Source organism: Dreissena polymorpha, chromosome 13 (assembly GCF_020536995.1).
Source record: "Dreissena polymorpha isolate Duluth1 chromosome 13, UMN_Dpol_1.0, whole genome shotgun sequence".
In the NCBI taxonomy this organism is placed as follows: domain Eukaryota; kingdom Metazoa; phylum Mollusca; class Bivalvia; order Myida; family Dreissenidae; genus Dreissena; species Dreissena polymorpha.
The window spans coordinates 41406047-41478135 of NC_068367.1; the positions used below are offsets into that span (position 1 = coordinate 41406047).

The 72089-nt window shown below is 38.0% G+C and overlaps 1 protein-coding gene and 1 long non-coding RNA gene across 5 annotated transcripts; both read left to right on the forward strand.

Annotated features, from left to right (window-relative positions):
• Positions 1-5789: 5789 nt before the first annotated feature.
• LOC127856390 (E3 ubiquitin-protein ligase TRIM33-like) lies at positions 5790-14296 on the forward strand. Its single transcript, XM_052392532.1, has 2 exons — positions 5790-6137; positions 13191-14296. The coding sequence occupies exons 1-2, from the start codon at positions 5821-5823 to the stop codon at positions 13687-13689; spliced, it is 816 nt and encodes a 271-aa protein (XP_052248492.1). The 5' UTR covers positions 5790-5820; the 3' UTR covers positions 13690-14296.
• Positions 14297-15727: 1431 nt separating this feature from the next.
• LOC127856393 (uncharacterized) lies at positions 15728-29470 on the forward strand. 4 transcript variants are annotated; one of them, XR_008038013.1, is made up of 7 exons: positions 15728-15886; positions 16502-16559; positions 20177-20994; positions 26057-26591; positions 27337-27556; positions 28108-28174; positions 29262-29470. It is a non-coding gene; the product is annotated as an uncharacterized LOC127856393 (long non-coding RNA). The 4 variants fall into 4 exon arrangements; XR_008038011.1 differs by having other exon boundaries at positions 27352-27556; XR_008038010.1 differs by having other exon boundaries at positions 26057-27556.
• The last annotated feature ends 42619 nt before the right edge of the window (positions 29471-72089 follow it).

Consider the following 72089-nt stretch of genomic DNA (forward strand, 5'->3'; position numbering starts at 1 on the left):
AAATGTAACCTTTTCAACGTAATAATGTTTCTTGATGAGCGATTTGCAAATCATATTGTTGTGAAATGTAGTTTTGACAAAGAAATTCTTGAACTGCATCTTATTGAAATTAATAGTTATAAAAACTTTAAAATCAACTCAAGGCTGTTAATTGCTTAAGATATTGTCCTTTTAAAGACTGTTCTGTTGGAAGACCTTTAATAGTGCCTGAAGGATATTTAGAGAATGCTTTGACCTAAACCACATAAATCGGTATGACATTTTTTGTGAGAACAATAATGCTCCGATACATTTTGAGGTCAAAGGTCAAAGGTCAAGGTCGCTCGAGATTGTCATATTAAAATTTGTCTCAGCATATCTTGAGAATTTCTCGAGAATTCATAAAAATGGCACTTCTTCTTTAAATACGGATCGCTAATAACATGCATAAAAACGTAAGCGTGAGCCGAGATAAATTGTGTATGAAAAAGTGGTTTCTTTGATTCCAAATGCAGCACCTTGTTTTGAGTATTTAGGAATGTTGTTGCTGTTTTAACGTTTTTTTACAGAGTTGATCAGATGTGATGTGTGTTTAACAAAATTGAAGGTTAACAGTAAAATTAATGTTATAATCACTGAGACTTTCAATACAGGTAGGTTTGAGTACATTTTAAATGAGCAATGTTTACTTGGCATTAAATAGGTCTTCAAATATATAGTCTACCTAAATTGTTACTTCATTATGGTCCATAATTATCTTTCATATATTGAAATACAGTCCTTCCTAACATTATAATGTATTGCCGGCCAGGAAGTCCTATAATCATGCAGCCATTGCCGATTGGGACTGATCATTTCAAGCCCAAAAAGGGAAAGTGATGATTATATTTTTTATCAATATTATAATATTATTATAATTATAATTAATTTTATATCGATATTCACTAATGTCACTGATAAATAAATCAACTCAACTATTCCTAATCTAATAATGTACTTCTGAGAGCTTAACTTTATTTATTCCATTAAGAGCAAGTTCGTAATGTAATTAAATAGATGTTTTTGTGTTTATTTATTATGCTCCCCTTCGAAGAAGTCGGGGTATATTGTTTTGCACGTGTCGGTCGCTTGGTCCGTCCGTTAGTCCGTACACCAGATGACCCCTATTGATTTTCAGGTCACTAGGTCAAAGGTCAAGGTCACAGAAGCTAAGATTGTAACATGGTTTCCGGATGATAACTCAAGAATGCTTACACCTAGGATCATAAAACTTCATAGGTACATTGATCATGACTGGCAGATGACCCCTATTGATTTTCAGGTCACAAGGGCAAAGGTCAATGTCACAGTAACTCGAAATAGTAAAATGGTTTCCAGATGATAACTCAAGAATGCTTATGCCTAGGATCATGAAACTTCATAGGTACATTGATCATGACTGCAAAATGACCCCTAATGATTTTCAGGTCACTAGGTCAAAGGTCAAGGTCACAGTGACTTAAAATAGTAAAATGGTTTCCGGATGATAACTCAATAATGCTTATGCCTAGGATCATGAAACTTCGTAGGTACATTGATCATGATTGACAGATGACCTCTATTAATTTTCAGGTCACTAGATCAAAGGTCAAGGTCACAGTAACTGGAAACAGTAAAATGGTTTTTTGATGATAACTCAAGAATAATTAGGCCTAGGATCACTTAACTTCATAGGTACATTGATCATGACTGGCAAATGACCCCTATTGATATTTCAGGTCACTAGGTCAAAGGTCAAGGTCACAGTGACAAAAAACGTATTCACACAATTGCTGCCACTACAACTTACAGCCCATATGGGGAGCATGCATGTTTTACAAACAGGCCTTGTTGATGTTGGGTAACTGTAAAGCTTGTGTTGTTGTTGACAGTTTTCGGGAATTTCACAAATTCCTGTGTCAGTGCTCTGCCAAGAATCTTTACTGTTGGGGACAGGGATCCTTTAAGGTTAAAAACGTGGGGATAAAAGAGAAAATCTGGGGATACATAAATATATTTGTAGCTAAGCAGATTTAAATTTTCAGAAACTAGTAATAACCTATTACTTGAAATCTTAAACTTGATTTATTTCTTTTAACAGCCAGTCCACAAGATGTAACATTCTAATTCAAACTTGAACATTTTAAAAATGTTTTAAAACTTTCAAACAATTGTCAACATATTTACAGAACTTTAAACAGATTAATGGTCATTGGACTCAGCATGGCGTGTCAAAGTACTTGTTTGATAATTATATGTATACTTACGGATAGTAAAGGCGTTTTCTTTTTTGTTCTTTGTGCACAAACTGCATGTCATATTGTTGTTGTCAAACAGTGACCAAGAAAATTCTTGAAGCAAATTTGCTTGGAATGTACGTTTAGGAGCAGACTATTTGTCGTCATTGCTAAACGATGTTGCAACTTGGTAAGACTCTGTTGTGGTGTTTTAATTTTACTTGCTGGAGGAAAAAACTCAAAACGGATTTTGTTTTCTTTGGCCGGTTACTTTCCGCCATTTTGATAGGTGTGGACATTTCCTTGATATCTGATTGGTTTTTATAATCTCAACTTACCAATGAAATAAAGTGCTATGAAAGTAAATAAACCATTGGCTGCGTAATGACGTCACGTCCAATGAAATAATTCGTTCTAGTTACGCATTCACTCGATTATTTTACCGACTTACAAAATGAATCGATTAGTTTTTATTCCTAATTCCTGTTCGCCCGCGGGCCCATATACGGAAAACGGTGTGGACAAATCTTTTTTTGCGCAAATTACGCAAGGGTGCATCCTCAACAGAACACTGCTGTGTTTTATAACGCTCTGCTTACTTACAAATCAATCTGATAAAACGGGCACCAAACGCATATGGTTGTAACTTTGAAAAGTGCTTATATAATAATGACGTAGAGTGTTATTTTTATTGATGACACGGCAGCTGAATAAGTATTTATGTCTTTTATTTGTTATATTCATGCCCTTCTCCAAAGAAGAGGAGGTATATACTTTTGCACGTGGCGGTTGGTCAGTCCGTCTGTGGGTCGGTCCGTCCACCAAATGGTTTCCGGATGATAATTCAAGAACGCATTGGCCTAGCATCATGAAACTTCATAGGTACATTGATAATGACTGGCAAATGACCCCTATTGATGTGCAGTTCACTGGGTCAAAGGTCAAGGTCACAGTGACATGAAGCAGTAAAATGGTTTCTACTGTTTTTACACAATGGCTGCCACTACAACTGAAAGCCCATTTAGGTGGCATAGGTGTTTTACAAACAGCCCTTGTAAGATTAGAGCCATTCCCTGGCAATATAATACAAACAATGCTTTAAGAGATCTATCTTACAGTCAAATTTAAATAGTTGAATTAACTGCATAAAAAAACAGATGAGATTTTAATAGCGTAAGGCTACTATATGTTTTTTTAATCTTGATTGTATAGAAAGCCTAAGGCTGATTATTAAAGCTCTCTAGTCTGTTTCCATAATACAATCAGTACTTGGTGCCTGTGTGGCTGATCGTAAGAACACTCCCACAATAAAAGTCACACTCAGGACCTCCAGCTTGCTAAGCAGACACAATATCCGTCACTTTTCAGTGCCCAATTATATACAATCAGTACTTGGTGCCTGTGTGGCTGATCGTAAGAACACTCCCACAATAAAAGTCACACTTAGGACCTCCAGCTTGCTAAGCAGACACAATATCCGTCAACTTTCAGTGCCCAATTATATACAATCAGTACTTGGTGCCTGTGTGGCTGATCGTAAGAACACCCCAACAATAGGGATCACACTCAGGACCTCCAGCTTGCTAAGCAGACACAATATTTTCTGTCAACTTTCAGTGTCCAATTATATACAATCAGTACTTGTTGCCTTTGTGGCTGATCGTAAGAACACTCCAACAATAGGGATCACACTCAGTACCTTCAGCTTGCTAAGCAGACACAATATCCTCTGTCAACTTTCAGTGTCCAATTATATACAATCAGTACTTGTTGCCTTTGTGGCTGATCGTAAGAACACTCCAACAATAGGGATCACACTCAGGACCTCCAGCTTGCTAAGCAGACACAATATCCTCCGTCAACTTTCAGTGTCCAATTAAATAGACATCTTGTATTTCAACCAAATGCTCTTTATTTAATTATGTTTATATGTTTGATTCTAAAATATTTAATAAACATAGCTGGTTTTATATGCAATTCAATTTTACAGTACTGCCCCTTTAATATTTTTATTTTTTTATTTTTCAGTACTGTCCCTTTAATTATATTTGATTTGTTGACGTCATTGTGTCATCTCTTCTAAATTACATCATCACACAAACTTTCACTGTTTTGGGCTACATACATAGGCCATCAGGTTTATTGTGGTAAACTTTATTAATATTTTCTCTCTGACGGGCGTTTCTAGTTTAATTTATTTTTTAGCAGTCACATAAACAACCATTATATATGCAATATGGATCTTTTTCACCCATTTTTGCTGCACATTTCTGTATTTGCACCATGATGATTTGAAATATTATCTGTATGAGGCTTAATTTTTTAATATTTTTCTAAAAAGAAGGGATATACTAGACATTTGTTCTTAGCTTCATTTCATTGTTCCTCAAAAGTTGTAACTCTGTCGCTCTGGTCTCCTTCCTACCATTGAGTAATTAAATGGTAATTAAATTGAATAAGTTTTAATTCCCTTTTATTATTGTTTAATTTGAGTTGCAATGCTAAGAGGTTAAATTTTAATTACACGTATATGAATCATGAATATTGCCGGGCCAAGTGTGAGGTTGAGGGCTCTAAAACCGGTTTCAACACCTAATGCTTTGCATTGACCGTTCCAAGGTGGTGACCCCAGCTTTATTCTTCTATGTTGTGTATGTTGTTTCGTATTGTGCTGTTTCGTACTGTTTGGGCAATTGGTCATGTGCACTTTCCTTAAATAAAGGACCAACTAATTGTTTATAATGAGAATGTACATGTAAGTGGAGTGAGCATTGTTATCATAATATTTCAGAAGACTTTCTTAAGAAGATACCTATATGTACTGTATGACTGGAACTTTGAAGGAAAGACCTTTGATACACAAGGTTTGTTGAATATCATGATTACGAATATGAGCATGAACTAGAATGGTGTAGTTTTTTTAATCATTACTAAAGTTCTGTTGCAATGAAAAATATAAAACGTTTTACTATTAGTTGTCGCATTGGTATCAAGCAATTTATTAATATATATATTATAATATTACTGCCTCAAAGTAGAAAACAGACAAATGCTGATAGTTTTTTTTTACATTTAAATTTCCTCAAATCTTTAATTGTATTGTTCACTACCTACAAGTAGGCTGGGTTTAATGTGTCCCTTTAAGAGCTGTTAATGATAATGGAATACAATTGACTGACTTCATCTCATTCAAGTCCCTTTATTATTCAACTTTCAAGATTCAATATCACATTATTAAAAACAAGTTTTAGACAAGGTTTTCTTTAAATCAAAAGTCTACCTGATACACAGACAAGTCTGAATACATCCCTTTAAACCTTAATGACTCTCCATATTGACCAATCATTGTGTCAGGTGATACAGCAGGTATAAAGTTTTCAGAGCCTATCTAGAGGTAGTTTAATGTTGGAAGTCAATTGTAGATTGTGTGTGTTACATTGAGGTTAAAATACTTCTGTTGTTGCACTGTGGACACTAGGCTATGACAGTGACAACACATCTATCTTATATCATTAAGGGAGTATAGATTTATTTTTAAGCAAAATACATGTGCTCTATATTACTTTATTGAAAGTTTGTTAACAAAATGGCGACACAGTCTGATAGAGTTTTCTTCTTCTGTTTTGTATCATGCAAGAAAAACAAGAATATCGAAGAATATGCAGTGTATTACTGTGAAAAATGTCAACAGTGTTTTTGTAGAGAGTGCTGTGAGCTACATCATGACTATTTGTTTAGTGAACATGTAAAGTACAACCGACTAAATATGAGGAACTGGCCAGTCTCAAAGGAGTTGGAGGCTGTTATACTAATGTGTGAAATACACACTCATAAACAACTAGAGACGTTCTGCAAAGATCACAGTCAGCTGTGCTGCTCAAAATGTGTTTCCTTAAGTCACAGGTATTTTAACATTAAAAATCCTTAAAACAACATAATTTGAGGTATTTCTTATTTGTCAGACTAGTTATCTTTTGCTCGGGTCCATTTATTCGTCAGGAATTAATCAAAGCGCTGAAGGCACTAAATGTTCGCTATTGCATAATTTAACACGCAATTCATTTTTCAAAATCAATCGCAAGTTTGAAATGAACACACGTCATTCAACTTTATAAAGTGTGTGTCATAGCGCAGTGGTCGAGTTTTGTGTGCACTTTTTATCATCCTTATTATTTCATAGAAATAACTTAGACAAAATAAAAACAACATGCTTTTTCGACGTTCTGAAAGCATAGAAAGTATGATGAAAATGGTAATGAGAACTTAATATAAAGAAAATTTGCAGTCACCATCATATTAAAGGAATATATTTTCTAATATCAAATAACTATCTCACCAAGAATATAAATTCATAATGAAAGTTCCGTGTACAAAACTTTTGATTTTTGACACCATATACAAATTCAAAATACACAAGTATATAAACATTGCTGTTTATGCTTTATTTGTTACCTGAGCAGTTCACACAGTGTCAACAACGCTGACATTAACATAGGTATAAAGCACTAATGCGCTTTAAGGCGTAGCTGTTTTACTCAGTTTTCATCTTAGTGACTTTTAGATAAGGCCAACAGACACGCATGAATATTTTCGAATATTTTATAAGCTGATTCGAGATACAACCTCTGAATTTTTGTTACATCACTGCGTATGTGCTCAATTCAGAGGATGTAGCACTGTACAGTGTAAGGATTTCCGGACTACTCTCTGTATGGTCAAAAAACACAAATTGTGGCCCTGTTACAATTACGCGTAACAATCCATCTCGCAGAATTTCACTTTCGCCTCCAAGATGAGAAAACAATCATTAGCGAAATAGTATAGTGTCATAATAAGAGAAAATTGTTTAATTATCATACCACAATGTCTGCCGTACTTGGTCAGCACAACTGGAAATCATTCCTTAATGTGTGGATAGGCTGCCATTATTAACAAGTTTGCTATTTTGAATTCAATTTTGTATCAGAAAGCATTGTTCTTAAAATTGGCATTTTCAATTTGCAATTAGATTTGTAATGACCCTCTTCATGCGAAAATGGGTCTGATTCCATAAGCGCCCATCATATAAATAGCCCACTCAGCTATCTCTCCTTCTGGTAAGGAGAAACAAAACATATTGAGTGATTTTATAGCGAACAGCATCGCCTATGGCCTGACTGTGCAAAAGCACATGTTGGGTTTAACAAACGCTTGCCGAAACGCATAAGACCCATTTTCACATGATGGCATTATTGACATGTGATTTAAATGTGTCGAAAGAAAACTGCGTTTAAATCAAATATCAACATACGATATATTTCAAAAGTAAAGAAAGATACTCATAACAAGGCATATGAGGACACATATGAAGTGCTCTCCCGTAGTATATTTATGCCCCCCTTCGAAGAAGAGGGGGTATATTGCTTTGCACATGTCGGTCTGTCTGTCGGTCGGTCCGTCCACCAGGTGGTTTCCGGATGATAACTCAAGAATGCTTGGGCCTAGGATCATGAAACTTCATAGGTACATTGATCATGACTCGCAGATAACCCCTATTGATTTTGAGGTCACTAGGTCATAGGTCACGGTGACCAGAAATAGTAAAATGGGTTTTGGATGATAACTTAACAACGCATACGCAGCCAACAAGATGCATACGCGGCCAACAGGGCTTACTCTGAACAATATAACTGAAGCAACTGGTCTGTAATCCTAAATCTATAAATATCAGTCCAAAGAAACATCATCATTTGAGTAAAATAAAGTGTGTCAGTAAAACTATTCTCAGAATATGAGATTTTTTTTGTATATTTTGTATATTAAATATTGTGTTAATGTTTAATTTTGTTGATTAATATAAATATAAGCAGGACAGGGGAGGTAATACACTTTTATATCTTTCTTATATACAGGGGAAACAAATGCAATAAGTTTAAATTTTATGTTTAATAAATAGATATTTGTAAATGTCAGTCTGAGATCATCTGTTAATTTGTCATTGTCACTTGACATATTGCTTTTATATTTAGCATACTTGTTTACCAACATCACCCCAACCTATATTCCCCACCCCAAACCTCACCCCTCCATTTTTTTTAAACATCATCTAATAAATTACCCCACCCCACATTATACCCCCCTTTCACCCCCATCCCCCTTACCCCCCATTTTTTTTTTAAACATGTAATAAATTACCACACCCCACATTATACCCCCCTCCCACCCCTCTACCACCCCCCCCCCCAATTTATTTTTTTTCATTTTTTTAATTTTGAAGGATTGTCTAATAAATTATTGAATATGAACAATTTCCCCATGATGGCTTACGTTATACTGTCAAGCACTCGAATAGTCGAGCGTGCTGTCCTCTGACACCTCTTGTTAGGTCACAAGGTAAAAGGTCAAGGTCACAGTGACTCAAAATAGTAAAATGGTTTCCGGATGATAACTCAAGAATGCTTATGCCTAGGATCATGAAACTTCATAGGTACATTGATCATGACTGGCAGATGTCCCCTATTGATTTTCAGGTCACTAGGTCAAAGGTCAAGGTCACAGTGACTCGAAAGAGTACAATGGTTTCCTGTTGATATCTTACATTAGGTCAAAGGTCAAGGTCACAGTGACAAAAAACGTATTCACACAATGGCTGCCACTACAACTGACAGTCCATATGGGGGGCATGCATGTTTTACAAACAGCCCTTGTTTTTATCTACTCACACTAATGCGTGGTTTGACAATGCTAACACACATTTCATGCAGTGAATATGCAACTTACAAGTGAAAAACACAACACAATAGTTTAATAGTTTTGTTTAATTGTATTTATTTATTAAGAAAAGTAAATTGCAAACTGTATTTCAAAGTCACCGTATACACCGACTACATTTTAAAAAGATATTTATGCCCCTCTTCGAAGAAGAGAGGGTATATTGCTTTGCACATGTCGGTCGGTCTGTCGGTCTGTCCACCAGGTGGTTTCCGGATGATAACTCAAGAACGCTTGGGCATAGGATCATGAATCTTCATAGGTGATCACGACTCACAGATGACCCCTATCGATTTTGAGGTCACTAGGTCAAAGGTCAAGTTCACGGTGACCAGAAATAGTAAAATTGTTCCCGGATGATAACTGAAGAACGCTTATTCCTAGGAACATGAAACTTGATAGGTAGATTGATCTTGACTCTCAGATGACCCCTTTATATTTTCAGGTCACTAGGTCAAAGGTCAAGGTCACGCTGACTCGAAATAGTAAAATGGTTTCCGGATGATAACTCATGAGCGCTTATTGCTAGGATCATGAAACTTCATAGGTACATTGATCATGACTGGCAGATGACCACTATTGATTTTCAGGTCACAAGGTCAAAGGTCAAGGTCACAGTGACAAAAAACATTCACACAATGGCTGTCACTACAACATTGAGCCCTTATGGGGGGCATGCATGTTTTTCAAACAGCCCTTGTTATTGTTATAAATATATTTAATATAATATATTTAGTTATTTTCGGTTTTAGCGATTATAAAGCATTTTCGAGGTTGCCTATAGTAGGCCTGTAGTAATTGATGAACTCATAGCCAACTGTCTGTGTATTGAGAACTATGAATATAAACAAGCTAAAACTTCTTCTAATCTTCTACTATTGCGTTGCTAGCAACCGTAAATACAAAAGATCGCCGCTATCTGTTGAGAACCAAAGAACGTTTTCCAGAAATACCCGCTGTAGTAGCATGAACGAGGTTACGAAACAGGTCATTCGTATTATTATTATAAATTGTTTGTTATATTTGGGTTTAGCAATTATGAAACATTTTTTTTGCTTTTGTCTATCGTATCGCTGAAGTTATTGTTGAACCTATGTTCAAAGTTTTATAAATTGAGAATATAAATTAGCGTTCACTTTTTCCCGAATCTATTAATAGCCTCAATTTACGACCTGTACTACGTCATTGAGGTGTATGTGAGAGTGTAACCTATTGCGTTGTTATCGCCCGTGGACTTTCCTTTGTTTATCAAAAGGCGCATCTATTAATAACCTCATAATATGAATGGACTGAGCAAAAATACTACGTCATGAAGACGCTGCAGAAAGTGGACTATTTTATTCATTCATAAACAATCTCCTCTGCAACATGTACAATACGATCATTGTTTATTGATTCTTTTCTATAAAAGCATTGTCTAAACTATTGCATTTAACACGATATTAATATCATGTTTCCATTTGTGAATGAATATAACTGGAGAACTCATACCTCTTGCATAAATTATACAACTCTTTCTCGCGCGGATACGCGTAGTAAGCGGGTATTGGGCTCCTAGTAGCTAAGGCGTATCGACCTGAATTTTAGACTAACCACCTTAGACGGTCGCTAAGCGACCATCTAAAAATGGTCCTATGGTTTATACAGGCGTTAATAGTCAAATTACTAACAATGTACTCCTCTGTGAAACTGCAAGGGTGTGTTGTATTGTGTTTACATAAACTCTGCTAATGACGCATCTTGGTTTAAATTTGCTATGTACAGTAGTCTTATGGTTTTATAATAATAATAGATATGTGGCCAGGCATCAAATTATGACAATCAGTTCATACAACGTAGGTAGTATGGCACATTGTAGGTTGACTCTGTAGGATTATTAAAATAAAGAAGACTGAGTGTTTTTTCCAGGCCCTCATTGCGTGGCTCTTCGCCATTCCACCGTTTTGAAGCGCCGCTTTGCGCTTTTTAAAGGCTAAAACCACCATTCATCCTGATTGATAACATCTTAAATGCCTCAGAGTTCAACTATGACGCTCCGACTGTGATTGATTTTATTCATAGGTGTGCACGTCTAATCGAGTATTTCGATTGAGTAAATCCATTTTTGTCTTGATTTTTTGTTTAATCTTCGTAAAGTAAAATAACTGGTTCATTAGTGACTTATCTAAAGGACCGTTACTATAGTCTATAATAGCAAGTGTGTAAATTGAACTTAATGAAGGAAATGTCAATTTTCAAATCATTCGTGATATAATTTTTTAATTAAATGCACTCAAAAAAACATGTTTCCCATGCTCAAGACAAGACGTTATAAATGACCAACATATAAAGTTTTGCTTTTTATCTTGACAAAGGACACACAAAGTAGCTTCAAAATTTCAGCTACAATTATCTTGTTACCATCGCGTTAACATAAATCGCGTGTTTTCGATTACAAATTTTAGTATGCTCATTTGAGAACTCATAACAAAATACAGTTTTGTGCAATGGATTCAATTATAATTTTTATGTCCCCCACTATAGTAGTGGGGGACATATTGTTTTTGCCCTGTCTGTTGGTCTGTCTGTTGGTCTGTTACGTCAACTCTAACATTTTGCAATAACTTTTGCTATATTGAAAATAGAAACTTCATATTTGGCATGCATGTGTATCTCATGAAGCTGCACATTTTGAGTGATGAAAGGTCAAGGTTAAGGTCATCCTTCAAGGTCAGAGGTCAAATATGTGGCCAAAATCGCTCATTTTATGAATACTTTTGCAAAATTGAAGATAGCAACTTGATATTTGGCATGCATGTGTATCTCATAGAGCTGCACATTTTGAGTGGTGAAAGGTCAAGGTCAATGTCATCCTTCAAGGTCAGAGGTCAAATATATGTGGCCCAAATCGCTTATTTTATAAATACTTTTGCAATATTGAAGATAGCAACTTGATATTTGGCATGCATGTGCATCTCATGGAGCTGCACATTTTGAGTGGTGAATGGTCAAGGTCAAGGTCATCCTTCAAGGTCAGGGGTCAAATATATATGGCCCAAATCGCTTATTTTATGAATACTTTTGCAATATTGAAGATAGCAACTTGATATTTGGCATGCATGTGTATCTCATGGAGCTGCACATTTTGAGTGGTGAAAGATCAAGGTCAAAGTCATCCTTCACAAGGTCAAGGTCATCCTTCAAGGTCAAACGTCATATAGGGAGACATTGTGTTTCACAAACGCATCTTGTTATTTGCTAAAACACGTTTCGTGTCAAAATAAATGTTTTTATGATATTATGCACAATTTCCACGAGGATAACACCCGTTGGTTATCATCAGTCTCCGAAGTAAGGGGCCGTCCATAAAGTCTGTCACGCTTTTCTTGACCATTTTTAATCCCACCTCCCCCCATGTCACAAACTGTCACAAAATCTTGGACCCCCCTCAAGTTCGTCACAAACTCACACTTTCGAACATATTTTTTTAAATTAATAACTTTTACAGATTTTATCTAAAACACAATTCACTATAAAACAATATAAAAATTTCACTTAAAAGACTTTCACATTATCAAAGTTACTTTTATTACTAGAATAGTTGATTGTCAACAGTTGTCACAGTTATTTATTGAATAACATGTTAAATCAAAAATGTTCACTTTGGACATCATCCATACATGGTGAAGTGAAGTGTTCATTTATAGTTATGACTGGCATCTATTCAATGAATATTTATCCGAATGTAAACCTCTAATAAAAACGAAAATATAATTGAATTTTTCTTTCAACCCTTTACTATCTAAAAAATTGAAAAGTCCAATAATTTATTTTGTCATTTACTTATTAGATCTGCGTGGATGTTGTGCTAAGGTGCCTTTTAAAATTCGAACAACACATTCAGTAGATACGCAATTCGTCTAATTTTCACATAAAACTAATTCAAATTCAAATTATTTTTTTTGAAAATTATTTTAAAATTCTACTTAAGAAATATAAATATATTTTTTTAATAAATGTGTGACATCACAAATGGCCTTACCCACCCCATCCCCATGTCACAAACTGTCACACTTTCTAACACCCCCTCCCTCCACCTGGAGCTTGACATACTTTATGGACGGCCCCAAACTGGTCACGATTTTATCATGGACGATACATACCATATACATATAGCATAGCCAACAAACCTCCACAAAATCCCTGAAATTATTGATTTTCTTTCAGAAAATGCAAAAAGGTAACACTTAACTCAGCCAAGAAGCAGGCAGCAGAAGTACAAGAAATGTTTGAGAAGCTCCTGATCAATATGAGAAAACTGAGGAAACTGCAGAGTTGCTGTGAGTCTGGAATCCACGATCTGAAGAGTTCATACCAGGGGCAAGAACTCATGGTACACAAAATGAATGACAAAATTAAATCCACTATGGCCAAAATTGCGAGGAGAACTTTAAAGAAAATACCTAAAGTTGAGCAAAACAAAATCTATGAATTATTGCATTCCACTTTGTTTCATATAGAAAATATTATTTTGAATGAAGCAAAAATTACACTATCAAGTCTTGAAGATTCTCTCAAAACTGGTGTTGAAACCTGCATCCGTCATCATCATGAATTAAAAGCACTCCATGAACTCCTTCTATACAGCAGTGACAACAAGAAGAAGAAACTCTGCATGATAGCGAGTGAGAAATGCATGGACAAAATACAAAAAGTTGAATCGTAACTGGGTGAGTACAGTGTTAGACTTGAATGTTCGGTATTAAACCAGACTATACAAGGCACTAAGCAGTACATTGTCAGATTATCAGGTCTGGGGAGGCTGATAGAGAGTATGAAAGCTAACACTGACATTGAACAGTACTTGTCTAAACTGTCAGGTCTTGCGAGAGTATTGCATAACCATGTGTTAACTGTCCATGGAAAGTCTGAGCACACTGTGAGAATAACAAATGATTCAAAGAAATGCGATATCACAGCCATCTGTGTTCTTCCTGATGGACAGGTCCTAGTTGCAGACAGAGATAATAAGAGAGTCAAGCTTCTAAACCAGCAGTACCAGGTGGTAAGTCACTGGGATGTGAATGATGGTAAATGGGACATTTGTCAGATCACACCCAGTGAGGTTGCAGTGCCTATGAATAATGAGGTCCAGTTTATCACAGTAAGCCAGAGCCAACTCGCCATAGGCAGGAAGCTTGAGTTACAACATAGTTGTATAAGTGTTGCCCACCATCGGGGAGACCTGTTTATTGCATCTGGTACTGCTCTGTTCAAGTACAAACTGAATGGCAAACTAGTCTGCAGACTTTATGAAGATAAATCAGATAATGATACAGGTAAGAATCGTGGTGGATTCATCATTATAACATTTGTATTATGTACAGGGGTTTTCTAGCCATTTTAAGAAAAGGATTGTCTGGTTAAATTGGGATTTGTTAAAGAGATAAAATGGCAAATTTGGGATGTTTTATTGACTTTATGGACAGAATCAGATTTGTTTATCAACAAATATTGACACATCAGGCTTTTCCTTTAGACACTTCTTTCTACAAATAAAAAAAATATTTATTTTTTATAAATTGGGAATATTTTTTTACAATATTGGTTTGGGATCAGGTCCATTTTAAGGCCATTTTTACATATTAGAAAACCCCCTGATGTATTATAAATTAATTATTTTATAATTCATATGTGCCCGTTCAATGCTACAGTAGCTAAAAGAAGATTCAGAATTATTGATTTATAAACATGAGTAATGAAGTATTTTGACTGTCACTACATGGCATGTCTATAAATAGAAACTGAGTTCCTGGGAAAGAGACACTTTCTGACCTGGTGTTCATTTTTGTGGCTGTCAACTTACTGTACATGTACAATATGTTTTATACATTGAACAATCTATTTACATCGTATTAAATAGGTACTCTTTAAATTGTTGTTGTTTTAATGTTAAGAAGTGTTTAAATATATGTATTATTTATAATAAGTCATTAACAAAATTTTGCTGTTTTAAGGGGTTTGGAAATAAACTAGATTGAAAAACGTCAATATTTGTTGTTTGAAATATTAGTTTACTTGTTATAAACACTTTAAATCACAAATAAAAAATAAATACACTGTACATATATGAAATATGTCTGCTTTTGTCAATTTCACTTGTGTCAGTACATTGCTATCACATGTATACATGTGTGGAGAAGCTATAATTACTGCATATAGAAACATTTAAAATATACAAGAATTGATTGAACTGTGTAATTGTTTTGATGTATGTTATTGTTTCCATCTGTTTACTTGTTTCCATCTGTGTAATTTTGCTTCAATTCATAGCTACTCACCAGTCGCATTTAAACATGTCAAACGTTAACACAATAGCTCTGCTACTGAAGTTTAATGCCACACTTAACTTTTGAATCATTGAAATGTATGCATATATTTTAGATGTGTAAAGGCCTCTTTATAGCAACATATGCGTAATACAATATCACTGCAGTATATTTAATAAGATTATTTAACATTGACAGTAATTCAATATCTTGATGTTACTCTGTTTTGCAGTAAGGAAGTGTGCTGTGAGTCCCACAGGAGACAGGCTGTACATCACCAGCTACGGGCCGCACAAGCTTCTCACCCTGGCCAGGGATGGCACACTCCTGGCTACATACTCAGACACAGCACTAGGTGTCCCAACTGGTCTACATGTGACCCCTGCAGGCCAGGTGCTGGTTTGTAGATTCTGGTCCCACACTGTACAACAGGTGGGCTGGGAGGGAGAGAGTAAGCTGGCTACTCTTGCTACTCAGAAGGATGGCATGAGGTGGCCATGGTCAGTCTGCTACAGCAGCACAACATCCTCCATCATTGTGGGACAGGACTGTGACGACAACATCCTGGTGTTCAGAGTGGAATAGTGTGTACATGTATGTATTAGTTGTTGAAATTAGTGATTAGTATTTTAATTACAATGTGTTGTTTAGCATTCGAACATAGTAGTGTGTGATGTTACAATACAACATTGTTTGTGTAGTTAAAGATACAAATAATTTATGTGCACATATTGTTATCTGATTATACAATGTGAGGGTTTTTGTTGGAACATTAGATTTAATGCATATTATGTTATTGTTGTCATAACATTTGTGTAATTATGGTCCTAAAATTTAATTCTTGTAAACTTCGCATGAAAAAAACAAAGCATTTCAACTGAAAATTTAATATTTGTACAAAGATGCACATGTACATAGCAACTGAGGCTATTTTTAGACTTTCATTTCTATAAAACATGCCATGTAAGAAATGTATATGGATGAATATTTTTTAAATAAAATATGAAATTGTTTAAGTAATCTTTGGAGGAGTATATATTGATATTTTACGCAATGTTTACAGAAAGGTAACACTTGATGTGAGATTTATTAATTTGCCATATTTTATGATGTTGAACATGTCTTATTGATTTTTATTACATTTACATAAATGTGTGTGAGTCCTAAATATACATACAAGAAATAAATCAAGCTATTCTGCTGCTCCAGTTGCTGCTGAGTCGGGACAACGATGCCGAGGATGTGGGGGACAAGCATGACGCAGAAGGTAAAAGAGACGCTTTGTCAGGCCTTTTCTTGGTCACTTTGGGAAAAAATGCAATTTTGGGATTTTTTATTTGTTTCGTGCTAAAAGTCCATTGATTTGGGAAAACACATTTAATATAAGTATTTATAATACTTCAAATTATAGGAATAAAATCCTATTATAATAGTTATAAACTTTGTTAGATCTAATTGAAACATAATTGAGATAAGATTTTCATAAGGAACAGCATATAACAGCAGACCCATAAATACTCAAGGAAAAGCCCTGCTTGTGTATTTCCTGTTTATTAAGATGAGGTGGAAAAGAATGATATGAATTAACAAAAGGTAAAATATCCTTTTAAATTGTTTGTTTATTGTAAAATCATATATATTCGTCCGCATGTTATTTCGTGGTTAAAAAAAGACTTTCATGGACGTGGTAGTTAATGCATGACTTTCTCAGTTTGAAAACAATAAATATGGAATTTGTGTAAGTTATTTTCCAGTGTGTTTGTATTTAATTTGTGGATCGTTTAACCGTTAAAATCAATAAAAAATAATGTCCCGCGAATAATTGTGTTTTTGCAGTGTATAAATAAGTGAAGTGGACGAGAATGATATGATATGATTTCACAGAAGGTAAAATGGCGTCTATTCTTGTGTATATCGTGTTTTCAGTACAACTTATTTTACTTGATGATCAATAACTCAAACCCTTCTCCAGCTCTATGCTTTCCAACTTACCGATACAGACACCTCAGAAACACAACACCGCAATAATTTCTGTCATCCCTATGCAGGCCTTGAGTTTTTGTAAAGCTGTGAGATATTTAATTAAACCTATTTGATTGGCATCTATTCCATCTAATGCCGTATAGAGTCTGTTTGCGAGGAGGTGTTAAGTTTTCATTGTGTATACAGTGTTGTTTTTTTAGTCATAACAGGCCCAATCACAAAGGAGCATGATTTACATAAAACCACCATTTTTCACGGGATATTATGCGTTCTTGTTAGTTTCATGGAATAAATGCGTTTTGCTTCATGGAGTTAACGAGTGTTGAAAAGTGTAAAGAAAAATAATTAAATTGGAAAATTTGTATGGGAAAATAATAAAAACAAGCAAATCCGTTGAATTGATAGCACACGCCAATATGTTTCTGGACACAAAAGTATTATATTTGACACTCAAAACAACAATGTTTCAAGATACAAAGGGCCAAAACTCCTTTATTAACAGATGGTGTACACTGCCATTTGGCGTGCATCATCCTCTTATCCATATATATTCATGTTTCAATAAAATCTGCCGAAGCACTTCAAAAAAATGGCTCCGGACACACAAAAAGCATTTTCAAGATACAAAGGGCCATAACTCTATTATTAACTGATGGTGTACAATGCCATTTGGCGTGGATCATCCTCTTATCCATATGCATACTCATACCAAGTTTAAATGAAATCCGCCAAAGCACTTACAAGATATGGCTCCGGACAGACGGGCGGACGGACGGAAAGACACAAAACAGTATCCCTCCGCCTATGGCAGGGGATAATAAAAAGTACAGAATCTCGTATTGAGCAACTCTAAACTCACAAATTCGCACTGAAAGAAACTTAAACACGTTTAAATAATATTATATTTCTTCTACGATATAGCATATAAGATGTTTACAGTATATTTACTGTATTCTGTTATATAAGTTAATATTATTTGCTCTTGAAAGCCCTTTATAAATCTAAGCACCGACAATGGAAGCCATATGTCTTATCAGGCATTATTATAATAATTTTCATTGTTCAAACATTTCTACGTAAAAGATCAATCTGAAGTTTGGCATACACATTGAGGATAGATGAAAAATGATAAGGAAGTGCATATTTTTTGCGTTTTAAACAGTTCAGGTTGTCTTATAGGTTACATTATACTAAATAATAGTTTCATGTAGGGCTGTACTCTCTAAAAAAAATCATATTTTACTCGAAGCCATGTTTTACACTTTAGACTGGTGTTCTGGCTTTATCTCTTGGATATATTGGAAGGGAAAGAAAAGGTGCTCACTGCTTAATCCCTGACATATGATAAAGTTAGAGACTTAAGTACAAGTCTGACCTGAAAACAGTTACATTGCACTAGAAAATGACCGGAAATTTTAAGGTGCAAAAGAAGTAGAGTTTGATTTGAGTAAAGTTAATGTTTGGTTTTAACATGACATATCTTTTTTATTGCTTAAATTGATTCAGCTTAGAATGAACTTTCAGAAAAAGTATGGTTATGGTGGTCTCTATGTTCTAAATGTTGCATTTATTTTCTCTTAAATTTGTCGCTTTTACATTGAATTATATAGGGAAATCATTTAGTATATTGTGGCTTTTAATTAATTTAGCTTACACTAACAAGGGAGAGAACTGTCAATATGTACCAGCAGTGAGTTGTTGCCATTAAATTGTTTCATATTTTATTAATTTGTAATATTTCTTACAACTTTTATGACATGATGGCTTACTTTGGAACTGTTGTCTAGTGTGAATTTAAACAGAGTTTAACACCAAAGACCTGTAAAGGCATGGTAAAAATGGTGTGTGTGTTTTTGTAACTTTGGGAATACATTACTATGAAGTTGTTGCCTCCCATTTATTATTATCCCCCGCCATAGGTGGATAGATATTGTTTTGGCGGTGTCTGTCCGTCTGTCTTTCCGTCCGTCCATTCGTTCGGAGCCATATCTTGGAAGTGCTTTAGCGGATTGCATTGAAACTTGGTATGAGTATATATATTGATAAGAGAATGATGCACGCCAAACGGCATTGTACACCATATGCAAATAACAGAGTTATGGCCCTTTGTATTTCGAAAAAATGCTTTTTTGAGTGATAAATATAACACTTTTGTGTCCAGAAGCATATTCGCCGGGATATCAATTGGACGAATTTGCTTGTTGAAACTTGTATTAACAGTAAAACCTCTGTTAAACAATTGTAAAAGTTAACCGATAATGATTATGAGTACAATAAACAATTTATTATTTTTAACTAGATGATTGTCATTTCTTTTTTGCTGTTATGCAGGAAAAAAACTGGCTAAAAACATCAATGAGCCACACTGTGAAATAATAGGGCTTAATGCATGTGCTTAGATTGTAGTCCCAGATTAGCCTGTGCAGTCTGCACAGGCTACTTAGGGACAACACTTACCTCTTTAAAGGTATGTTTTGTTGAAAATAAGTATCTTCTTTTGTGAAAATCCAGTATCGTCAGAAAGTGTCCTCCATGATTTGCTTATGTGGATTTCACATGCTAATCTGGGACGAAAGTTTCTAGTATTGATGAGCGACAATTTGGCTTATTCAATTACACTGAAAGTAAAGTAAGAATAATAATTATGAATTTACAGGTTATTAAAGCATTAGCCAACACTTTTAATGTTTTAATACGAAATGATTTAATTGCATTAATTTTCATTAATTGCTATTTAGGACAAGGCACCAATGAAATGCCAAATTAGAAATTCAGATAATTATGTTTTGCTGTTGAAAACCTTCACATGCAATCAAGAGGCATATATGTAGTGTATTATACATTGTAATATAAAAATGTATTACAAGTTCATATCCCCCACTCTAGTGTTGTTGTTTTCAGGAGAGCACCAGCATTGATATCAAGTTTGCCAAGCAACAGCACAAGTCCGGCCTGCAGGAGCCCAAATACAGATCCATCCTTTCCCTCCCCTGATCCCTAGCTCCTCCCACTGGACCTCCGGCCTCAAAGGGTCAGCATCATAAAACAAGTCTGTTCTGCAATAAATCCTCAGCACGTAAAGTTTTCAAGCGCTGTTATGAACAACCAAAATGTCCGTGTCGAGATTTCCCCAAGCAAGCCCGAGTAGTTTTGTTAAGCTCTAGTGCCCGAGTGGGATGAGTGTTACAGAAGCGAAACGTTATAGCAGTACTTATGGTAACGCTAATAGTGAACGCTAACAGTTAGTTCTCGCTGTGGACATCACGAAGAATCTCACGAAGAATTAAACGTTGAATAATTTGTTTCATTCTTTATAAGACAGCTATATATTCAGCGAGGAACGAGAGCAAATCAAGGAACAATCGAAACGATTCATTCAGAAGTGTATCTGCTGTAGATAGTTAGGACAGTAGTAGCGTTACGGACTGTCCTCAGTGCACAATATATTCATGTGGTGCGCCTCAGCGGCGAATTTCGCCCATTATTGAAAACAAGTTGCTAAAAGTAAACACGTCCGGTTTTGTTATGAGCACTTTGCACTCCGAGCCCAAAGGGCATTGCATTAAATTGAGACTAAAGAAGGCTAAAAAACATGACACCAGTTTTGTTGTATGAACCAGTACGCCCTTCGACTCTCAACTCGAAGTTAATCCGAACTCAAACTCGGCCCTTAACAATATCCGCGAGGCCAGCATATCAGCTCAGCTTCTGAGCTTCAGGTAAGACCTTACAGTGTTATTAACTTTGTCAAAGATTGGGCCTAAATTCAGCCCCATTCCTCAAAAAGTCTATTTTTATGTCCCCCACTATAGTTGTGGGGGACAAATTGTTTTTGCCCTGTCTGTTGGTCTGTCTGTTGGTCTGTCTGTTTGCGCCAACTTGAACATTTTGCAATAACTTTTGCTATTTTGAAGATAGCAACTTCATATTTGGCATGCATGTGTATCTCATGAAGCTGCACATTTTGAGTGGTGAAAGGTCAAGGTCATCCTTCAAGGTCAGAGGTCAAATATATATGGCCAAAATCGCTCATTATATGAATAATTTTGCAATATTGAAGATAGCAACTTGATATGTGGCATGCATGTGTATCTCATCGAGCTTCACATTTTGAGTGGTGCAAGGTCAAGGTCATCCTTCAAGGTCAGAGGTCAAATATATGTGGCCCAAATCGCTTATTTTATAAATACTTTTGCAATATTGAAGATAGCAACTTGATATTTGGCATGCATGTGCATCTCATGGAGCTGCACATTTTGAGTGGTGAAAGGTTAAGGTCAAGGTCATCCTTCAAGGTCAGAGGTCAAATATATATGGCCAAAATCGCTCATTATATGAATAATTTTGCAATATTGAAGATAGCAACTTGATATTTGGCATGCATGTGTATCTCATCGAGCTTCACATTTTGAGTGGTGAAAGGTCAAGGTCATCCTTCAAGGTCAGAGGTCAAATATATGTGGCCCAAATCGCTTATTTTATAAATACTTTTGCAATATTGAAGATAGCAACTTGATATTTGGCATGCATGTGTATCTCATGGAGCTGCACATTTTGAGTGGTGAAAGGTCAAGGTCATCCTTCACATGGTCAAGGTCTGTCATCCTTCAAAGTCAAACGTTATATAGGGGGGCATTGTGTTTCACAAACACATCTTGTTTTATAAATATTTACTGGTTAAAATTTACAATGCAATAGTTGCCATGAAAAGTGTTTGACATGTTGCAACAATGAGTTGCTTGCCTTATTAAGCTGTATAAGTTGAAACTTAGTACAATTAAAATACAAATAAAAAATTCTTAATTGTTAAGTATTTGTGTTCACGTATAACTGATTATGATTTTTATTTAAATTAGAAACCGGATGTTTGCAAAGACAAAATCACTATACTGCTTTCATATCCTTATGCACACACATTCAACGCCAGTGACTTAACTTTACATCTAAGGTCTGTCTTACAAAAACAATGGCATAAAATGTAGACATCAACTAGTTTCGGTTCAATATCACGTACATATAATAGATTTAATCAGAATAGGTTATAATTACTAGTATAATGGCCCCTGGTGGCAAGACATTATTGTGGATTATGACTTGTTCAGGCTGTCAAGCGGTCATACTTTTTCCTACTTTTTCCTACTATTTCCTACTTTTTCATCAGGATCCTACTTTTTCCTATTTTTTTAACAAATCTTCCTACTATTCCTACTTTTTCATTTTCAATGGAGATTTTTTTATAAGTGTTTTTTTAGTAAACTTGCAGGATGAATGAGTCTATGGCATGACTGTATCCCTGTTAATGTGCATTTATCTAGATGAGACCTGACAACCCATGCTGACTGTCTGCTAGCACCTCTTCAGGAGCATATATATTCATTTCTTATGTAACTTTTAAAATTATTGACAAGTTTTTTTTTGAAGTAACAATAGTGCCTTGTTCACTTCCTTAGCATTTGTACACTGCAGACTTCACTACCTTACACAGTTCCCAGTGATGCAAGAGCTGAGGGAACCCATTGTTTATTCCAGTTTTATTTTGTTTCCATTGACAACAATTTGACCAAACCTTATGCATGTTTACATGATATTGCTGTTTGGAATGTAGAGAAATAGAGATACATGTATTGTATGAGTGGTTATGTAATATGGAATTTATTACACAAGTTATTGGAAAAAAGATAAAACTGATGCTTTGCCGAGTTTTCATCATTTACAAATATAATGTAATAAATTCTGTATTACATGACAACGGATATGATGTTATATTGATATCATAGGTACATCATGTTTAGTAATTAAAGATAAATGCACAGAGCCTAAATGACCTGATACATTTTTATGCTCCCGGTAGGGTGGCATATTGCAGTTGTACTGTCAGTCCGTTTATCTGTTTGTCTGTGTGTATGTGTCCGTCCGAAAACTTTAATATGGGCCATAACTTTTGCAATATTGAAGATAGCAACTTGATATTTGGCATGCATGTGTATCTCATGAAGCTGCACATTTGAGTGGGGAAAGGTGAAGGTCATCCTTCAAGGTCAAAAGTTAAAAAATACAATCCAAGGGAAGTAATAAGCTTTAATAGGGAGATAATTTCTAAACCTGCCAAATGATATATTGAAATTTTATTTCAAAGCTGCGCAATAGTGGGCATTGTGTTTCGGACAAACACAATTCTTGTCTAATGATGCCATAGCTAGTGAGGTAACTTCAAGGTGTTAAAGCGAAGTATTAAAATTATTGAACGGCATTATTACACTCCCGCAAAGTCATCAATAATGTAAAAGCCATTATTTGAAACTGGAATAAACAATGTAGTGCAACTGTTTCATTGCCCAATCAATGCTGTCATAAAAGATGTCAGGTGATAAGGTCCTATCTCCGGTTGCATAATCTGCTCTGCAATGACCAGTCATTTTGAATGTAACTTAAGTCATTATAACTGCACCCTATTGTCAATTTAAAGTTTCACAATGTAGCTGTAGCAGAGCATTTACACTGCTTTATATACTAGTATTAATCTTGTACAACAAGTTGGTGTATCACTAAATAAATTTGGTCTTCTGCTTAAGGATATAACATGCACAATATAATTACCATTTTTATATCGATACACAGAAGACCTCTAACCACTTATTTGATGATACACCAAAATGAACAGCGTCTAATTACATGTATGCTTCTTTATCAGGGTAGCTTTGCTTGAAACTTAATTATCATAGATACACTATAAGTGCTAAAATTCCTAGTGGGAAAACAAAGTTTAACCCTTCATGGAAGGAGAAGTTGGACAACAGTGGAAAAACACTGGGATCATGGTGTAAGAGAGATACCGGCAATGAGTTTGCAAGATATTGTACTGTCTGAATGAAGTCCATCTTGTAGTAATTATGGTGCTTATCAACTTATAAGTCATACAGATGGATAAAAACACAAGGAAAACATGAAATACATGCATGATAATTCACAAAAGCGTTTGTTTGGAAGTGCCCAAAAGCCAAGCAGCTCTCAGGGTTGTGGGGATAAATCTATCTGTATGCAAGCACATCCATCACACAAGGAACAGGTACAAAAGGCTGAAATCTTCTGGGCCCTTAAGGTAGCTTCAAGTGGTATCCATACAGAACATGTGATGGCACTCCTGCTCTGTTTCAAGCTATGTTTTCTGGACCTGTGTCTAAAAAAATAAGTATTATGTATTCCTACTTTTGAGGGAAAAGTTCCTACTTTTTCCTACTTTTTTCCTACTTTTCTTGCAAAGTAGTTCCTATTTTTTCCTACTTTTTGAAAAAAGGTCACTTGACAGCCTGCTTGTTGTATTGTCTAATATTTAAAGTTGTTTAGTCACCCGTTATAAGTTGTGCACATTTAAATGTGTACATTCTCATATTTTAAGTTGTTTAGTGTCATGTTAAAAGTTGTATTGTTTTTACAGTCAAAATTGCCGAGTATCACATTTAAAATTATGTAGTCTTACATTTAAGTTGTTAATTCTCACATTTAAAGTTGTAAAGTTTCAAAATGAAAGTTTTTGTAGTCAAAACTATTAAGGGAGAAAGTCTCGCACTTAAAATTACTGAAGCCATGCCTGTTTTTTTTAAATTTATTTTTATGCCGCTGGTAGGGTGGCAAAATAGCAGTTGAACTGTCTGTGAGTTCTTCCGTCTGAAAACTTTAATATAGGCCATAACTTTTGCAATATTGAAAATCACAATTTGATATTTGGCATGCATGTGTATCTCATGGAGTCGAAAAATTTAAGTGGTGAAAGGTCAAAGTCATCCTTGAAGATAAAAGGTAAAAACTAACAAATCCAATGGAAGTAACACGCTTAAAAGGGAGATTTATGATTTATATTTATCATTTGGCAGGTAAAGATCATGTTAACAAGGGTAGTAATATTTTTATCCTGTCACATGCCTTTAAAACAGCCCGATAACCAGGTAACCTTATATCCCAAAAGATATTAGGCTAGATGACCACGTGACCTCGAATATCCGGCAGTTTCCGTCCGCGCATGCGCACGCCTGTACTATTTTCTATTTGTAAAATGTACTTGTTTTCAATTAAATAAATTACAACATACGTGTAAAGTACTGTTTGTTAAAAAATTATTATTTTAACAGCATAATTTCGTCTACGTGTATTGAATTAATAACGATTGACTCGATTTCTGTGTTGTTTAACAAGACGGAAGCTAGCCTAAGCATTTGCATGACGTGACGTCACAATGTTTTTGCTGTGGCGTGTTTTTTCCCATATTAAATATTTAAACACAACATGCTGGAAAACTATATATTTAAGAAACATTTCAACGAATGTTGTAAATGTGACAGGATAAATAGCCGATAACTTCCTCCGACTTGCCAGATAACCATTCTCCATCCACGTCACCAACCTTTTATTCTCTATGTAAAGGGGTGTAATCAAAAACAAAAATATATAATCAAAGCGGCGCAGTAGGGGCATTGTGTTTCTGACAAACACATCTCTTGTTAAAAAAAGTATTACACATTACTATGAACTGTACTTTACAATGTTTTTTTCGCGGTTTAAATCCCAAACAATTCAATATTAAGTTTTTTGGGCATAGCATATTGATGCAACGCTATTCTGAGTTCTTATTGGTGAAACATAAATTGCGATATTTTAAATATCAATGATAGACACAATGTTTGTCATTAAAAAGCAGGTGTGTAAAGTGTTTTGTTGCAGGGCAAATTCATTTGTCACTTAGTCTAAACCAATCGGGTTTTAGTTTACTTTATTATTTTTTTTCAGCAAACACTATAAGCTGCCAAGATAAAAACATCGTTGAAGTCTAAGTCGATGACAATCCTGATCCCTTCGCTTAAGTAATTGAGCACAAAAACGTCTTGCGTCAGAGTAGCAAGCCTCCAAACATCTTCTCCCATGTTGGCTACATCAACACTTCTTACAGTGGAGCCTTGGCGAGTTTGACTTCCATCCCAGCATCGATGTTGCTTAGTAACAATTCAATGCTGGGAATCGACAAATTGTTCCAGACGAGTCGCTTAAACAGAAACTATCTGATCCAACAGATAGAGCAGGCGTTGCGTGACTTATCCCTTATTGCGACTGACCTCGATAAGTTGCCCTGGAATAATTTGAACCTTATGCCAGTATGCAGTTGACACCATTTAACAACAGTTGTTGTTGAGAATTCCCGGGTTTGAGGTGGCAACTTTGGTGTCGGGACTCCATCTCTGTCTATGGCCCGGTCAAAGCAGCAGCAGCAGCAGCAATAAGGAAAACAAGTAGTATCTGAGCGGTGCTCTGGGATACGGGGTTTCATGTATGTGCTTAAAGTGTCATCCCAGATTAGCCTGTGCAGACTGCACATACATTAAGACATATTAAAGTGTCATCCCATATTAGCCTATGCAGACTGCACCTACATCAAGTCCTATTAAAGTGTCATCCCAGATTAGCCTGTGCAGACTGCACATACATTAAGTCCTATTAAAGTGTCATCCCAGATTAGCCTGTGCAGACTGCACATACATTAAGTCCTATTAAAGTGTCATCCCAGATTAGCCTGTACAGACTGCACATACATTAAGTCCTATTAAAGTGTCATCCAAGATTAGCCAGTGCAGACTGCACATACATTAAGTCCTATTAAAGTGTCATCCCAGATTAGCCTTTGCAGACTGCACATACATTAAGCCCAATTTTCCCAGAATGAGACTCGTATACTTCACTTTACATCAGTATTTTATGTGCCTGAAAAGTTCCTAGCATAAAATGGGAATTATGTGCTTTTGCATTGATCACACTTAATAAATGAAATGCAAATAGCACTTGATCTGATATCATTTTTAATCATAAAAGGTAAGGGCATTAAGTTTTGTATAATTTCAACCAAAATTCAGCCCCTGAACCAAAAGTTTATCCTTGCATAAAAATCTGCTTTAATAGAATTGTTAAATTATATTTAATTTTAGTAAAATAATTATGTAAAAGCCTGCAGCTCATTTTAAAAGTCTTTTCATCATTTATTTTCAATGTTTATTTAAATTCTTGGATTTTGTTTTAAGAGCCTGTTCCTACAGGAACCCATGCAATCATAGATCGGTACCTAGCTGAACAACAGGCTGTCTAGTCAGCTGGGCCCAGACGCCCAGTGACACTTCCTGGCCCAGGACCTTGGGGCAAATGCTCAACTATACCTACCCGCAGGGTGGAGCCACTCTGAACCTGGGGCTCCATACTTCTTGGCCAGGGGCCAAGATTACCTTGTCAATAAGGTACATGTAGGTTGGTAATGTACATGCAATTAACTATTTATAATGTGCAGTGTTTCACTCCAAATTTTAATTCAAACAGTTTGTGTTAAATATTGATAAAACTCTATCCTGGCTGCTAACTTAAACAAATCATTTATGTAAGTGTTAAATATTTATAATAGCCGCCATTTGTATTGCCTTGAAAGGGCTCAGTGGGGGGGAGGCGTACACATGTGTACTTGTATGTAATTCTCCCCGTCCTTTCTTTCATCCTTATGTCCGTCCCACCTTTCTAGTGTTGCACATAACTTATTATAATAATAAATATTGGTTCCAGAGGGACACAAAATGTTTGTGTCAAGTGTACAATATATAGAAGGCTATGTTTGTATCAAGTGTTTAGTTTAAAGCCCATTTGTACCAAGATCCTTCAAACATAATTTGTTTCTTAAATATTGTTTTCACTCAAACAACGTTGATTTACTTCTTATATAACTGATGCCATTTCAGAATGCAATTAAATTAATTTGTTTACAAGGACACATTCCTGGGTTGCCCTAAGGTCTTTCTATCTGTTCACAGAGGTCTTATGCTCACAAGTTCAAGCCCAGTAGCGATGTTCACATTATCAAACTCAGCATCTCAATAGGTAAGTCACCTTGCCATTGCAAAAGGGGCCACTTAGGCAAAGCATTCAGGAGACCCAGTCTTAATAGCCTAAACCTTGGATGCAATAAAGCTTTCACAAATACCTAATAGGTATAACCCACTACAAACTGGGGTTTCTGCTCTTCAATAATTTTACCAGTTTATCTAATCTTAGTTTAATGTTCAGCCACAAACTACAGCAAACAATTTCTCAGCAGGTACCAACATATCTGATTCTTTCACTCTTTACAAAATCAGTTTCCATATCAACTATTAATATGGTTCTTAAACTAACATTTAATTACAAAGAGGGATCAGTAATGTTCGTACCTTTTAGTTTCGGGGGGTATATAGGAGTGAACTTGTAGGTCTGTCTGTCCGTCTGTTTGTCGGTCTGTCTGTATTAAGTGTACGCTCTCTAATACAAGTTGTTGTCATCCAATCTTCACCAAACTTAGTCAGAAGTTGTATCTAGATGATCTCTAGGCCAAGTTTGAACATTGGCCATGAGGGCCAAAAACAAGGTCACGGAGTCACTTAGTGCGTTTTACACATTCAGTTTGGTGTCCGCTCTCTATTTCGATTACTTATCATCCGCTCTTCACCACACTTGGTCAGACGTTTTATATAGATGATCTCTAGGCCATGATCTAACATGGACCATGCCGGTCCAAAAACTAGGTCATGGGGTCACTTTACACATTCAGTTTGGTCTCCGCTCTCCATTTCAAGCACTTATCATCCGCTCTTCAACAAACTTGGGCGGAAGTTTTATTTAGATGATCTCTAGGCCATGTTTGAACATGGGCCATGCTGTGCGAAAAACTAGGTCACGGGGTCATGGGTGCGTTTTACACATTCAGCATGGTGTTCCCTATTTCAAGTTATTTTTATCCGCTCTTCAGGTGGGGGTGTTCGTAACGTCTGTGACAAAGCTCTAGTTTTTTTAAAGTTAATATCTTATTGAGAGAGTATTAATTGTGTTGCCAGGGTTGAACCTACATTTTGATGCTTGATAATTTTTATGAAATGCTAGTTAATTCTCAAAAATAGTTGTCTTAATTGACACATGACATACTTAATTGCAGAAACCCTGATATCAAAGCGTTGAGCTTGTTCTTGAAGCATTTGCACCAGCAACAGTCATCATATCGAGTTACTGGCTTCTCTATGGTGTGGAACCCTCCGTCTATGAACATCATAACAGAACATGAACCAGTGGCAGTCATCATCTCAAGATTCTGGTGTATCCATGGTGCAGGACCCTCGTTCTGTAAAGGTCATGCAGAGCGAACCTCAGGTGAGTGTTCAAGTCGTGTGCATGTTTTTACCATGCCTCCAAGTTCACAGATGTGTAGGTGCATGTAGATTTACCTGTGTCCGTCCATATGTGCATCCAGCTGTTGAATTTTTATGTCAAGTCTAAACTCGAAAAGTATTGCTTCTAGTGTGAATAAAACAAAGATATTGCCAAACTGTGAACTTGCCTACTTGTGTATTTTGGTGCTTTTTCTTTTACATAAGTGGAATTTTGAGACAAAAGTAAAATGTGGGTGCATGGTGGCAAACCCTTTTTACTACTTCTCAAAAGATATTTGAGTCCAATCGCAAAATGTATCTTCATCAAATGTTAATCCAAATTGTTTGGTAATAAAATGGTCATACTTCAATATAAATATGTATTATCAATTATTATTTTATAAATAGTCTCAGGACCTTCATTTCCTCTATGGATTCAAATCAGATTAGTTGTAAAACATTGAAATACCAAGTCATGTGCTTGTTCTTGTTTTTTTTCATCGGTATCAAAAATAAAATGAAATACTGGCGTTTACAGTAACAAGTATTTCTTGTTTTCAGATGCCATTTGATAAAATCAAACCATTCAATCAGAAACACAGCCTGTTGCAGCAGTTGTTACCATATTGACCCCAGTCAAACCTAAGAAGTCCATAGATAAATACTTTCTTAGATGTGCTAGTCTTTACGTACCTCCTGGTTTGTTCAGCACTTACTCTGACTCTTTGAATTTAATGACGGATGAAAATGAATGACCTTGTTCAGTTCGAAATGACACATCACAACAATTCAAGTGGAAAGCCAGAAAGTCATGTCAACAGCCACATTTAATATGTGTAACAGCCAAGTTGTTTTCAAAGAAAAACAATATTTTACATTTTATTTTTTATTTGACCAATGTTTCATGGGAATTATGATGCTGTCAGTCTCTTTATGTTGAAAGTTTTGGTTAAAAATAGCATGTTAATTTTTTTTTTAAAGCACACATATTGCATTTATATCCAATGTATTTGTCTGTATAATGAATTTTTCACTACATATTTTGATCCTTATAATGGTAAATGTATGGGAAAAACAATTTTATCAAAGATATTCTAAGATTGTCAAGTCTGTTTAAATGATGCTGGTAACTTTGACAAAATTGAAAAAAGGAGTATTTTCATATTATAAGATATGTTTCAGTTGTCTGTTTTTACCCGTAATATAGATAAGCTAATTTAATGAATTGTTCACAAAGGTTTATAACTTTTACGCTTCAGCTTTTTCTGTCTTTTAATCCTTCCGAAAACAATACTAGTAAATTTGCTGATTTGGGTCGGTATTCGATCATGAATCTTGTTTAGTAGCATACTATTTCATTGGAATAATAATACATTCTGGGAAAAATTATTTAATCTAACTAAAATTATTGATTCTGTAAATACCACTTTGTTGATTTCAATGGATATTGTTTGTAAAATTAATATAGTATGACTATTGCGTGTTTGGGAAAGCTTTTAATGAAACTGAGTATTATAAAAAACAAAAAAACAAATAAAGAGTTTTATGAAAATTGTCAAAACTTATTATTGTTAATTTGTGTTGTTAGATCATAGATGTGTATGCTCACAATTGTTAAACTTTGTTTTTGGACACAATAGTTTATTATGCGTATCCTCTTTAATAAGTGAGTAACTTAATCAAGATTTATTGATCACTGTATATATTCTGTAGGTATATTTTGCCATTTATACATAAAGCAACTGTAGAACAATTGTATTTTAAATGTAAATTATTCTTGTATTGTTGCCATTTGTATAATATAAACTAACTGTTTACCTTAGTTTGTAAAAACCTTTGTAAAAAAACATTTCCTGTGTGAATGCTCATATATATATTAAACTGTTAAAATAATGCACAGTACCAGAAAAAATAGTCAATTACACAGTAAGGGAAAGTGTTGTCATATGCTAACAATTGTATAAAATTGCAATTGTCTCTATTTGTAATAATAGAGAGCAATATTATTTGCTTAAAAAATAAAGATGTCTGCTTTGTCAATTAATAATTGTGTTTACATCTCAACATAACACGTAAATACATTAAAGTCTAAAAGGATTTTTTGGAATAAACACTTAAATAAATATATGTGCGTGTATACGCTGATAAAAAAAATTTACATTTCATTTAGTTTTGTAACAGCGCATTTGACCTTTCACGTTGACTTGCTGTCAGTGCAGTGCCTTCATTAGGGTCATTTTTATGCTCCTGGTAGGGTGGCATATAGCAGTTGAACTGTCCGTCAGTATTTCAGTCTGTCCTTTTGTCCGAAAAAAACTTAAACATTGGCCATTACTTTTTGAATATTGAAGATAGCAACTTGATATTTGGCATGCATGTGCATCTCATGAAGCTGATCATATTGAGTGGTGAAAGGTGATGGTCAAGGTCATCCTTCAAAGTCAAATGTCAAATTTATGGCGTCTGTCCGTCCGTCCAAAACTTTAACATTGGCCATAACTTGTTCAATATTAAAGATAGCAACTTGATATTTGGCAGCCATGTGTATCTCATGGAGCTACACCTTTTGAGTGGTAAAAGGTCAAGGTCATCCTTGAAGGTCAAAAGTCAAAAAAATAATCAAAGTGGCGTTCCTATGAAGCTGCACATTGTGAGTGGTTCAAGGTCAAGGTCATCAGTCAAGGTCATCCTTCAAGGTCAAAGGTCAAAAAAATAATCCAAAGCGGCGTTCTCATGAAGCTGCACATTGTGAGTGGTGTGAGTTCAAGGTCAAGGCCAACCGTCAAGGTCATCCTTCAAGGTCAAAAGTAAAAAAAATTCAAAGCGGCGTCCTCATGAAGCTGCACATTTTGAGTGGTGGACGTTCAAGGTCATGGTCATTCTTCAATGTCAAAGGTAAAAAAAAATCAAAGCGGCGCAATAGGGGGCATACTGTGTTTCTGACGAACACATCTCTTGTTTGTAAATATCCCACTGTTTAAGATCAGCAAATGTTTTAAGACCAGATTTCCTTAAACTTGGGGGTGTTATTATTTTACTTTTATTGAATGCATGAAACATGTGTGTTCCGTTGCTGAATAGCTCAACATAGCTTGATGTGTGTAGATTGTGTGACAAATGTTGATCAAATTGTTACATAGAAAAAAACACAATCTTAGTTAACTTGTATGTGTTAATTACCAAACACAAATATAAGTATTTTGTAACAATATAAGTATTGTCTTTATTTGAAATACAGAATGAAATGCAATTTTAAAATCATGTCTTTATATGTTCATCTTCTCCAAATAAGCATTTTGAATAAGCAAATATAATATCTCTATGGAAAGTATCCGTAGGCCCCATGCAATCGCTTGTGTACCTCATATTGATCAGGGTCTTTCTAAATTACTTCATGATTGTTTATCCCTGTCTGAATTGTGTAAATAGCTTCAACATCGTGAGATAACTGTTAAGAGGATTTCAATATTAAAAGTTAAATAGTATCTTAGCTGTAACCGTACATATGTAACCGTACATCTGTTGAATTTATTTTAACATGTTTATATGTTGTGGCTCACTGAGTTTTATATTGTTTATAATCTTGCGTACTTTAATTGTGTTTTATAAGACAAACATCATTATACTGATTATGTTGTTTTTGTCCAACATTTCTATGTATACAAGTTGTATGTAAATAATTAAATATGTTTATGTTGATGATATGTATTTCCCAATCTAAGTTTGATGTTGAACTCTCAATAAACGACATGTTTTGCCAATTAAATCCCGAATGATTGTCTTGTCACTTATATATATAACTTTCCTCTATTGAACCTGGGGAGCTCATTTTGTTTTATTTTGACTGTCATTCCGTCTGTTAGTCTGTTAGTCCTCCAGCACACTTTTATCTCATGCGTAATTTACTATATCATTCATTGACAACAATACAAAGTATAAAATCTCCATAGGAATAATGAAACTCCGGAGGCGGTATCCGAAAAAACAGTACTTACACCCGCTTATCTCTTACCTAAGACAAGCGACTAATTGCCTATACGACACAGAGAAATTCCAACGACATACCATGAACCATTAACATAATTAATACTAAAACACAGTTTTGGAAATGTCTATATCAATCATGTGGGATTTCCATTGTTTTTAAGTTTGTTCATGTAACTACATGTAAAATATAACAGTAAACAAATGAGAAATGTATGGGAAAACACTGTCATGCCAAGATGTAAGCTTTCAGTATATAAATACCCTTATGCTGCTTAATTTATGCTTTTTATTGTACTATTGGTGAAATAACTCGCTTAATAATGGTTATTTAATGAATATGTTAAATCAGTGGGAACGTTCTTAAAACTATACTCATTCAATTCTATTAATATTTGATTTAATACTGTCTATAGTACACTTGCTATACAGGTAAAAGTAAATAAGTTAACAACCTTGAAAATAAAGAGGGCAGCTACCACAACTTACAAATATCTTTTTAAAAAATCTTATTACAAGGATTATTACTGTTCAACAAATAGGTCTGTTTAGGCTGTATTATACATTTTCTAACACGGTTTTATGCTATTTGTATATGACCCGGAACCTACCCACATATACATAACATCAATATAAACTGCCTTATTTATTTTCAAGTGTAAGCACACAAGCTAAAAATATTTTAATATTTTAATACATTTTAATAACCCACTTAAAATGAACATGGCCCGTGTTTCAGACTGACAAAACACACATGCACAATCTTATAAACTCACGTAAAGCCGTCAGATATAACTTTGAGGAGACTTAAGTTAGCAAAACATTGACACCACTTGCAGAAAGATAAGCATAATATGTCGAACTGACTTCTTACAACACAACATCTGTATTGACTGGCAGTTTGTATAGGACCATATGACCACTTCCGGGTGAAATAATGGGCTTAATAATGTTCAATATAGGCTCATCGTACTTCATGTATAGCGATTTTGTATTTAAAGGGACTTTTACAACTTTGTGGTATAGGTTGAAACATATTTACAAGTACACTGTAAATCAGATAGCGAAATAACACAATTGACACATGATCATAATGAACAAACATATGCGTGTATGAGAAATAATTATAATAAATTGATAAAACAAGAAAAAGTAACACGGCAAAGCATTATGATTATTTGAAGGGCTTCTGTTTCTTTATGTTATGAATACAATGTTTTATTTTTTGTAAAAGTTCGGATGAACAAGCTTTTACAGTAACAGTCTGTTTTAATCTAAAGGTAAGGGGTTCAAGCCCAGGTAGGAATAACGATTATGTCGGTGTTTTTGTTAAATTAAAATTTGTCTTTTAGCTCCACTGGCAAAAGCTCCGAGGGGCTTATGTCATGGTCCTGTGTCCGTCATGCGTGCGTCCGTGCGTTCACTTTTCCTTTAAACATCTACTCCTAAACTATTGGTCCAATTCTGATAAAATTTCTCAGGAATGTTCCTGGGGTGAACCTCTTTCAAATTTGTTCAAATCTTGCCCCTGAGGTTAAATTTGACCCTGGCGCGGGGGTCACAAAATTAAAAATTTGCTTATATAAGGCCTATTTTGTGAAAATTTTCAAATCTTTCGTCCATATCCATTGGGCTTAGGGCTCTCAAATTTGGTATGTAAAGACATCTAATAGTCCCTACCAAATTTGTTCAAATTATGCCCATGGGATCAAATTTGACCCTGCCCCGGGGGTCTCAAAATTAAACATATGCTTATATTGGGTCTATTTTGTGAAAACTTAACAAATCTTATCGTCCATAACCATTGGGCCTAGGGCTATCAAACGGCTGCACAAGAACGGAAACGGCTGCAATAGAGCGGGAACGGCTGCAATAGAACGGTAACGGCTGCACCAGAACGGAACGGCTGCATAAGAACGGGAACGGCTGCACTAGAACGGAAAAGGCTGCACTAGAACGGGAACGGCTGCAATAGAACGGGAACGGCTGCACTAGAACGGAACGTCGGCACCAGAACGGAACGGCAGGGACGTTAAAAGACAGAAACAGAAGTAGATGCTCGTTTCCTAACTGCTTGTTGTGTAAATTTATATGATTTATGTTTTCAAAAATAAAGAAATGAAAACAGTGAGATCTAAAATTATTTAAACTTTTAAAACCTTTAATAATAATAATAACAAGAAAGAACTGGGATGTCGGACAAAATGTAACTATATTATATTCTTATACATTTGTTGTTTCATGTTGGTATATTTTGAGAAGTATACATAAATTAAGTCTCACTGTTTTCATTTCTTTATTTTTGAAGACATCTATTCACAGACTAATAACATTTTAATAAACTAATAACTACCTGGTTGATAGAAAGGACACAGTATTTACCGACGGCACGAAACCGTTACATTGGTGTCAGAAGTGGGATGCTAATATACTTTTAGCATCTCAGAACTTTTATTTTTCGTCACCACGGGGAAAACAGCAAGGGACAGAAACGGGAACGGCCTGACGAGAACGGGAACGGCCTGACAAAAACGGGAACGGCCTGACGAAAACGGGAACGGCCTGACGAAAACGGATACAATATGACCCAGAAAAGACACTGATTTTCGAAAGAATTTGCATTTGGAAGGATTCAGTTTGAGATGAGCCTTTCTTAACCGTTCGAAAACGTTTTCACAGCTACTTATATGGACAGAAAATACTTGTCAGGACTGACAACGCTGCCGTGAGCTGGTTAAGATCGTTAAAATCACCAACTGGACAAGTCACACGATGGCTTCAAGAACTCAATACATATGACTTAACAGTAGAACATAGAGCCGGAACAAGCCACAACAATGCCGATGCTTTGTCCAGAAGACCATGCAAGTCATGCAAGCACCAACAAGATAATCAAGAAGCGATGATAGATAAAATTGAATCGACTGATGAAATAATTAGAGCTGTTACAAGAAGTAACGTGGCTGCACAGTCAACAGAACTTAAGAGAGCAGCATATCTCATTGATGGTTGGACACATGCAGACATCGCTTACAGTCAACTGAGTATGGACTGGTTGAAAGATTTAACAGAACACTTCTTGCTATGCTGCGGTCATATTGTCAAGACGAACCAGCCTGTTGGGACGTCTATCTGCAACACGTATGTATGGCATATCGCTCTTCCCCTCAAAGTAGCACATCCGTCACCCCTAACAAGATGGTATTTGGCAAGGATATTCGTCTTCCGTTGCAAGCAGTAGTAGGTGTACCAGAAGAGGACACACCGGAAACAAGTGTAGATGACTATGTTAGTCTGCTGAAAAAAGAAAATTAAAGGTTGTCATGAAATTGCAAGAAGTCACCTGAAGGTTGCAGCTCTATATCAAAAGAAGCACTATGACAGCAATGTAAAGAAGAAGAAGTTTTTCCCAGGACAGGTTGTGTGGTTGCATGATCCATCAAGAAAAGTTGGTATAAGCACTAAACTAGCCGTGAAATGGAAAGGACCATTTCTTGTCACAAGGATGATAGACGAACTCATTTGCAAAGTAAAGCAGTCGTCAAGAAAGGCTCCAAAAGCATATCATGTTGACAGATTATATCCTTATACAGGGACTTGCATTCCAAGTTGGATAAAGAAGGTCCAGCTGCAAAATTTAATTGAAAATAATTAACATTGTTAACACAACTGACCTGAACTGTTTATACTGTAAATGTATGAATAAACTTTTAAAAAAAAATGTGTTAAACTTTTAACTATGGTGGAGACCCTGTGCGTCTGGTATCGATATGTGCCTGTCTATCAAACTATTTACAAATTAATATGTTGTATACAAAAAAAAAAGGCTGTGCATGGATTGTCAAAGATAAATTTAACATTTTAAATATTGTTACATTGGATTGTTGGTTACCATGTGTCTATTGTTCAAGTCGGTATTTCAGGGAAAAATGCTGGTTGTGTGAAGCCTACTTTCCCGACAGGAAGTCACTAAATGTCCACCTGATCTCTTCAGCCCATCGACGACTTTCTGTGATGTGCGCTTGGTGTGAGGGGAAAGAGAACGTTTACACCCGTATAGCGGATCTGGAATCACATGTGAAAAAAGTCCACCGAGAGGTAACAATAAGCAAGGACCAGTTCACCAGGGCGAATGGGTTTTACTTCGCCAAGTATCCTGAGGACTACGCTAAAGTAGTTGACAACATCAACCCTTACGACTCCAAGGCGGCCTATGAAGCGAGAAAAGCCATGAGAAGTTGGAGCGATACATTTTCGGACAAGCAAGCTAGGGGAGATCAATGGACGGCCGGTTGGAGGAAAGGATTGGAGATTTTAAGAGGTATGGCAAAGAAGAGGGAATCCAGGGAGCGAAGCGTGTCGCGAGACAAGAGGACTGTGGTTGAGAAATCGGCAAGAACTGAAAGACAAGTGGAACGGGAAGATAGAAGTTCGGTTGCTCAGTTGGAACAAGGCACAAGCTCGAAAGTAGCAGCTGAAGAAGACAGGCCAAAAGAAACTGAAAAGGGACTAAAACGTAGGAGGCAAGAGTCGGAAGGGGATCAAGACTTTGATCACAGGGACAACATAGAGTTGGGTGAAGAAGCGGTTTCGGAGAGAAATATGGGCCCAGATCGAGACAGGGTTGTTTCTCCAAGTGGTGAGATATCTTCCTCCTCCTCCTCCTCCTCATCTTCCTCTTCAGCATCGTCCTGTAGCTCATCCGTGCTGGGTTCAAGCAGCAGCTTAAAGGACAGAGCCTTCCGGATTCTAAAGAAGGGCTGTATGCCCATGTGTCCGCCTGCAAAAAGGGATTGGTCATTGGTCAATGAATTCTCCATGGAAGCGAACAACCAACAGATTGTATGGCCGCCAGCAAATTGGAAGAAGATGACCCCTGATCAGAAACTCATGGCCCATGAGTATGTGGCCATCTTTCTTGAGCGTGTGGAGAGCACCAACTTCCCAACCTTGTCCAGGAGAGCCCTCTTGGACAAGTACAACTTCATGTCCCTCGAAGCTGAGGGTAAGCCGACAGTGGAAGAAGGAGAGGCAGAGAAGATGGACTCAAAAATTAGGTATTATAACTTTAATTACCTCAAGGCCATCGTAAATGGGGAAGTGGAGGAGAGTCGCGTGGCAGAGGGTATTGTTCGGGGACTTGAACTTGCTGATAGGTGGAAGGACACAGATATTATAACTGAAAAACTGGATGAGGCAAACATTAAAATACGTGTGGGTGCATAAGAGTTGTCTGATGTGTGTTATTTGCAGACTGAGAATAGTTACATTGTTTTTCAATTGTTCATGTTGCTATGCAATTTGTCTGATGTGTGTTATTTGCAGACTGAGAATAGTTACATTGTTTTTCAATTGTTCATGTTGCTATGCAATTTGTCCGATGTGTGTTATTTGCAGACTGAGAATAGTTACATTGTTTTTCAATTGTTCATGTTGCTATGCAATTTGTCTGATGTGTGTTATTTGCAGACTGAGAATAGTTACATTGTTTTTCAATTGTTCATGTTGCTATGCAATCTGTATGATCTCGTTGCATAAATGTTTAAAGTGCTCATTTGTTATTTTATTGGACATAATCCAGGAGGATTATTTTAATAAAGTGGGGGGAAGTGTAATATAATGGACTACAAGTAATCCTAAGCAAAACTAATAATAAGGTTTCATAACATGTTTCATTATCTAGGATATGGGCAAAGACCTACTCACCGAATGTTGACAGATTCTGACAGTTCGTTGAATTACATGACATATGCATGTTGAACAGTTTACTGAGGTTTCATGCATATATCATTTTATCTACATCTTAATCCTTATAATCCTTAAATGTTACTCACAACTTTAGTTATTAATCCTCGTTCCTATGATTGTAATTCCATAAAGAATAACACTTCCTTGTCACTCATAAACAGTGTCGACCATGCTTGTGACGTCATAAAAAGATATTTGTGATTTTAGCAAAAGACTGCGCCATATAGTTTATGGTTACAGTAAACTATGTCTTATTGTATTAATGTTAACGATTTGCTACTGTTTTATATCAAGTTATTGTCATTTGATTGATAAGCATAGATATAACATTTGGAACTATTTCCTGATGTGCGGAAGCGTTTTGAAGAGTTCATTTGGCGCGCATATTTGATTGGATGACAGTGGTTCAAATCGGCGATTCAAGCATTCTGATTGGTCGGAGCTGTCGCATAACCGTTTACGGAGTCTGAGGAATTGTATCAAGGGGCATCCATATAAAAGACGCGCCGCAGACGACTTAGGACACATTCAACTTTTCGGCCACACAAGATCTAAAATTATTTAAACTTTTAAAACCTTTAATAATAATAATAACAAGAAAGAACTGGGGTGTCGGACAAAATGTAACTATATTATATTCTTATACATTTGTTGTTTCATGTTGGTATATTTTGAGAAGTATAAATAAATTAATTCTCACTGTTTTCATTTCTTTATTCTTGAAGACATCTATTCACAGACTAATAACATTTTAATAAACTAATAACTACCTGGTTGATAGAAAGGACACAGTATTTACCGACGGCACGAAACCGTTACATTGACGTCATTACACTTCTGACACCAATGTAACGGTTTCGTGCCGTCGGTAAATACTGTTTCCTTTCTATCAACCAGGTAGTTATAGTTTATTAAAATATTATTAGTCTGTGAATAGATGTCTTCAAGAATAAAGAAATGAAAACAGTGAGACTTAATTTATTTATACTTCTCAAAATATACCAACACGAAACAACAAATGTATAAGAATATAATATAGTTACATTTTGTCCGACATCCCAGTTCTTTCTTGATTGTATTATTAATATTAAAGTTTAAATAATTTTAGATGTTGTGTGGCCGAAAAGTTGAATGTTGAATGTCCTAAGTCGTCTGCGGCGCGTCTTTTATATGGATGCCCCTTGATACAATTCCTCAGACTCCGTAAACGGTTATGCGACAGCTCCGACCAATCAGAATGCTTGAATCGCCGATTTGAACCACTGTCATCCAATCAAATATGCGCGCCAAATGAACTCTTCAAAACGCTTCCGCACATCAGGAAATAGTTCCAAATGTTATATCTATGCTTATCAATCAAATGACAATAACTTGATATAAAACAGTAGCAAATCGTTAACATTAATACAATAAGACATAGTTTACTGTAACCATTAACTATATGGCGCAGTCTTTTGCTAAAATCACAAAGATAAAGTTATGACGTCACAAGCATGGTCGACACTGTTTATGAGTGACAAGGAAGTGTTATTGTTTATGGAATTACAATCAAAGGAACGAGGATTAATAACTTAAGTTGTGAGTAACATTTAAGGATTATAAGGATTAAGATGTAGATAAAATGATATATGCATGAAACCTCAGTAAACTGTTCAACATGCATATGTCATGTAATTCAACGAACTGTCAGAATCTGTCAACATTCGGTGAGTAGGTCTTTGCCCATATCCTAGATAATGAAACATGTTATGAAACCTTATTATTAGTTTTGCTTAGGATTACTTGTAGTCCATTATATTACACTAATGTAACGGTTTCGTGCCGTCGGTAAATACTGTTTCCTTTCTATCAACCAGTTAGTTATAGTTTATTAAAATATTATTAGTCTGTGAATAGATGTCTTCAAGAATAAAGAAATGAAAACAGTGAGACTTAATTTATTTATACTTCTCAAAATATACCAACACGAAACAACAAATGTATAAGAATATAATATAGTTACATTTTGTCCGACATCCCAATTCTTTCTTGATTGTATTATTAATATTAAAGTTTAAATAATTTTAGATGTTGTGTGGCCGAAAAGTTGAATGTTGAATGTCCTAAGTCGTCTGCGGCGCGTCTTTTATATGGATGCCCCTTGATACAATTCCTCAGACTCCGTAAACGGTTATGCGACAGCTCCGACCAATCAGAATGCTTGAATCGCATTATATAGTTATATATAGTTATAATGATGACAGTGGTTCAAATCGGCGATTCAAGCATTCTGATTGGTCGGAGCTGTCGCATAACCGTTTACGGAGTCTGAGGAATTGTATCAAGGGGCATCCATATAAAAGACGCGCCGCAGACGACTTAGGACATTCAACATTCATCTTTTCGGCCACACAAGATCTAAAATTATTTAAACTTTTAAAACCTTTAATAATAATAATAACAAGAAAGAACTGGGATGTCGGACAAAATGTAACTATATTATATTCTTATACATTTGTTGTTTCATGTTGGTATATTTTGAGAAGTATAAATAAATTAATTCTCACTGTTTTCATGTCTTTATTCTTGAAGACATCTATTCACAGACTAATAACATTTTAATAAACTAATAACTACCTGGTTGATAGAAAGGACACAGTATTAACCGACGGCACGAAACCGTTACATTGGTGTCAGAAGTGGGATGCTAATATACTTTTAGCATCTCAGAACTTTTATTTTTCGTCACCACGTGACGTCATTGTAATTATATAATGGACTACAAGTAATCCTAAGCAAAACTAATAATAAGGTTTCATAACATGTTTCATTATCTAGGATATGGGCAAAGACCTACTCACCGAATGTTGACAGATTCTGACAGTTCGTTGAATTACATGACATATGCATGTTGAACAGTTTACTGAGGTTTCATGCATATATCATTTTATCTACATCTTAATCCTTATAATCCTTAAATGTTACTCACAACTTAAGTTATAAATCCTCGTTCCTATGATTGTAATTCCATAAACAATAACACTTCCTTGTCACTCATAAACAGTGTCGACCATGCTTGTGACGTCATAACTTTATCTTTGTGATTTAGCAAAAGACTGCGCCATATAGTTAATGGTTACAGTAAACTATGTCTTATTGTATTAATGTTAACGATTTGCTACTGTTTTATATCAAGTTATTGTCATTTGATTGATAAGCATAGATATAACATTTGGAACTATTTCCTGATGTGCGGAAGCGTTTTGAAGAGTTCATTTGGCGCGCATATTTGATTGGATGACAGTGGTTCAAATCGGCGATTCAAGCATTCTGATTGGTCGGAGCTGTCGCATAACCGTTTACGGAGTCTGAGGAATTGTATCAAGGGGCATCCATATAAAAGACGCGCCGCAGACGACTTAGGACATTCAACATTCAACTTTTCGGCCACACAAGATCTAAAATTATTTAAACTTTTAAAACCTTTAATAATAATAATAACAAGAAAGAACTGGGATGTCGGACAAAATGTAATTATATTATATTCTTATACATTTGTTGTTTCATGTTGGTATATTTTGAGAAGTATAAATAAATTAAGTCTCACTGTTTTCATTTCTTTATTTTTGAAGACATCTATTCACAGACTAATAACATTTTAATAAACTAATAACTACCTGGTTGATAGAAAGGACACAGTATTTACCGACGGCACGAAACCGTTACATTGGTGTCAGAAGTGGGATGCTAATATACTTTTAGCATCTCAGAACTTTTATTTTTCGTCACCACGGGGAAAACAGCAAGGGACAGAAACGGGAACGGCCTGACGAGAACGGGAACGGCCTGACAAAAACGGGAACGGCCTGACGAAAACGGGAACGGCCTGACGAAAACGGGAACGGCCTGACGAGAACGGGAACGGGCTGACGAAAACGGGAACGGCCTGAAGAAAACGGGAACGGCCTTACGAGAACGGGAACGGCCTGACGAAAACGGGAACGGCCTGACGGGAACGGGAACGGCCTGACGAAAACGGGAACGGCCTGACGAAAACGGGAACGGCCGGACGAGAACGGGAACGGCCTGACGAAAACGGGAACTGCTTTACCAGAACGGAACGGCTGCACAAGAACGGAAACGGCTGCAATAGAGCGGGAACGGCTGCAATAGAACGGTAACGGCTGCACCAGAACGGAACGGCTGCATAAGAACGGGAACGGCTGCAATAGAACGGAAAAGGCTGCACTAGAACGGGAACGGCTGCAATAGAACGGGAACGGCTGCACTAGAACGGAACGTCGGCACCAGAACGGAACGGCAGGGACGTTAAAAGACAGAAACAGAAGTAGATGCTCGTTTCCTAACTGCTTGTTGTGTAAATTTATATGATTTATGTTTTATTGTGAATAATAAAGTGCAAATTTTCAAGTTCTTTTTCTTTGTGCCATTACCATCACATTAGTCGTACAATGGCGGACAACAATGACCAGTCCGACTCCGAGGTTGACTTCAATGTCAACGAGAACGGAAGAGGGGAAGGTCAAGAGTACCAAGAGGGCCAATTTGACGAGGCATATGGTGGCTTTTACAGACGTGGACCGCGTCCAAACATTAAACCAGACCCTTATTCCGGAGATGAAGATTGGGACCAGTACATCGCATACTTCGAAGATTGTGCAGAGCTTGCACAATGGAACGAAAAGGAGAAGTTACTTTACCTTGCTACATCTCTTAAGCAGCAGGCTCGCATGCATTACAGTTCGTTACCTGTTGCAGAGAAACGGTCTTACAAACTCCTGACAAACAGATTAGAACAGAGGTTTGGAAGTAAAAGACAACAGAACCGATGGCTTTCAAAGATGCAAAACAGAATGAGGGGAAAAACAGAAACAATTGCTGCTTTTGGGGATGAAATTCGACTACTGTCTCAGAAAGCCTATTCAACACTTGATCAAGAGGCCCAAGAAATGCTTGCATTACAACATTTTAATAAGAATGTTTCAGCCGAGATGAGATGCCGTTTAATGGATAAAAATTGCCAGACAATTAGTGAAGCTGTGGAGGTGGTTGAGCGTTATGAAGAGGTGTTGGGACGTCCGGGGCAAGGTGTAGGTGCGCAGATTAGGGGTGTTACAAACACAAGCAGCAGAGAGAGATCTTTTGAAACCAACCCGGTGCATGAGGGAACTTATGATCAGTTTACCAGTGCCATTAAGCGTATTGAGCAACGATTGGACAAACTTGAATCTACCACGGGAGGCAGAATCTCTGGAAGATCGTGCTACAGATGTGGGTCTACAAATCATTTCATCAGAGATTGTCCGATAAAAGACAACAGACGAGGACTGCAGCAGGAAAACTTCAGACCGTCACGTCAATAGGTCGTGATGCGACGGTTCAAGTGAAAAATCGACCTAAACAAATAGAGGTGCCATGCAGACCAGATGAAAAGGCATTGCGGGTTGGTCACTGCAGCGATCTGATGAAAACGAAAGACAATGGTGTCTATATTGAAGGATTAATAGACGGAACTGCGGTAACCTTGCTATTAGATAGTGGAGCAACAACCACTTTAATATCTAAAGACACCCTTGAGGCTATAGGAAAGAAGACAGATGATTTGCGTGAGCATAATCGTACAGTTTGTTCCGTAGACGGCACACCTTTAAACGTTAAAGGTTCTGTAGAGTTAAAGTTGAAGGTCGGGAGTTTCACGACTGCAATTGACGCCACCGTTTGCGATATACCAAATATTCAAGGAATTATGGGACAAGATTTTATGGCAAACCACATTAAATCCTGGTGGAGAATCATGTGCGTCTGGATCGATATGTGATTGTCTATACGAAGGGATTTACAAAGTGTATGCAGGGTGTATGAAAAAGAAAGTCTGTACCACCTAGGAGCTTTCAGATGTTACCTGTAGAAGTAAAATTTGTGCCAGAGGTATTGTTACATTGGATTCAAGGCTTGCAGGACATGTTGTCGAGTTGTGGCAGGCATTGTTGAAACTCAGGGAGAAGATGTGTCCGTGTTGTTGTGAACGACTTTGATGACAGGAAGTCACTAAATGTCCACCTGATCTCTTCAGCCCATCGACGACTTTCTGTGATGTGCGCTTGGTGTGAGGGGAAAGAGAACGTTTACACCCGTATAGCGGATCTGGAATCACATGTGAAAAAAGTCCACCGAGAGGTAACAATAAGCAAGGACCAGTTCACCAGGGCGAATGGGTTTTACTTCGCCAAGTATCCTGAGGACTACGCTAAAGTAGTTGACAACATCAACCCTTACGACTCCAAGGCGGCCTATGAAGCGAGAAAAGCCATGAGAAGTTGGAGCGATACATTTTCGGACAAGCAAGCTAGGGGAGATCAATGGACGGCCGGTTGGAGGAAAGGATTGGAGATTTTAAGAGGTATGGCAAAGAAGAGGGAATCCAGGGAGCGAAGCGTGTCGCGAGACAAGAGGACTGTGGTTGAGAAATCCGCAAGAACTGAAAGACAAGTGGAACGGGAAGATAGAAGTTCGGGTGCTCAGTTGGAACAAGGCACAAGCTCGAAAGTAGCAGCTGAAGAAGACAGGCCAAAAGAAACTGAAAAGGGACTAAAATGTAGGAGGCAAGAGTCGGAAGGGGATCAAGACTTTGATCACAGGGACAACATAGAGTTGGGTGAAGAAGCGGTTTCGGAGAGAAATATGGGCCCAGATCGAGACAGGGTTGTTTCTCCAAGTGGTGAGATATCTTCCTCCTCCTCCTCCTCCTCAGCTTCCTCTTCAGCATCGTCCTGTAGCTCATCCGTGCTGGGTTCAAACAGCAGCTTTAAGGACAGAGCCTTCTGGATTCTGAAGAAGGGCTGTATGCCCATGTGTCCGCCTGCGAAAAGGGACTGGTCATTGGTCAATGAATTCTCAATGGAAGCAAACAACCAACAGATTGTATGGCCGCCAGCAAATTGGAAGAAGATGACCCCTGATCAGAAACTCATGGCCCATGAGTATGTGGCCATCTTTCTTGAGCGTGTGGAGAGCACCAACTTCCCAACCTTGTCCAGGAGAGCCCTCTTGGACAAGTACAACTTCATGTCCCTCGAAGCTGAGGGTAAGCCGACAGTGGAAGAAGGAGAGGCAGAGAAGATGGACTCAAAAATTAGGTATTATAACTTTAATTACCTCAAGGCCATCGTAAATGGGGAAGTGGAGGAGAGTCGCGTGGCAGAGGGTATTGTTCGGGGACTTGAACTTGCTGATAGGTGGAAGGACACAGATATTATAACTGAAAAACTGGATGAGGCAAACATTAAAATACGTGTGGGTGCATAAGAGTTGTCTGATGTGTGTTATTTGCAGACTGAGAATAGTTACATTGTTTTTCAATTGTTCATGTTGCTATGCAATCTGTATGATCTCGTTGCATAAATGTTTAAAGTGCTCATTTGTTATTTTATTGGACATAATCCAGGAGGATTATTTTAATAAAGTGGGGGGAAGTGTAATATAATGGACTACAAGTAATCCTAAGCAAAACTAATAATAAGGTTTCATACCATGTTTCATTATCTAGGATATGGGCAAAGACCTACTCACCGAATGTTGACAGATTCTGACAGTTCGTTGAATTACATGACATATGCATGTTGAACAGTTTACTGAGGTTTCATGCATATATCATTTTATCTACATCTTAATCCTTATAATCCTTAAATGTTACTCACAACTTAAGTTATTAATCCTCGTTCCTATGATTGTAATTCCATAAACAATAACACTTCCTTGTCACTCATAAACAGTGTCGACCATGCTTGTGACGTCATAACTTTATCTTTGTGATTTTAGCAAAAGACTGCGCCATATAGTTAATGGTTACAGTAAACTATGTCTTATTGTATTAATGTTAACGATTTGCTACTGTTTTATATCAAGTTATTGTCATTTGATTGATAAGCATAGATATAACATTTGGAACTATTTCCTGATGTGCGGAAGCGTTTTGAAGAGTTCATTTGGCGCGCATATTTGATTGGATGACAGTGGTTCAAATCGGCGATTCAAGCATTCTGATTGGTCGGAGCTGTCGCATAACCGTTTACGGAGTCTGAGGAATTGTATCAAGGGGCATCCATATAAAAGACGCGCCGCAGACGACTTAGGACATTCAACATTCAACTTTTCGGCCACACAAGATCTAAAATTATTTAAACTTTTAAAACCTTTAATAATAATAATAACAAGAAAGAACTGGGATGTCGGACAAAATGTAACTATATTATATTCTTATACATTTGTTGTTTCATGTTGGTATATTTTGAGAAGTATAAATAAATTAAGTCTCACTGTTTTCATTTCTTTATTTTTGAAGACATCTATTCACAGACTAATAACATTTTAATAAACTAATAACTACCTGGTTGATAGAAAGGACACAGTATTTACCGACGGCACGAAACCGTTACATTAAATTAATGTAACGGTTTCGTGCCGTCGGTAAATACTGTGTCCTTTCTATCAACCAGGTAGTTATTAGTTTATTAAAATGTTATTAGTCTGTGAATAGATGTCTTCAAGAATAAAGAAATGAAAACAGTGAGAATTAATTTATTTATACTTCTCAAAATATACCAACATGAAACAACAAATGTATAAGAATATAATATAGTTACATTTTGTCCGACATCCCAGTTCTTTCTTGTTATTATTATTATTAAAGGTTTTAAAAGTTTAAATAATTTTAGATCTTGTGTGGCCGAAAAGTTGAATGTTGAATGTCCTAAGTCGTCTGCGGCGCGTCTTTTATATGGATGCCCCTTGATACAATTCCTCAGACTCCGTAAACGGTTATGCGACAGCTCCGACCAATCAGAATGCTTGAATCGCCGATTTGAACCACTGTCATCCAATCAAATATGCGCGCCAAATGAACTCTTCAAAACGCTTCCGCACATCAGGAAATAGTTCCAAATGTTATATCTATGCTTATCAATCAAATGACAATAACTTGATATAAAACAGTAGCAAATCGTTAACATTAATACAATAAGACATAGTTTACTGTAACCATTAACTATATGGCGCAGTCTTTTGCTAAAATCACAAAGATAAAGTTATGACGTCACAAGCATGGTCGACACTGTTTATGAGTGACAAGGAAGTGTTATTGTTTATGGAATTACAATCATAGGAACGAGGATTAATAACTTAAGTTGTGAGTAACATTTAAGGATTATAAGGATTAAGATGTAGATAAAATGATATATGCATGAAACCTCAGTAAACTGTTCAACATGCATATGTCATGTAATTCAACGAACTGTCAGAATCTGTCAACATTCGGTGAGTAGGTCTTTGCCCATATCCTAGATAATGAAACATGTTATGAAACCTTATTATTAGTTTTGCTTAGGATTACTTGTAGTCCATTATATTACACTTCCCCCCACTTTATTAAAATAATCCTCCTGGATTATGTCCAATAAAATAACAAATGAGCACTTTAAACATTTATGCAACGAGATCATACAGATTGCATAGCAACATGAACAATTGAAAAACAATGTAACTATTCTCAGTCTGCAAATAACACACATCAGACAACTCTTATGCACCCACACGTATTTTAATGTTTGCCTCATCCAGTTTTTCAGTTATAATATCTGTGTCCTTCCACCTATCAGCAAGTTCAAGTCCCCGAACAATACCCTCTGCCACGCGACTCTCCTCCACTTCCCCATTTACGATGGCCTTGAGGTAATTAAAGTTATAATAACTAATTTTTGAGTCCATCTTCTCTGCCTCTCCTTCTTCCACTGTCGGCTTACCCTCAGCTTCGAGGGACATGAAGTTGTACTTGTCCAAGAGGGCTCTCCTGGACAAGGTTGGGAAGTTGGTGCTCTCCACACGCTCAAGAAAGATGGCCACATACTCATGGGCCATGAGTTTCTGATCAGGGGTCATCTTCTTCCAATTTGCTGGCGGCCATACAATCTGTTGGTTGTTTGCTTCCATTGAGAATTCATTGACCAATGACCAGTCCCTTTTCGCAGGCGGACACATGGGCATACAGCCCTTCTTCAGAATCCAGAAGGCTCTGTCCTTTAAGCTGCTGTTTGAACCCAGCACGGATGAGCTACAGGACGATGCTGAAGAGGAAGCTGAGGAGGAGGAGGAGGAGGAAGATATCTCACCACTTGGAGAAACAACCCTGTCTCGATCTGGGCCCATATTTCTCTCCGAAACCGCTTCTTCACCCAACTCTATGTTGTCCCTGTGATCAAAGTCTTGATCCCCTTCCGACTCTTGCCTCCTACATTTTAGTCCCTTTTCAGTTTCTTTTGGCCTGTCTTCTTCAGCTGCTACTTTCGAGCTTGTGCCTTGTTCCAACTGAGCACCCGAACTTCTATCTTCCCGTTCCACTTGTCTTTCAGTTCTTGCGGATTTCTCAACCACAGTCCTCTTGTCTCACGACACGCTTCGCTCCCTGGATTCCCTCTTCTTTGCCATACCTCTTAAAATCTCCAATCCTTTCCTCCAACCGGCCGTCCATTGATCTCCCCTAGCTTGCTTGTCCGAAAATGTATCGCTCCAACTTCTCATGGCTTTTCTCGCTTCATAGGCCGCCTTGGAGTCGTAAGGGTTGATGTTGTCAACTACTTTAGCGTAGTCCTCAGGATACTTGGCGAAGTAAAACCCATTCGCCCTGGTGAACTGGTCCTTGCTTATTGTTACCTCTCGGTGGACTTTTTTCACATGTGATTCCAGATCCGCTATACGGGTGTAAACGTTCTCTTTCCCCTCACACCAAGCGCACATCACAGAAAGTCGTCGATGGGCTGAAGAGATCAGGTGGACATTTAGTGACTTCCTGTCGGGAAAGTAGGCTTCACACAACCAGCATTTTTTCCTAGAAATACCGACTTGAACAATAGACACATGGTAACCAACAATCCAATGTAACAATATTTAAAATGTTAAATTTGTCTTTGACAATCCATGCACAGACTTTTTTTTTGTATACAACATATTAATTTGTAAATAGTTCGATAGACAGGCACATATCGATACCAGACGCACAGGGTCTCCACCATAGTTAAAAGTTTAACACATTTTTTTAAAAAGTTTATTCATACATTTACAGTATAAACAGTTCAGGTCAGTTGTGTTAACAATGTTAATTATTTTCCATTAAATTTTGCAGCTTGACCTTCTTTATCCAACTTGGAATGCAAGTCCCTGTATAAGGATATAATCTGTCAACATGATATGCTTTTGGAGCCTTTCTTGACGACTGCTTTACTTTGCAAATGAGATCGTCTATCATCCTTGTGACAAGAAATGGTCCTTTCCATTTCACGGCTAGTTTAGTGCTTATACCAACTTTTCTTGATGGATCATGCAACCACACAACCTGTCCTGGGAAAAACTTCTTCTTCTTTACATTGCTGTCATAGTGCTTCTTTTGATATAGAGCTGCAACCTTCAGGTGACTTCTTGCAATTTCATGACAACCTTTAATTTTCTTTTTCAGCAGACTAACATAGTCATCTACACTTGTTTCCGGTGTGTCCTCTTCTGGTACACCTACTACTGCTTGCAACGGAAGACGAATATCCTTGCCAAATACCATCTTGTTAGGGGTGACGGATGTGCTACTTTGAGGGGAAGAGCGATATGCCATACATACTTGTTGCAGATAGACGTCCCAACAGGCTGGTTCGTCTTGACAATATGACCGCAGCATAGCAAGAAGTGTTCTGTTAAATCTTTCAACCAGTCCATTTGCCTGAGGTCGTCTAGACGTGGAGTGCGTCTTTTGAATCCCAAGGAAATCACAAAGATCTTCAAGAAGTTTAGATTCAAAACTACGGCCTTGATCTGTGTACACCTGTAGGGGAATTCCAAATCGACATACAAAATTATCCAAAAACGCTTTTGCAACAGTTCTCGACTCTAAATCAGATATAGCGACACATTCTGTCCATTTGGTGAACCAATCGATGATAACAAGTATGTAGCGATTGCCATTATCTGTAACTGGAAGTGGTCCGAGTATGTCCATTTGCACACGCTCCATTGGTTCGCCAACTAAATAACAACCAAGTGGTGCTTTGTTTGACTGTCGTGAAAGCTTGTTAATTGCACACACATCACATGTTGAACAATACTCTTTCACATTATCTGCCATACCAGGCCAATAGAATGCTTTTCTGATTTTGTACAGAGTCTTTTCCACCCCAAGATGACCGCCACTTGCAACATCATGATGTAATTTCAAAACAACATCACGTCGATCAGGAGGCGTTACCAGCTGGTGTAAAATGTCACCATTGTTTTCCTCGTACTTCCGAAACAGCAACCCTCCAACAATTACTAGGCGATCCCACTGTCTCCACAAAGTTTTTATTTCAGCTTTTGAATCTGAAATGTCTTTCCATTCTGGTCTGGTTTCATTTCCCTCTTTTGCAAGCTTAACTACACCTATTGCACTGTCACTAAGTTGACTGTAAGCGATGTCTGCATGTGTCCAACCATCAATGAGATATGCTGCTCTCTTAAGTTCTGTTGACTGTGCAGCCACGTTACTTCGTGTAACAGCTCTAATAATTTCATCAGTCGATTCAATTTTATCTATCATCGCTTCTTGATTATCTTGTTGGTGCTTGCATGACTTGCATGGTCTTCTGGACAAAGCATCGGCATTTTTGTGGCTTGTTCCGGCTCTATGTTCTACTGTTAAGTCATATGTATTGAGTTCTTGAAGCCATCGTGTGACTTGTCCGGTTGGTGCTTTTAACGATCTTAACCAGCTCACGGCAGCGTTGTCAGTCCTGACAAGTATTTTCTGTCCATATAAGTAGCTGTGGAAATGTTTCAGAGCGGTTACAACTGCCAGAAGTTCCTTCCTTGTTACGCAATAAGACCGCTCATGCACATTCATTGTTTTGCTCATGTAAGAAATAACTCTTTCATACTCGTCTTGAATTTGAGACAAAACGGCTCCAACACCTACATCTGAAGCATCTGTGTCTAGAATGAACTGAGAACCCAGTTGAGGGTACGCTAGCACCGGTGCTGATGTAAGCATCTCTTTGAGGAAATCAAAAGCTTCTTGGCACATCTGATTCCAAATAAATTTCGCATTTTTCTCACACAATTTGTGAAGTGGCTTGGCAATGTCAGCAAATCCCTTTACGAATCTTCTGTAATACGATGCTAGGCCAAGAAAGCTCCGAACCTCCTTACTTGACTCTGGAACTGGCCATTCTTTAATTGTTCTGACCTTTTCTGGGTCTGTTTCAACACCTTCTGCGGATACAATATGACCAAGAAAAGACACTGATTTTCGAAAGAATTTGCATTTGGAAGGATTCAGTTTGAGATGAGCCTTTCTTAACCGTTCGAAAACGTTTTCAAGCCGTGTCAAGCTTTCATCGACTGTTTTACCAGGGGTTATGATGTCATCCATATACAGCAATGACTCTATCCACTGTAGACCCCGCAAAACATCCTCCATAACACGTTCGAAAGTAGAGGGAGCATTTACAAGTCCAAACGGCATAACTTTGAAGTGGTAGAGGCCATGACTCGTTGAAAAAGCTGTCTTAAGTTTGTCCTTCTCATCCATCTTCACTTGCCAAAACCCTGAACAAAGATCCATTGAGCTAAACCATTTTGATCCAGAGAGTGCATCTAAGCAGTCATCTACCCTGGGAATAGGGTAGGCGTCCTTGACTGTCACATCGTTAAGTTTTCGATAATCCACGCAAAACCTTGTGGAGCCATCCTTTTTGGACACCAGGACTATTGGCGAAGACCATGGACTGTTTGACGGTTCTATAATACCCTTTTGAAGCATCTTCTCAACTTCAGCCCGTTCCACTTCTCTTTTTCCATATGGCTGTCGTCTAGGTTGCTGCCTGATGGGGTTAGCACATCCAGTGTTTATCTTGTGTTTCACGACGTTTGTGCACCCGAGATCGTCGGACGACTTTGCAAACACATCTTGGTACTTATACAACAATTTTGCAAACTTGTTTTTCTGTTCGGGATCCAAATATTCAACACCATCGTCAAACACCTTTTTCACATGTTCTGGCAAAATGACCTCTTCAGACTGCAAACCCGTGTCACTTTTGACTGTCGCGCACGTATCTGTTTGAAATTCTTTACAAATTATGGGGTCCTCAACTGGGAAACACTCGCCAACAAGATATCCTGCTTCCAAGCTAACTGTTTCATCAAAATCGTTCACAACACACACGGACACATCTTCTCCCTGAGTTTCAACAATGCCTGCCACAACTCGACAACTTATGTCCTGCAAGCCTTGAATCCCATCAAAAAACACTACCTCTGGCACAAAGCCTTTTACTTCTACAGGTAACATCTGAAAGCTCCTAGGTGGTATTTCAACCTTCTCTTTCACGAGCACCCTGCATACACTCAGCCCAGTCCCTTCTGTAACACAATCAATTGTATTACCATCCAGTGTGTGAAGTTTATGATTTTGAATGTCCCAGGATTTAATGTGGTTTGCCATAAAATCTTGTCCCAGAATTCCTTGAATATTTGGTATATCGCAAACGGTGGCGTCAATTGCAGTCGTGAAACTCCCGACCTTCAACTTTAACTCTACAGAACCTTTAACGTTTAAAGGTGTGCCGTCTACGGAACAAACTGTACGATTATGCTCACGCAAATCATCTGTCTTCTTTCCTATAGCCTCAAGGGTGTCTTTAGATATTAAAGTGGTTGTTGCTCCACTATCTAATAGCAAGGTTACCGCAGTTCCGTCTATTAATCCTTCAATATAGACACCATTGTCTTTCGTTTTCATCAGATCGCTGCAGTGACCAACCCGCAATGCCTTTTCATCTGGTCTGCATGGCACCTCTATTTGTTTAGGTCGATTTTTCACTTGAACCGTCGCATCACGACCTATTGACGTGACGGTCTGAAGTTTTCCTGCTGCAGTCCTCGTCTGTTGTCTTTTATCGGACAATCTCTGATGAAATGATTTGTAGACCCACATCTGTAGCACGATCTTCCAGAGATTCTGCCTCCCGTGGTAGATTCAAGTTTGTCCAATCGTTGCTCAATACGCTTAATGGCACTGGTAAACTGATCATAAGTTCCCTCATGCACCGGGTTGGTTTCAAAAGATCTCTCTCTGCTGCTTGTGTTTGTAACACCCCTAATCTGCGCACCTACACCTTGCCCCGGACGTCCCAACACCTCTTCATAACGCTCAACCACCTCCACAGCTTCACTAATTGTCTGGCAATTTTTATCCATTAAACGGCATCTCATCTCGGCTGAAACATTCTTATTAAAATGTTGTAATGCAAGCATTTCTTGGGCCTCTTGATCAAGTGTTGAATAGGCTTTCTGAGACAGTAGTCGAATTTCATCCCCAAAAGCAGCAATTGTTTCTGTTTTTCCCCTCATTCTGTTTTGCATCTTTGAAAGCCATCGGTTCTGTTGTCTTTTACTTCCAAACCTCTGTTCTAATCTGTTTGTCAGGAGTTTGTAAGACCGTTTCTCTGCAACAGGTAACGAACTGTAATGCATGCGAGCCTGCTGCTTAAGAGATGTAGCAAGGTAAAGTAACTTCTCCTTTTCGTTCCATTGTGCAAGCTCTGCACAATCTTCGAAGTATGCGATGTACTGGTCCCAATCTTCATCTCCGGAATAAGGGTCTGGTTTAATGTTTGGACGCGGTCCACGTCTGTAAAAGCCACCATATGCCTCGTCAAATTGGCCCTCTTGGTACTCTTGACCTTCCCCTCTTCCGTTCTCGTTGACATTGAAGTCAACCTCGGAGTCGGACTGGTCATTGTTGTCCGCCATTGTACGACTAATGTGATGGTAATGGCACAAAGAAAAAGAACTTGAAAATTTGCACTTTATTATTCACAATAAAACATAAATCATATAAATTTACACAACAAGCAGTTAGGAAACGAGCATCTACTTCTGTTTCTGTCTTTTAACGTCCCTGCCGTTCCGTTCTGGTGCCGACGTTCCGTTCTAGTGCAGCCGTTCCCGTTCTATTGCAGCCGTTCCCGTTCTAGTGCAGCCTTTTCCGTTCTATTGCAGCCGTTCCCGTTCTTATGCAGCCGTTCCGTTCTGGTGCAGCCGTTACCGTTCTATTGCAGCCGTTCCCGCTCTATTGCAGCCGTTTCCGTTCTTGTGCAGCCGTTCCGTTCTGGTAAAGCAGTTCCCGTTTTCGTCAGGCCGTTCCCGTTCTCGTCCGGCCGTTCCCGTTTTCGTCAGGCCGTTCCCGTTTTCGTCAGGCCGTTCCCGTTCCCGTCAGGCCGTTCCCGTTTTCGTCAGGCCGTTCCCGTTCTCGTAAGGCCGTTCCCGTTTTCTTCAGGCCGTTCCCGTTTTCGTCAGCCCGTTCCCGTTCTCGTCAGGCCGTTCCCGTTTTCGTCAGGCCGTTCCCGTTTTCGTCAGGCCGTTCCCGTTTTTGTCAGGCCGTTCCCGTTCTCGTCAGGCCGTTCCCGTTTCTGTCCCTTGCTGTTTTCCCCGTGGTGACGAAAAATAAAAGTTCTGAGATGCTAAAAGTATATTAGCATCCCACTTCTGACACCAATGTAACGGTTTCGTGCCGTCGGTAAATACTGTGTCCTTTCTATCAACCAGGTAGTTATTAGTTTATTAAAATGTTATTAGTCTGTGAATAGATGTCTTCAAGAATAAAGAAATGAAAACAGTGAGAATTAATTTATTTATACTTCTCAAAATATACCAACATGAAACAACAAATGTATAAGAATATAATATAGTTACATTTTGTCCGACATCCCAGTTCTTAATGTAACGGTTTCGTGCCGTCGGTAAATACTGTGTCCTTTCTATCAACCAGGTAGTTATTAGTTTATTAAAATGTTATTAGTCTGTGAATAGATGTCTTCAAAAATAAAGAAATGAAAACAGTGAGACTTAATTTATTTATACTTCTCAAAATATACCAACATGAAACAACAAATGTATAAGAATATAATATAGTTACATTTTGTCCGACATCCCAGTTCTTTCTTGTTATTATTATTATTAAAGGTTTTAAAAGTTTAAATAATTTTAGATCTTGTGTGGCCGAAAAGTTGAATGTTGAATGTGTCCTAAGTCGTCTGCGGCGCGTCTTTTATATGGATGCCCCTTGATACAATTCCTCAGACTCCGTAAACGGTTATGCGACAGCTCCGACCAATCAGAATGCTTGAATCGCCGATTTGAACCACTGTCATCCAATCAAATATGCGCGCCAAATGAACTCTTCAAAACGCTTCCGCACATCAGGAAATAGTTCCAAATGTTATATCTATGCTTATCAATCAAATGACAATAACTTGATATAAAACAGTAGCAAATCGTTAACATTAATACAATAAGACATAGTTTACTGTAACCATAAACTATATGGCGCAGTCTTTTGCTAAAATCACAAATATCTTTTTATGACGTCACAAGCATGGTCGACACTGTTTATGAGTGACAAGGAAGTGTTATTCTTTATGGAATTACAATCATAGGAACGAGGATTAATAACTAAAGTTGTGAGTAACATTTAAGGATTATAAGGATTAAGATGTAGATAAAATGATATATGCATGAAACCTCAGTAATCTGTTCAACATGCATATGTCATGTAATTCAACGAACTGTCAGAATCTGTCAACATTCGGTGAGTAGGTCTTTGCCCATATCCTAGATAATGAAACATGTTATGAAACCTTATTATTAGTTTTGCTTAGGATTACTTGTAGTCCATTATATTACACTTCCCCCCACTTTATTAAAATAATCCTCCTGGATTATGTCCAATAAAATAACAAATGAGCACTTTAAACATTTATGCAACGAGATCATACAGATTGCATAGCAACATGAACAATTGAAAAACAATGTAACTATTCTCAGTCTGCAAATAACACACATCAGACAAATTGCATAGCAACATGAACAATTGAAAAACAATGTAACTATTCTCAGTCTGCAAATAACACACATCGGACAAATTGCATAGCAACATGAACAATTGAAAAACAATGTAACTATTCTCAGTCTGCAAATAACACACATCAGACAAATTGCATAGCAACATGAACAATTGAAAAACAATGTAACTATTCTCAGTCTGCAAATAACACACATCAGACAACTCTTATGCACCCACACGTATTTTAATGTTTGCCTCATCCAGTTTTTCAGTTATAATATCTGTGTCCTTCCACCTATCAGCAAGTTCAAGTCCCCGAACAATACCCTCTGCCACGCGACTCTCCTCCACTTCCCCATTTACGATGGCCTTGAGGTAATTAAAGTTATAATACCTAATTTTTGAGTCCATCTTCTCTGCCTCTCCTTCTTCCACTGTCGGCTTACCCTCAGCTTCGAGGGACATGAAGTTGTACTTGTCCAAGAGGGCTCTCCTGGACAAGGTTGGGAAGTTGGTGCTCTCCACACGCTCAAGAAAGATGGCCACATACTCATGGGCCATGAGTTTCTGATCAGGGGTCATCTTCTTCCAATTTGCTGGCGGCCATACAATCTGTTGGTTGTTCGCTTCCATGGAGAATTCATTGACCAATGACCAATCCCTTTTTGCAGGCGGACACATGGGCATACAGCCCTTCTTTAGAATCCGGAAGGCTCTGTCCTTTAAGCTGCTGCTTGAACCCAGCACGGATGAGCTACAGGACGATGCTGAAGAGGAAGATGAGGAGGAGGAGGAGGAGGAAGATATCTCACCACTTGGAGAAACAACCCTGTCTCGATCTGGGCCCATATTTCTCTCCGAAACCGCTTCTTCACCCAACTCTATGTTGTCCCTGTGATCAAAGTCTTGATCCCCTTCCGACTCTTGCCTCCTACGTTTTAGTCCCTTTTCAGTTTCTTTTGGCCTGTCTTCTTCAGCTGCTACTTTCGAGCTTGTGCCTTGTTCCAACTGAGCAACCGAACTTCTATCTTCCCGTTCCACTTGTCTTTCAGTTCTTGCCGATTTCTCAACCACAGTCCTCTTGTCTCGCGACACGCTTCGCTCCCTGGATTCCCTCTTCTTTGCCATACCTCTTAAAATCTCCAATCCTTTCCTCCAACCGGCCGTCCATTGATCTCCCCTAGCTTGCTTGTCCGAAAATGTATCGCTCCAACTTCTCATGGCTTTTCTCGCTTCATAGGCCGCCTTGGAGTCGTAAGGGTTGATGTTGTCAACTACTTTAGCGTAGTCCTCAGGATACTTGGCGAAGTAAAACCCATTCGCCCTGGTGAACTGGTCCTTGCTTATTGTTACCTCTCGGTGGACTTTTTTCACATGTGATTCCAGATCCGCTATACGGGTGTAAACGTTCTCTTTCCCCTCACACCAAGCGCACATCACAGAAAGTCGTCGATGGGCTGAAGAGATCAGGTGGACATTTAGTGACTTCCTGTCGGGAAAGTAGGCTTCACACAACCAGCATTTTTCCCTGAAATACCGACTTGAACAATAGACACATGGTAACCAACAATCCAATGTAACAATATTTAAAATGTTAAATTTATCTTTGACAATCCATGCACAGCCTTTTTTTTTTGTATACAACATATTAATTTGTAAATAGTTTGATAGACAGGCACATATCGATACCAGACGCACAGGGTCTCCACCATAGTTAAAAGTTTAACACATTTTTTTTTAAAAGTTTATTCATACATTTACAGTATAAACAGTTCAGGTCAGTTGTGTTAACAATGTTAATTATTTTCCATTAAATTTTGCAGCTGGACCTTCTTTATCCAACTTGGAATGCAAGTCCCTGTATAAGGATATAATCTGTCAACATGATATGCTTTTGGAGCCTTTCTTGACGACTGCTTTACTTTGCAAATGAGATCGTCTATCATCCTTGTGACAAGAAATGGTCCTTTCCATTTCACGGCTAGTTTAGTGCTTATACCAACTTTTCTTGATGGATCATGCAACCACACAACCTGTCCTGGGAAAAACTTCTTCTTCTTTACATTGCTGTCATAGTGCTTCTTTTGATATAGAGCTGCAACCTTCAGGTGACTTCTTGCAATTTCATGACAACCTTTAATTTTCTTTTTCAGCAGACTAACATAGTCATCTACACTTGTTTCCGGTGTGTCCTCTTCTGGTACACCTACTACTGCTTGCAACGGAAGACGAATATCCTTGCCAAATACCATCTTGTTAGGGGTGACGGATGTGCTACTTTGAGGGGAAGAGCGATATGCCATACATACTTGTTGCAGATAGACGTCCCAACAGGCTGGTTCGTCTTGACAATATGACCGCAGCATAGCAAGAAGTGTTCTGTTAAATCTTTCAACCAGTCCATTTGCCTGAGGTCGTCTAGACGTGGAGTGCGTCTTTTGAATCCCAAGGAAATCACAAAGATCTTCAAGAAGTTTAGATTCAAAACTACGGCCTTGATCTGTGTACACCTGTAGGGGAATTCCAAATCGACATACAAAATTATCCAAAAACGCTTTTGCAACAGTTCTCGACTCTAAATCAGATATAGCGACACATTCTGTCCATTTGGTGAACCAAATCGATGATAACAAGTATGTAGCGATTGCCATTATCTGTAACTGGAAGTGGTCCGAGTATGTCCATTTGCACACGCTCCATTGGTTCGCCAACTAAATAACAACCAAGTGGTGCTTTGTTTGACTGTCGTGAAAGCTTGTTAATTGCACACACATCACATGTTGAACAATACTCTTTCACATTATCTGCCATACCAGGCCAATAGAATGCTTTTCTGATTTTGTACAGAGTCTTTTCCACCCCAAGATGACCGCCACTAGCAACATCATGATGTAATTTCAAAACAACACCACGTCGATCAGCCGGCGTTACCAGCTGGTGTAAAATGTCACCATTGTTTTCCTCGTACTTCCGAAACAGCAACCCTCCAACAATTACTAGGCGATCCCACTGTCTCCACAAAGTTTTTATTTCAGCTTTTGAATCTGAAATGTCTTTCCATTCCGGTCTGGTTTCATTTCCCTCTTTTGCAAGCTTAATTACACCTATTGCACTGTCACTCAGTTGACTGTAAGCGATAGTCTGCATGTGTCCAACCATCAATGAGATATGCTGCTCTCTTAAGTTCTGTTGACTGTGCAGCCACGTTACTTCTTGTAACAGCTCTAATTATTTCATCAGTCGATTCAATTTTATCTATCATCGCTTCTTGATTATCTTGTTGGTGCTTGCATGACTTGCATGGTCTTCTGGACAAAGCATCGGCATTGTTGTGGCTTGTTCCGGCTCTATGTTCTACTGTTAAGTCATATGTATTGAGTTCTTGAAGCCATCGTGTGACTTGTCCAGTTGGTGATTTTAACGATCTTAACCAGCTCACGGCAGCGTTGTCAGTCCTGACAAGTATTTTCTGTCCATATAAGTAGCTGTGAAAATGTTTCAGAGCGGTTACAACTGCCAGAAGTTCCTTCCTTGTTACGCAATAAGACCGCTCATGCACATTCATTGTTTTGCTAATGTAAGCAATAACTCTTTCATGCTCGTCTTGAACTTGAGACAAAACGGCTCCAACACCTACATCTGAAGCATCTGTGTCTAGAATGAACTGAGAACCCAGTTGAGGGTACGCTAGCACCGGTGCTGATGTAAGCATCTCTTTGAGGAAATCAAAAGCTTCTTGGCACATCTGATTCCAAATAAATTTCGCATTTTTCTCACACAATTTGTGAAGTGGCTTGGCAATGTCAGCAAATCCCTTTACGAATCTTCTGTAATACGATGCTAGGCCAAGAAAGCTCCGAACCTCCTTACTTGACTCTGGAACTGGCCATTCTTTAATTGTTCTGACCTTTTCTGGGTCTGTTTCAACACCCTCTTCGGATACAATATGACCCAGAAAAGACACTGATTTTCGAAAGAATTTGCATTTGGAAGGATTCAGTTTGAGATGAGCCTTTCTTAACCGTTCGAAAACGTTTTCAAGCCGTGTCAAGCTTTCATCGACTGTTTTACCAGGGGTTATGATGTCATCCATATACAGCAATGACTCTATCCACTGTAGACCCCGCAAAACATCCTCCATAACACGTTCGAAAGTAGAGGGAGCATTTACAAGTCCAAACGGCATAACTTTGAAGTGGTACAGGCCATGACTCGTTGAAAAAGCTGTCTTAAGTTTGTCCTTCTCATCCATCTTCACTTGCCAAAACCCTGAACAAAGATCCATTGAGCTAAACCATTTTGATCCAGAGAGTGCATCTAAGCAGTCATCTACCCTGGGAATAGGGTAGGCGTCCTTGACTGTCACATCGTTCAGTTTTCGATAATCCACGCAAAACCTTGTGGAGCCATCCTTTTTGGACACCAGGACTATTGGCGAAGACCATGGACTGTTTGACGGTTCTATAATACCCTTTTGAAGCATCTTTTCAACTTCAGCCCGTTCCACTTCTCTTTTTCCATATGGCTGTCGTCTAGGTTGCTGCCTGATGGGGTTAGCACTTCCAGTGTTTATCTTGTGTTTCACGACGTTTGTGCACCCGAGATCGTCGGACGACTTTGCAAACACATCTTGGTACTTATACAACAATTTTGCAAACTTGTTTTTCTGTTCGGGATCCAAATATTCAACACCATCGTCAAACATCTTTTTCACATGTTCTGGCAAAATGACCTCTTCAGACTGCAAACCCGTGTCACTTTTGACTGTGGCACACGTATCTGTTTGAATTTCTTTAGAAATTATGGGGTCCTCAACTGGGAAACACTCGCCAACAAGATATCCTGCTTCCAAACTTACTGTTTCATCAAAATCGTTCACAACACACACGGACACATCTTCTCCCTGAGTTTCAACAATGCCTGCCACAACTCGACAACTTATGTCCTGCAAGCCTTGAATCCCATCAACAAACACTACCTCTCGCACAAAGCCTTTTACTTCTACAGGTAACATCTGAAAGCTCCTAGGTGGTATTTCAACCTTCTCTTTCACGAGCACCCTGCATACACTCAGCCCAGTCCCTTCTGTAACACAATCAATTGTATTACCATCCAGTGTGTGAAGTTTATGATTTTGAATGTCCCAGGATTGAATGTGGTTTGCCATAAAATCTTGTCCCAGAATTCCTTGAATATTTGGTATATCGCAAACGGTGGCGTCAATTGCAGTCGTGAAACTCCCGACCTTCAACTTTAACTCTACAGAACCTTGAACGTTTAAAGGTGTGCCGTCTACGGAACAAACTGTACGATTATGCTCACGCAAATCCTCTGTCTTCTTTCCTAAAGCCTCAAGGGTGTCTTTAGATATTAAAGTGGTTGTTGCTCCACTATCTAATAGCAAGGTTACCGCAGTTCCGTCTATTAATGCTTCAATATAGACACCATTGTCTTTCGTTTTCATCAGATCGCTGCAGTGACCAACCCGCAATGCCTTTTCATCTGGTCTGCATGGCACCTCTATTTGTTTAGGTCGATTTTTCACTTGAACCGTCGCATCACGACCTATTGACGTGACGGTCTGAAGTTTTCCTGCTGCAGTCCTCGTCTGTTGTCTTTTATCGGACAATCTCTGATGAAATGATTTGTAGAACCACATCTGTAGCACGATCTTCCAGAGATTCTGCCTCCCATGGTAGATTCAAGTTTGTCCAATCGTTGCTCAATACGCTTAATGGCACTGGTAAACTGATCATAAGTTCCCTCATGCACCGGGTTGGTTTCAAAAGATCTCTCTCTGCTGCTTGTGTTTGTAACACCCCTAATCTGCGCTCCTACACCTTGCCCCGGACGTCCCAACACCTCTTCATAACGCTCAACCACCTCCACAGCTTCACTTATTGTCTGGCAATTTTTATCCATTAAACGGCATCTCATCTCGGCTGAAACATTCTTATTAAAATGTTGTAATGCAAGCATTTCTTGGGCCTCTTGATCAAGTGTTGAATAGGCTTTCTGAGACAGTAGTCGAATTTCATCCCCAAAAGCAGCAATTGTTTCTGTTTTTCCCCTCATTCTGTTTTGCATCTTTGAAAGCCATCGGTTCTGTTGTCTTTTACTTCCAAACCTCTGTTCTAATCTGTTTGTCAGGAGTTTGTAAGACCGTTTCTCTGCAACAGGTAACGAACTGTAATGCATGCGAGCCTGCTGCTTAAGAGATGTAGCAAGGTAAAGTAACTTCTCCTTTTCGTTCCATTGTGCAAGCTCTGCACAATCTTCGAAGTATGCGATGTACTGGTCCCAATCTTCATCTCCGGAATAAGGGTCTGGTTTAATGTTTGGACGCGGTCCACGTCTGTAAAAGCCACCATATGCCCCGTCAAATTGGCCCTCTTGGTAATCTTGACCTTCCCCTCTTCCGTTCTCGTTGACATTGAAGTCAACCTCGGAGTCGGACTGGTCATTGTTGTCCGCCATTGTACGACTAATGTGATGGTAATGGCACAAAGAAAAAGAACTTGAAAATTTGCACTTTATTATTCACAATAAAACGTAAATCATATAAATTTACACAACAAGCAGTTAGGAAACGATCATCTACTTTTGTTTCTGTCTTTTAACGTCCCTGCCGTTCCGTTCTGGTGCCGACGTTCCGTTCTAGTGCAGCCGTTCCCGTTCTATTGCAGCCGTTCCCGTTCTAGTGCAGCCTTTTCCGTTGCAGCCGTTCCCGTTCTTATGCAGCCGTTCCGTTCTGGTGCAGCCGTTACCGTTCTATTGCAGCCGTTCCCGCTCTATTGCAGCCGTTTCCGTTCTTGTGCAGCCGTTCCGTTCTGGTAAAGCAGTTCCCGTTTTCGTCAGCCCGTTCCCGTTCTCGTCCGGCCGTTCCCGTTTTCGTCAGGCCGTTCCCGTTCTCGTAAGGCCGTTCCCGTTTTCTTCAGGCCGTTCCCGTTTTCGTCAGCCCGTTCCCGTTCTCGTCAGGCCGTTCCCGTTTTCGTCAGGCCGTTCCCGTTTTCGTCAGGCCGTTCCCGTTTTTGTCAGGCCGTTCCCGTTCTCGTCAGGCCGTTCCCGTTTCTGTCCCTTGCTGTTTTCCCCGTGGTGACGAAAAATAAAAGTTCTGAGATGCTAAAAGTATATTAGCATCCCACTTCTGACACCAATGTAACGGTTTCGTGCCGTCGGTAAATACTGTGTCCTTTCTATCAACCAGGTAGTTATTAGTTTATTAAAATGTTATTAGTCTGTGAATAGATGTCTTCAAAAATAAAGAAATGAAAACAGTGAGACTTAATTTATTTATACTTCTCAAAATATACCAACATGAAACAACAAATGTATAAGAATATAATATAGTTACATTTTGTCCGACATCCCAGTTCTTTCTTGTTATTATTATTATTAAAGGTTTTAAAAGTTTAAATAATTTTAGATCTCACTGTTTTCATTTCTTTATTTTTGAAAACATAAATCATATAAATTTACACAACAAGCAGTTAGGAAACGAGCATCTACTTCTGTTTCTGTCTTTTAACGTCCCTGCCGTTCCGTTCTGGTGCCGACGTTCCGTTCTAGTGCAGCCGTTCCCGTTCTATTGCAGCCGTTCCCGTTCTAGTGCAGCCTTTTCCGTTCTAGTGCAGCCGTTCCCGTTCTTATGCAGCCGTTCCGTTCTGGTGCAGCCGTTACCGTTCTATTGCAGCCGTTCCCGCTCTATTGCAGCCGTTTCCGTTCTTGTGCAGCCGTTTGATAGCCCTAGGCCCAATGGTTATGGACGATAAGATTTGTTAAGTTTTCACAAAATAGACCCAATATAAGCATATGTTTAATTTTGAGACCCCCGGGGCAGGGTCAAATTTGATCCCATGGGCATAATTTGAACAAATTTGGTAGGGACTATTAGATGTCTTTACATACCAAATTTGAGAGCCCTAAGCCCAATGGATATGGACGAAAGATTTGAAAATTTTCACAAAATAGGCCTTATATAAGCAAATTTTTAATTTTGTGACCCCCGCGCCAGGGTCAAATTTAACCTCAGGGGCAAGATTTGAACAAATTTGAAAGAGGTTCACCCCAGGAACATTCCTGAGAAATTTTATCAGAATTGGACCAATAGTTTAGGAGTAGATGTTTAAAGGAAAAGTGAACGCACGGACGCACGCATGACGGACACAGGACCATGACATAAGCCCCTCGGAGCTTTTGCCAGTGGAGCTAAAAGACAAATTTTAATTTAACAAAAACACCGACATAATCGTTATTCCTACCTGGGCTTGAACCCCTTACCTTTAGATTTATTTATTTATTTAGATTTAGATAGTGCAGCCGTTTCCGTTCTATTGCAGCCGTTCCCGTTCTTATGCAGCCGTTCCGTTCTGGTGCAGCCGTTACCGTTCTATTGCAGCCGTTCCCGCTCTATTGCAGCCGTTTCCGTTCTTGTGCAGCCGTTCCGTTCTGGTAAAGCAGTTCCCGTTTTCGTCAGGCCGTTCCCGTTCCCGTCAGGCCGTTCCCGTTTTCGTCAGGCCGTTCCCGTTCTCGTAAGGCCGTTCCCGTTTTCTTCAGGCCGTTCCCTTTTCGTCAGCCCGTTCCCGTTCTCGTCAGGCCGTTCCCGTTTTCGTCAGCCCGTTCCCGTTCTCGTCAGGCCGTTCCCGTTTTCGTCAGGCCGTTCCCGTTCTCGTCAGGCCGTTCCCGTTTTTGTCAGGCCGTTCCCGTTCTCGTCAGGCCGTTCCCGTTTCTGTCCCTTGCTGTTTTCCCCGTGGTGACGAAAAATAAAAGTTCTGAGATGCTAAAAGTATATTAGCATCCCACTTCTGACACCAATGTAACGGTTTCGTGCCGTCGGTAAATACTGTGTCCTTTCTATCAACCAGGTAGTTATTAGTTTATTAAAATGTTATTAGTCTGTGAATAGATGTCTTCAAGAATAAAGAAATGAAAACAGTGAGAATTAATTTATTTATACTTCTCAAAATATACCAACATGAAACAACAAATGTATAAGAATATAATATAGTTACATTTTGTCCGACATCCCAGTTCTTTCTTGTTATTATTATTATTAAAGGTTTTAAAAGTTTAAATAATTTTAGATGTTGTGTGGCCGAAAAGTTGAATGTGTCCTAAGTCGTCTGCGGCGCGTCTTTTATATGGATGCCCCTTGATACAATTCCTCAGACTCCGTAAACGGTTATGCGACAGCTCCGACCAATCAGAATGCTTGAATCGCCGATTTGAACCACTGTCATCCAATCAAATATGCGCGCCAAATGAACTCTTCAAAACGCTTCCGCACATCAGGAAATAGTTCCAAATGTTATATCTATGCTTATCAATCAAATGACAATAACTTGATATAAAACAGTAGCAAATCGTTAACATTAATACAATAAGACATAGTTTACTGTAACCATAAACTATATGGCGCAGTCTTTTGCTAAAATCACAAATATCTTTTTATGACGTCACAAGCATGGTCGACACTGTTTATGAGTGACAAGGAAGTGTTATTCTTTATGGAATTACAATCATAGGAACGAGGATTAATAACTAAAGTTGTGAGTAACATTTAAGGATTATAAGGATTAAGATGTAGATAAAATGATATATGCATGAAACCTCAGTAAACTGTTCAACATGCATATGTCATGTAATTCAACGAACTGTCAGAATCTGTCAACATTCGGTGAGTAGGTCTTTGCCCATATCCTAGATAATGAAACATGTTATGAAACCTTATTATTAGTTTTGCTTAGGATTACTTGTAGTCCATTATATTACACTTCCCCCCACTTTATTAAAATAATCCTCCTGGATTATGTCCAATAAAATAACAAATGAGCACTTTAAACATTTATGCAACGAGATCATACAGATTGCATAGCAACATGAACAATTGAAAAACAATGTAACTATTCTCAGTCTGCAAATAACACACATCAGACAAATTGCATAGCAACATGAACAATTGAAAAACAATGTAACTATTCTCAGTCTGCAAATAACACACATCGGACAAATTGCATAGCAACATGAACAATTGAAAAACAATGTAACTATTCTCAGTCTGCAAATAACACACATCAGACAAATTGCATAGCAACATGAACAATTGAAAAACAATGTAACTATTCTCAGTCTGCAAATAACACACATCAGACAACTCTTATGCACCCACACGTATTTTAATGTTTGCCTCATCCAGTTTTTCAGTTATAATATCTGTGTCCTTCCACCTATCAGCAAGTTCAAGTCCCCGAACAATACCCTCTGCCACGCGACTCTCCTCCACTTCCCCATTTACGATGGCCTTGAGGTAATTAAAGTTATAATACCTAATTTTTGAGTCCATCTTCTCTGCCTCTCCTTCTTCCACTGTCGGCTTACCCTCAGCTTCGAGGGACATGAAGTTGTACTTGTCCAAGAGGGCTCTCCTGGACAAGGTTGGGAAGTTGGTGCTCTCCACACGCTCAAGAAAGATGGCCACATACTCATGGGCCATGAGTTTCTGATCAGGGGTCATCTTCTTCCAATTTGCTGGCGGCCATACAATCTGTTGGTTGTTCGCTTCCATGGAGAATTCATTGACCAATGACCAATCCCTTTTTGCAGGCGGACACATGGGCATACAGCCCTTCTTTAGAATCCGGAAGGCTCTGTCCTTTAAGCTGCTGCTTGAACCCAGCACGGATGAGCTACAGGACGATGCTGAAGAGGAAGATGAGGAGGAGGAGGAGGAGGAAGATATCTCACCACTTGGAGAAACAACCCTGTCTCGATCTGGGCCCATATGTCTCTCCGAAACCGCTTCTTCACCCAACTCTATGTTGTCCCTGTGATCAAAGTCTTGATCCCCTTCCGACTCTTGCCTCCTACGTTTAGTCCCTTTCAGTTTCTTTTGGCCTGTCTTCTTCAGCTGCTACTTCGAGCTTGTGCCTTGTTCCAACTGAGCAAACCGAACTTCTATCTTCCCGGTCCACTTGTCTTTCAGTTCTTGCCCGATTCGCAACCACAGTCCTCTCGTAAGGCCGTTCCCGTTTTCTTCAGGCCGTTCCCTTTTCGTCAGCCCGTTCCCGTTCTCGTCAGGCCGTTCCCGTTTTCGTCAGCCCGTTCCCGTTCTCGTCAGGCCGTTCCCGTTTTTCGTCAGGCCGTTCCCGTTCTCGTCAGGCCGTTCCCGTTTTTGTCAGGCCGTTCCCGTTCTCGTCAGGCCGTTCCCGTTTCTGTCCCTTGCTGTTTTCCCCGTGGTGACGAAAAATAAAGTTCTGAGATGCTAAAAGTATATTAGCATCCCACTTCTGACACCAATGTAACGGTTTCGTGCCGTCGGTAAATACTGTGTCCTTTCTATCAACCAGGTAGTTATTAGTTTATTAAAATGTTATTAGTCTGTGAATAGATGTCTTCAAGAATAAAGAAATGAAAACAGTGAGAATTAATTTATTTATACTTCTCAAAATATACCAACATGAAACAACAAATGTATAAGAATATAATATAGTTACATTTTGTCCGACATCCCAGTTCTTTCTTGTATTATTATTATTAAGGTATTAAAGTTTAAATAATTTTAGATGTTGTGTGGCCGAAAAGTTGAATGTGTCCTAAGTCGTCTGCGGCGCGTCTTTTATATGGATGCCCCTTGATACAATTCCTCAGACTCCGTAAACGGTTATGCGACAGCTCCGACCAATCAGAATGCTTGAATCGCCGATTTGAACCACTGTCATCCAATCAAATATGCGCGCCAAATGAACTCTTCAAAACGCTTCCGCACATCAGGAAATAGTTCCAAATGTTATATCTATGCTTATCAATCAAATGACAATAACTTGATATAAAACAGTAGCAAATCGTTAACATTAATACAATAAGACATAGTTTACTGTAACCATAAACTATATGGCGCAGTCTTTTGCTAAAATCACAAATATCTTTTTATGACGTCACAAGCATGGTCGACACTGTTTATGAGTGACAAGGAAGTGTTATTCTTTATGGAATTACAATCATAGGAACGAGGATTAATAACTAAAGTTGTGAGTAACATTTAAGGATTATAAGGATTAAGATGTAGATAAAATGATATATGCATGAAACCTCAGTAAACTGTTCAACATGCATATGTCATGTAATTCAACGAACTGTCAGAATCTGTCAACATTCGGTGAGTAGGTCTTTGCCCATATCCTAGATAATGAAACATGTTATGAAACCTTATTATTAGTTTTGCTTAGGATTACTTGTAGTCCATTATATTACACTTCCCCCCACTTTATTAAAATAATCCTCCTGGATTATGTCCAATAAAATAACAAATGAGCACTTTAAACATTTATGCAACGAGATCATACAGATTGCATAGCAACATGAACAATTGAAAAACAATGTAACTATTCTCAGTCTGCAAATAACACACATCAGACAAATTGCATAGCAACATGAACAATTGAAAAACAATGTAACTATTCTCAGTCTGCAAATAACACACATCGGACAAATTGCATAGCAACATGAACAATTGAAAAACAATGTAACTATTCTCAGTCTGCAAATAACACACATCAGACAAATTGCATAGCAACATGAACAATTGAAAAACAATGTAACTATTCTCAGTCTGCAAATAACACACATCAGACAACTCTTATGCACCCACACGTATTTTAATGTTTGCCTCATCCAGTTTTTCAGTTATAATATCTGTGTCCTTCCACCTATCAGCAAGTTCAAGTCCCCGAACAATACCCTCTGCCACGCGACTCTCCTCCACTTCCCCATTTACGATGGCCTTGAGGTAATTAAAGTTATAATACCTAATTTTTGAGTCCATCTTCTCTGCCTCTCCTTCTTCCACTGTCGGCTTACCCTCAGCTTCGAGGGACATGAAGTTGTACTTGTCCAAGAGGGCTCTCCTGGAAATCTATAATCTCTCGTGCCGTCGGTAAATACTGTTTCCTTTCTATCAACCAGGTAGTTATAGTTTATTAAAATATTATTAGTCTGTGAATAGATGTCTTCAAGAATAAAGAAATGAAAACAGTGAGACTTAATTTATTTATACTTCTCAAAATATACCAACACGAAACAACAAATGTATAAGAATATAATATAGTTACATTTTGTCCGACATCCCAGTTCTTTCTTGATTGTATTATTAATATTAAAGTTTAAATAATTTTAGATGTTGTGTGGCCGAAAAGTTGAATGTGTCCTAAGTCGTCTGCGGCGCGTCTTTTATATGGATGCCCCTTGATACAATTCCTCAGACTCCGTAAACGGTTATGCGACAGCTCCGACCAATCAGAATGCTTGAATCGCCGATTTGAACCACTGTCATCCAATCAAATATGCGCGCCAAATGAACTCTTCAAAACGCTTCCGCACATCAGGAAATAGTTCCAAATGTTATATCTATGCTTATCAATCAAATGACAATAACTTGATATAAAACAGTAGCAAATCGTTAACATTAATACAATAAGACATAGTTTACTGTAACAATAAACTATATGGCGCAGTCTTTTGCTAAAATCACAAATATCTTTTTATGACGTCACAAGCATGGTCGACACTGTTTATGAGTGACAAGGAAGTGTTATTCTTTATGGAATTACAATCATAGGAACGAGGATTAATAACTAAAGTTGTGAGTAACATTTAAGGATTATAAGGATTAAGATGTAGATAAAATGATATATGCATGAAACCTCAGTAAACTGTTCAACATGCATATGTCATGTAATTCAACGAACTGTCAGAATCTGTCAACATTCGGTGAGTAGGTCTTTGCCCATATCCTAGATAATGAAACATGTTATGAAACCTTATTATTAGTTTTGCTTAGGATTACTTGTAGTCCATTATATTACACTTCCCCCCACTTTATTAAAATAATCCTCCTGGATTATGTCCAATAAAATAACAAATGAGCACTTTAAACATTTATGCAACGAGATCATACAGATTGCATAGCAACATGAACAATTGAAAAACAATGTAACTATTCTCAGTCTGCAAATAACACACATCAGACAAATTGCATAGCAACATGAACAATTGAAAAACAATGTAACTATTCTCAGTCTGCAAATAACACACATCGGACAAATTGCATAGCAACATGAACAATTGAAAAACAATGTAACTATTCTCAGTCTGCAAATAACACACATCAGACAAATTGCATAGCAACATGAACAATTGAAAAACAATGTAACTATTCTCAGTCTGCAAATAACACACATCAGACAACTCTTATGCACCCACACGTATTTTAATGTTTGCCTCATCCAGTTTTTCAGTTATAATATCTGTGTCCTTCCACCTATCAGCAAGTTCAAGTCCCCGAACAATACCCTCTGCCACGCGACTCTCCTCCACTTCCCCATTTACGATGGCCTTGAGGTAATTAAAGTTATAATACCTAATTTTTGAGTCCATCTTCTCTGCCTCTCCTTCTTCCACTGTCGGCTTACCCTCAGCTTCGAGGGACATGAAGTTGTACTTGTCCAAGAGGGCTCTCCTGGACAAGGTTGGGAAGTTGGTGCTCTCCACACGCTCAAGAAAGATGGCCACATACTCATGGGCCATGAGTTTCTGATCAGGGGTCATCTTCTTCCAATTTGCTGGCGGCCATACAATCTGTTGGTTGTTCGCTTCCATGGAGAATTCATTGACCAATGACCAATCCCTTTTTGCAGGCGGACACATGGGCATACAGCCCTTCTTTAGAATCCGGAAGGCTCTGTCCTTTAAGCTGCTGCTTGAACCCAGCACGGATGAGCTACAGGACGATGCTGAAGAGGAAGATGAGGAGGAGGAGGAGGAGGAAGATATCTCACCACTTGGAGAAACAACCCTGTCTCGATCTGGGCCCATATTTCTCTCCGAAACCGCTTCTTCACCCAACTCTATGTTGTCCCTGTGATCAAAGTCTTGATCCCCTTCCGACTCTTGCCTCCTACATTTTAGTCCCTTT

Coding starts and splice junctions, on each gene's coding strand:
- LOC127856390 (XM_052392532.1), top strand. CDS start 5,821: ATGGCGACACAGTCTGATAGAGTTTTCTTCTTCTGTTTTGTATCATGC. Junction 6,138..13,190: donor TGTGTTTCCTTAAGTCACAG/GTATTTTAACAT, acceptor ATTTTCTTTCAG/AAAATGCAAAAAGGTAACAC.